Genomic DNA, 72,089 nt, shown 5'->3' with positions numbered 1-72,089 from the left:
CACTCAGCTCCAAGGAACCCGAGAAAATATAAGGGCTTAATGTACAAATGTTTTTAGACGGAACAGAAAACTCTCTGGGGGCTGCAGGGGCACCGAGACTAGATGCTCTGAGCTCTTAAAAGCTTCTCTTCTCTCAGTTGACTTCTACTGTTTCTCTGTCATTGGGTTCCTCAGCTTACTCCAAACTGTCTTTCACAATCTTATCCTGCCTGTGGTCCTCCTGGCTATTAAAGATTCTAAATGCGAAGCAGCTTCTACTGGCAGCTAGCACATCTTTCTATATGTTTCTCAAAGGAAATCTTAGGAGAGGCCCTCTGATGACCCAACATGCTGAAAGTGTACGATGAGCTGGGTTTGGGTCGTATGTCCATGACTGGGCAAATCAGATGTGGCCTGTGTTGGAGTTCACATGAGATTACTCATGGTGGTTTAAGGCTACTCTATGTATGGCTTCTAGGAGGAAGGAGTGAAAAGCTGGAGTCCATGCATCTGTAGACATTCATGGGCTTTGTTTCTTCCCTTTCGTTTGTAACTCAGTACAGAAGGGGGCAGGGCACGAAAGTCAACATTGTACTGACTCTCAGGTGCCCGCCTTCTTTTAGTGGATTTGAGGGTGGGTGCCTCCTCCTGGTTTATTTCTGGGGTTTCCATCTGCCTTGTTTCCATCACTTCACATTTCTCCCTCACCTGCATCTCAATGACCTGGTGTTCTTACGCAGCCAAAGTCTCTTTTTTAGTCTCTGTTGGACACTCCTCTGTTGAAAGCCTCTTCCAGCTTTGGGATGCATTCTCCATCTTTCCCTCTTTTAGTCTCATGGATTCCTTTTTTCAACCAGTCTTTGCATTTGGTATCTATTGATCTCCAAATATACTCTAGAGAATTACCTGGTTTCGCCATACTATTACATGTTGGTTGTTGCTGAGATCTGCAGCTTCTAAGTAGTCGTTTCCTGATTGGTGTTCACATTAATTTTTTCTTATAACTTCTCACCCTCCTGTCTCACTGAAGTATCAAACTCAATATTCACTGGCACAACTTCAGAGTAGTTCCCTAAAAGCTTTCTTGGCATTCTGTACCCCTCGTGTGAACAAATACACTCAATCAGTCAAAGTAATCGGCCATGCCATCCCTGGTTCTCCTCACTCCAGCCGACTGGTCATGAAGATTTTTGACTCTCTCATCCATGTAACTGTATGCATCCCTTCTTAGTCATCTTTACACAACAGAGAAATGTTTAACACACGGAGAGACACTGACAGCCTGAAAGTGTCCACTCGATTGGTTATTGTACGGTGGTTACTGTGGCCTTGGTGAGAACATGTTTTGGGGATGGTGATGGGAACACAAACTCTCACTCCCTGTATTTGATAGTGCTGCTGTCAACAGATGGATTAAGCTCACCTTTTCTCACCATTTCTCCATCCTATAGCCAAGTTGTTTTTCGGAATAAAAATGACCTTGTATAACATGGCATCCTATATAATGGAAATTAAAGGAGACTCACACAAAAGTTAAAATTCTGAAAGGCTGAATCCTGATTTAAAAATTTCTTAAACTATTTATCACTACCTAAAATGATGAAATCCAGCTCACAGTATTCAATATTGCTCATAACCCAGTCTTCATCATCTAAAAATGTTACTACACATCTTTTCCAGTTCTCAGACCCAGTCATATTGCAGCTCTGAGAGGCTCTTCTAAGCTAATCTGGACCAAGACTCCCTGCTTTGTATGTGCTTTTTTTTTCTATGCTTTTCCTCATTTGCTTAGAAAATATCTTCTTATCTTCCTACTCATCTCAAGAAGCCCAGGCCAGCTTCTCCTAGATCACAGCCCCTTAAGCTGATGTTTCCTCTGTCCTATACCACCTTCACCCTTCTATCTGGCATTAACCCTTTTGTTGGCAACAGATGCACCCATATTACATTTCAAGTTCCTTCCAGACCAAGGGTGTCTTTTGACTGTCTTTTCAGCCCTGTGGCTCTTTCTTGTACAGAACCAGAATTTGTTCTGCAGCTTGTGTTTGGAGACCCTGACCTGGGATTAATGGATGCTTTGTTGAATGAATTCCTCTTCTGGTTTCCAAAGCATTTTGAAACTATTTATGCTGTGTGGGTGGATCTTTTCACAAGGCCAAGTGGGGTACATTGGAGAGGGGCCAAGGGTCTCCCCAGGACTGCTGTCAGTGGTGACATAACACAGCCCTTCATTTCATCACCACGATGGAGCTATCTCTTTGTTTTTTGAGATGTCCGGTATATTTATGTCCTCCTTGATTTTAATTTATCTGAGGTCTAAATCTCCCAAGCCATAGCAACCCAGCAGCCACCAAACAAGACCATCAAAAAGCGGAATTGGTCACCTATCTCCACATTCCCTCCCCAATGTAGAATGTTGTTTACCTGCTTGAGTTGAAAAGGCCTAATAACACTGAAATCTAACACTGAGTGTTGGTGGTAATCTATTAAGTTTTTCTTGGGACTAATTAGTTTGTTATAGCATCTTACTTAGACAATGATGGAGGTATCTCTCTAATAAAGATGTGAGAACAGGAGGAGAATCCAGGAGCAGTGGAGATATGAAAAGAGTAGGTGTCCTTAGGAATTTGGAGCCAAGGGGTTTGCTGATATTTTGGGGTAGCAGAAAGGGGAGGTGGGGAGCTGAGAGAAGACAGAGTATGTTTAGTGATTCATTCAACACTTTTATTAATTTTACTATGAGCCAGGCACCCAGGATTATTAAAGAAATAATAAGGTGATGATTATGCATTGCGGGAACTCATTATCTTGTGGGAAAATTGGATACGGAAAGTCACAAAGCAATATTTTAAGTACAATGGTAGAGGTTAAATATAATATGCCCCTGGAGCACTGAGGAGAAATGGCTCTGACTGGGAGGGAAGTCTGCAGAAGCAGCCGAGCTGCAGGGAGAAGGCAACACTTACCTGTGTCTGTAAATGTACTCCGTACTCCAGTTGGAGAGCGGAAGAAAAACCTTTCGGGGGAGGATATCAATGGGATTTGCTTAACCAACATTCATAGGGTGCCTGTTGTTCAAGGGGTACTTCTAGTTGTGCAGCGTGCATAGGAGGCCAGATAGGCAGAGGCCACACACAAGGCACTTACGTTCTCGTCAGAGAAAGGGAAGAGTCAAGACTGGCTCCAAAAGTTTCAAATTAAGTGAGTGGCTCTGAATTGAGAAATGAAAGGGGCTGGTCTGGTTAAAACCAGTAGGGGGTTAGTTTGGGAAATATTTCATCTTGTCTCTTAGGTACCTGAGCAGTCATGTTAAAAATGTGACTTTTGGCTGCATGGATTGAGATCCTGGCTGAATATGTACTATTGAAAACCACCACCACTGTACGCATGACATTTGAAGTCAGGATACTAGGAGAGTGGCATGGATCTCTGGCTGGTTAGCATAAGAAAAGGCACATGAGTAGACAGCAGGACAGGTTGTAGAAGTTTTCATTTGGGATGTCAGAGAAAAGAAATAAATGAGTACAGTCAGAAATGAAAGAAAGAAAGGAAGACGATATGGTACCCTGAAAGCCAAGAATATAAAAAGTTTTACCAAGAATATTCACTTATATCTACAGATAAGACAGACAAAGAAGAAAGTGAAAGACAAGTTCTATTTCATGTAACAATGGGGTCATCAGCAGACTGGTGGAGAGAGCCATTTCAGGGCAGCTATAAGGACAACTGCGTTGGAGTGTGCTTCAGAAAACAATGGTAGGGTTTGAGGATACAATCAGTTGATACAGTGTTTACCTCGTATGCCCAAAGTCTTGGGTTAATCTGCTGCATTACATAAAATAAGTGTGGTGGCACACACCTGGAATCCTAGCAGTTAGGAGGTACGCAGGAGGATCCGAAGGCCAAGGTCTTTCCTGGATATATAATGAATATGAGGCTAGACTGGGTCACTTGAGACCTTGTGCAAGAAGAGAGAAAGAGGGGAGGAGGAGAGGAGAAGAAAGGGAGAGGGGGAAAGGGAGAAAGAGAGAGAGAGACAGAGAGAGAGAGAGAGAGAGAGAGAGAGAGAGAGAGAGAGAGAGAGAACAAGAGAGAGCAAGCACAGGTGATTAGTATCGGTGGCTGTCAGGAAGACTTCAAACACACAACAAGCTACTTACTTGGCCCCTCCATCTCCCAGCATGGCTGTAACAAATACAGCAGATGACATGAATCAACAAGGATGCAGAGACACTGGACTCCTTAGCTTCGTTGGTGGGGATGTAAAAGAGGTCAGCAACTTATACACAGATTCTTAAGTTGTTACCTAGAGATCAGTGTGTTGCTTAATCCTCTTGTACTCTCTAGTAATTAACACAGACCACAGACCACAGCTGGACAATGTTCAGAGAATGAGAGACCTTGGAAGCACTCAGTCTCAGTGGGGTCTCTGCCACACCCCTCCCCTCAAGACCCAGGGATCTATGTGGAAGAGGAGGCAGAAAGACTGTAAGGGCCAGAAGTGAGGGATGACCCAGGAAAACAGTATCAGACATCTATGAACTCACGGAGACTGTGATACCACACACAAGATTTGCAGGTGTTCAAAGCAGACAAAATCCCAACACACAGAAGGGGAAGCAAACACAAAGTTCCACTTCTCATCAAGAAGTTCCTTGCAGTTGTCACCTGCTCGGAAATGGAATATCAGTTTTCTCCAATGACACGAGTCTGGGTGTATCAACCACATCCCAAGGCAGGCCCCATGCTCAGGAGTAGTTGGCCAACTCAAAACAGACTCCGTTGTTAAGTGAGAGTTCCCACCTGACAAAATAATTCATCTTTCTGGGCACATTCGAAAGAAATAAAAGCAAAACATCCACATAGAAACTTGTACAGGAATGTTCACAACAGGATTGCTAATAGGCAAAGCTGGAAGCAGCCTAAATGCCCTTCAACTGTAGAACAGCTAAATGAAATACAGTGTCTTTTTACTGTAAAACATGCACTCAGGAAAACAAAGCAACCATTCTTGCTATAGCTTGCCTATGCTTTCCAATTATATGTGGAGTGGAAGGAAAGGATCATGACAGGCCACATGCTATGTGATTCCATTTATATAAAAAGCTGAGGACTTCTTGAATTTTGCATACAAATGGATGGAAATAGAAAACACTATCCTGAGTGAGGTAAGCCAGACCCAAAAAGAGGAACATGGGATGTACTCATTCATATTTGGTTTCTAGCCATAAATAAAGGACATTGAGCTTATAATTCATGTTCCTAGAAAAGCTAAATAAGAAGGTGAACCCAAAGACAAACACATAGGCATCCTCCTGAATATTAACCTTCATCAGGCGATGAAAGGAGACAGAGACAGAGACCCACATTGGAGCACCAGACAGAAATCTCAAGGTCCAAATCAGGAGCAGAAAGAGAGAGAGCACGAGCAAGGAACTCAGGATCGCAAGGGGTGCACCCACACACTGAGACAATGGGGATGTTCTACTGGGAACTCACCAAGGCCAGCTGGCCTGGGTCTGAAAAAGCCTGGGATAAAACCGGACTCGCTGAACATAGCAGACAATGAGGACTACTGAGAACTCAAGAACAATGGCGGTGGGTTTTTGATCCTACTGCACGTACTGGCTTTGTGGGAGCCTAGGCAGTTTGGATGCTCACCTTACGAGACCTGGATAGAGGTGGGCGGTCCTTGGACTTCCCACAGGTCAGGGAACCCTGATTGCTCCTCGAGCAGATGAGGGAGGGGGACTTGATCGGGGGAGGGGGAGGGAAATGGGAGGCGGTGGCGGGGAGGAGGCGGAAATCCTTAATAAATAAATAAAGTTAAAAAACAAAAAGAAAAGCTGAGGACAGACAGCTCTACAGTGATGACAAGTAGGCCTAGGGGAGAGAGGTGTAGGGGAGTAGAAAATTACTGCTCACCTGTAGGTGTAGTAGAAGTGTTCTGAGCATTTATGTTCATGTTGTACAATTCTATGAATACTAAGCCTTGAGGTATAAATTTTGTCAGGTGGATCCTTTCCCTTCTGTGCTGGGTCACAGGGGAACGAGGCCACACCCACGAGTAAGTGAACTCGGGATCAGAACTCAGGTCTTCGTGCTTGCGCAGCATCCTCTTTTACCCACTGAGCATCTGCCCTCCCCCAGTCTGTCAGAAATCTGACTTAGGTGGAGATTAGTGTACAGGAATTTCTTGGGAAATATTCTCAGGAGGAACATTGGAAAGAGGAGATAAAGGGGACCTTGATAGGTGGTGTGGCGGTAGTGGAGGCCTCAGGGATTCTGGAAGGTCGCTATGGAGTCGGGATGCACCCGCCCACCCCAGCTCACTGAGGCAAAGACTCTGCATACAGGATTCTTCTGTGACAGAAACAGCCATTCTTCTGTTCAGCCAGGGTCCTGCTGGGTCAGAGGCGCTCCTCAAGAGAGGCGCCATGGTGAGAGAACAGCAATCGGCAATCCTAGAGGGTGCAGAAACCAAGGGTTCCAGCCTCAAGGAAGAGCTGGACCTGGCTGCCTTTGTTTCTTTTCCTGTCACTGTGGTAAAATGCTCAGACAGGACCAACATCAGGGAGAGCAGGTCGATTTTGCTCTCACGGTCCAAAGGCACAGTTCATCCTAACGGGGAAGTGAAAGTGGCGGGAATTTGAAGCAGCTTGTTCCTCTGTGAGAGTCTAATGCTCTTAGCCACTGAGTCAACCCTCTAGCCCATGCACACTCACTTGTACACACACATACACATGCACACACACAACGCACACATATTCATATGCAAACATGCACACCTTTCAAACACATAAAATATTAAAAAAGCAAAAGGATGCTTTCTCCAGGATTCTCATTACTTCTTTAAATTTGTATGAAGTTGGTGAATCTACATCTGTAACTGGCCTAGAGGCTTCCGGCAGGGCTCAGAGCCCCAGATCTACTCACCACCTTGTATTCTTCTCTCCAAGTCTTGGTGGCTTCCCTGGTGCTAGGACCCAGGTTTTCATTCATCTGTCTTAAAACGTGTGGGCCCTGGGACTCAAGGCCACCATGCCATCCTTATGTTCCGATTCCTTCCTTTATTTGATTGCTTGTAATTAGGGAAGTGTCAGTGATAGGTCACTTAATGGTCAGACACAGTCTTCTCTTTCTCCTCTTGGAAGCTGACTTCCCTCGTCCTCAGGACCCTGAGAACACTCTCCTATCATCTTAATAACTTCTTTTCTTGACTAGTGGTATTTTGGGAAAAGAGCCCAGTGACCAGGTAGCAGCCATAGGCTAAACCAGTGATTCTCAACTTGTGGGTCTCTCCCTCTTTGGAGTTGCCTATCAGACATTTAAATTATGGTTCATAACAGTAGCAAAATTACAGTTATAAAGTAGCAATAAAATAATTTTATGGCTGGGGGTCACCACAGCATGAGGAACTGTACCAAAGGGTTGCAGTGTTAGGAAGCTCGGGAAGCACTGACCTAAACTTTAGTTTACTAAAGCTAGGTGGGTCCTGGTGCACTCTATTTTGAGACCAATTGAGTGTAAGCATGTGGGGGCAGTTTTAGGGGTAAGATGCACAAACTCTCAGATGCATCCCTGCGTGCACAGATAAAAGGACCACACGGTTCCCAGACCTCTGTGCCTCACCTACTCGGGCATCGCAGCATAAAACTGCGCTGTATTCTGGAGCACAGCACCCCACGTTTCAAAGGAGCCTCTCCAAACTGGCGCCGCTGCTGTGCTTCTGAAACTCCATTCCACAGCTCAGTTGACTCCCAGTGTGCTCGCCACCAGCTCACCCGGGCAGGCGATGAGGCCTGGTGGAGATAGCGAAAACATGCGATGTCCTGGGGGATGAAAGCATTCTCTTTCGTCTAGATAACATTATCAAACACAGGGACAGTCTGGTGCCAAATCTGTACTTGTGCACTTTGGTTCATCTCCATGTGGGTAGAAACTGCTTCTGGTCCTACTTTCCCACAGGGATAGAAAAGGACACGTTTTCCAGATCGCCGGCTATCTTCATACCGCCTGTTTAAGGCTGTGTACCTAGGAAAGATGCTAAATCCAGCAAAGACTTTGCAGCTGAGATTGACTAAATCCTCCATACGTCACCGTCATCCATCATAGTCCGTCTGGCTTTTGTAGCAGCCAGAAGGGTGAATTCAATGAGATACGACAGAGTCTGTCACCCCTGCATTCCTTTGGTCTTCAGAGTGAGAAATCTCTGCTGTTCCCCCAGGGATAAAGTGTTGTTTTGATTGACTATCTTGGCCAGAAGATATGATTAAAAGAATTCTTCTAGATCCCTCTCTAGATTGCTCTAATTTCACAGCCCCAAGAACCAATGTGTGGCTCTTGATACCTCCCAAGGACAATCTGTTCCCACCATATACATGGGCATAGGCAAGGTCAGTGGCTATGTTAGTAGGCAAATGTCATTTGGACCTGGAACAAGGTTTCGTGTATTACCTGGTCCTTAAATCCCTTCTCATCCATGAACAATAGAGCCCCTAAAATATCAGTTTTGGTGTACCTAGTAGTCCTTCACATGCTATGCCTAATGATTTTATTTTTTTGTTTTTCCTTTTCTGGAAAAATTGGATCTATTATTTTCATAAATATTTACTCCAGTCCACAAATTGTTCATTTGGGAGCATGTCCTATCCTTTACTCTGGATCATTCCAGAGACAAGTCGACTGATTTTGACCTTCTGCTGGGGTTGCAGCCTTCTGACTTCTGATTCTCAATTCTTTTCAGTCAATGTGCCAAGCTGCTTCTTTGCTGGGTGCCCATCATCTTTTCTCTAAGATTGATAAAAACTATGTGCTTTACACCATTCCCATAATGCCTGTGGGTCATGCAGGAGGCACATGACAATTTCTTGCAAAGCCCAGGCTTTCTGAGTTGTTTAAAAAATTATATGAAGCTCCCTGCCCAGAACAAGGGCTATCCCTGCAGGCCCAGAGGGTCCAAGAGAAACTGGGAATTCTAGCTATTCAAGTGCATCAGCTCAGATGTTCCCCATGCCACATCTCAGAGTTTCATTCTTTTCCACGTAGGGGCATGACCTCAGCATAGATAACCCGAAAGTCTCCGTGTTCCACAGTTCTCCTGCTTCTCTAGTTCAAAATTGGCTTATGGTTCTGCTTTCAGATCCTTCAGCAGCAAGAGAAGCACTCCCTTCCAAAGCAGCTAGAGTCCTACCAGTTTTTATATTTGGCCTTTAATTGGCGATGAATATCCTATCGCCTTTTATTTTCATCCCTCAATGCACTGGCAGTCCCCAGCAGTCTCATATCCAGGATCACAGCCATATACTTCCTGCATGATTCACCACCGTTTGACATGATAGTGATTTTATATCAAGACAGCGTGGATGCCTGGAGCTTCCCATAGCCACTCATCACTGCTGAAGAAATCCCGATACACCTCTTGTTTTGGGGTGATCAGTCCCTAAAGTTTTTGTTGGAGCTTGTTTTTCCAAGGGTGAGAAGCACTAACTGTTTGGGGTAAAATTCCCCGCAAACGGACTCTGGTAGAGAAAAACATGTAGGGAATTTTAGGAGGAAGGACTTTGGGAGGAACGCTTGAAAAGAAGTAGAGAGGAAGACTGGCAAAGCCATGGCGGAGTTAGGAAGCGGCTGTAACACAACTGGCAGAGACCTACAGAAGGGCCTCAGGGGAAGGCAAGGGGCGTGGCTTTCGTGAATCCCGCCGTGTGTAGTCATTGGACGCGGAAGTGGAATGTCTCCAGGGATCCTTGGCAAGGTGGCTCCTGGTGACTGAGGAGAGAGGAGGCAGGAGGAGGAAGTGGGGGAGAAGGGTGACTGTGAAACAGGTCTGAGCTGGTACAGTGGATCCCTTTGATGACGCCATGATGGCGTTAGTCCTGAAGGAGCCTCTAGAGTACAGTTCAATAGTCACTGTACCTGGCGAGTGCCTGCAGTGAGAGGCGCAGAGGAGCTGCGCATAAATCCCTATGGTTTCCATGCTCTTAAGTTGTATGGGGGTAAATGGGATGAAGTTGGGGTGAAGGTAAGAAAAAACAGTTAATGCAGAGAACTTATCAGTCCGATGGGTTTGAAGGTTAGCCGGAATGCGAGCCTGAGTGGGCAGAAAGCATAGCACGCTCCACAGAGTCATGAGTGGGATGTTTGAGACTACGGGTGGTGTAAGTACCCAGGCTTACTCTTCAGCAGATAGGATTTTCTTTCCCTAGATTTCCCAGTTTCTGCTCAAGCACCATCATGCTCACTTGGATTCTGCTCATTTGCATATCCAGTTAGCTTGTCATTCCGCCTCAACAATGCCTCAGGCTGGCTTCTTCCCATCCCTGCCACACCATGTCAGGATCAGGCCCCTCACTGTGTCCCCATCCCTGCCTCACTCCCCATCACAGCTACTACAAGAGCTTTGTTCTCTTACTGCTCACAACCGACATAGTCCACGAATTACTACACAGTGGTCCTCCCTTAACTGAACTTTGATTTCAGAAACTGGGGGCTGAAAATATTGAATGAAAGTCCATATATGAGTAATTTACAGACTTTTAGTTGCATGCTACATTGTAAGTAGTGTCTTGAAACTGCATTCGATCCCAGTATGTTCTGCCTGGAACGGGAATCTTCCTGTTTCAGCTTCCCCATTTTGTAGGCATGACCTTATTGGTAGTTACTCAACAGCCACCTACGTTACCAATCTCTTGATGTTAGTGTTCAAATAATCTTTATTTTGTTTGACATCACCCCTCCCCTTTTAGACTAAGGATTAAGCATCGGGCATATGTATACTAGGCCTCTACTTTACCGATGGACTATATTCCCAGACCTCTTTTATTTTATTTTATTTATTTATTTATTTTGTTTTTCGAGACAGGGTTTCTCTGTGGCTTTGGAGCCTGTCCTGGAACTAGCTCTGTAGACCAGGCTGGTCTCGAACTCACAGAGATCCGCCTACCTCTGCCTCCCGAGTGCTGGGATTAAAGGCGTGCGCCACCATCACCCGGCTCCTCTTTTATTTTAGATTTTGAAATTTTAGAACAGAGTATCACTAAACTGCACAGGCTTGGAGTTGTTCCAGAATTCACAATTCTCTTGCTTCAGCTTCTGCGTAGCTGGGATTAAAGGCCTGTGCCACTGTACACGTCTTAGCCATTATTCTGATCATGGTCGCTGTTAACAACTGCTTTATTAGAAGTTACTGTCAACTCTTACTGCACTTACTATGCAAATGCTTCTTCATGAGAGAGGTGCGTAACGGAGGGGGTGATAGCTGTATGGTTTGGTGCTGCCTGTGATTTCTGGAGTGCTTGAGATATGTCCTCCGCAGATAAGGGGAGCCACTGGGCTTGACTGCCGATTGGATCTTGGCGAAGGACAGCTCCAGATGCATTGATTCTTTACAAAAGCCAAACACGACACCCCCACTATTTGCCATTTCAAATACAGAGGCTTCCTCTCATTCTCCAGGGCTTAGCCCAGCCATGCTGCATACTTTCCTCCTGACTTATTTCCCAACACACCTCTGCTGGTTGGCTGGAAGAAGCATGGCCACCCTCACTCAGGACTCTCTGTTGCTGTAACCTAGATCCAGAGGTCAGCATTATGGTTGCCAAAGGAGGAAATGGGACACACACGGACATCGTCGACTGAAGGTCCCATCCTGTGCTGAGGGGCCTCTCTGACCTTTAGGACATCTTGCTATGGGGATGGTTCAGCTTTTCCAAACTCCATGTCTCCTGGGCTGTATCTAACAGCCGAGAACTCCATTTGCTCTCCTCATAGTACACCTAAACACCCCATAGCAGGGGGCTCAGCTTTATTCTTCTCTCAGTCAAGGCATGAAAGCAAACAAAACAAGCCCCATGCCTGCACACTCCAAAACACTTGGAATTGCAGGAAGGGGAGCATGTGCGAGCAACTGAATTTGTTCAATAGCAGGCAAGGAGATGTTGGTGTAACAACAGCCTTGAACGACAGAACATTCCAGAAGCACAGTGTGACTGTGTCAGGTGCTCCAGGCAGTTGGAGAGACACCTTTCCTTAAATCATGGATCAATGCTGGCCAGGCAGGTTTTTGTTTATTTATTTATTAAAGATTTCTGTCTCCTCCCCGCCACCGCCTCCCATTTCCCTCCCCCTCCCCCAATCAAGTCCACCTCTCTCATCAGCCCTAAGAGCAATCAGGGTTCCCTGCCCTGTGGGAAGTCCAAGGACCACCCACCTCCATCCAGGTCTAGTAAGGTGAGCATCCAAACAGGCAGGTTTTTGTATCAGAGGCCAGGGAGTGCAGTGTTTCTTTGTAAGCTTAGTTTCTTTTGCCTTTTGAACTCTGACATCATTGCTTTTCAAATAAAAATGTGTGTGTGTGTGTGTGTGTGTGTGTGTGTGTGTGTATTTGTAGGTAAGTAAGCACTTTAATTTAAAGGAGTAGTTAATAATATTTAACTTTGTCATTTGGCACTTAGAAATGGAGATCTGAAAATACCAGATAGCTAACTAAATACATTGCAACATTATTTTTTAAAATAGAAAATGTCCTTGCATTTTATGGTGTATGTGGTGTCTGGTGCTGCCCTTCTTACTTCTCTTCCCTTCCTCCTTTTCCCCCCTCCCCCCAGACTGTCAGAAAAATAGCCCATTCTTAAATTTTTAGAATTTTACTCTTAGTGGAAAGGAAAGCACTGCGCAGAAAACAACAGCAGTAGCAGCAACAACGAAAACCCCTGCCAGGTAGTGTTCACTGAATGTCCACGGAGCCCATGTGTTGATGCATTAGGCTAAAATGGATTTGGAGCCTGTTTTTAGATTATACACCGGTATCTAGCATTTTACCGAGAGAGAGAGATGGTGGGTAAACTATCAAAAATGATAGGGCTTTTAGTTTATTTTAGCCAGAAGTTAAAAATAATCACAATGAATTCTGAGTCACAAGGAAACCTTCCTTCTGACCTGCCTTCCAAAGCTGGCTGGAGAAAGGCCTTTATGCTGGCGTTTGGGATAGCATTTTCTTTAGTGAAAACGCCCGTCTGTTTTTCTTCTCTCTGGGGTAGCTGGCATTTCGGACAGGCAGGCACAAAGCCGGGAATGTAATCAAGGGCAGGGAAAACTCACCCTGTGTTCTGTTTGTCAGGCTGACCCGTAGGTCATAAGCTGAAAGTTTATGGATCGGGGAGGCCTTGTCTCTGCGGAAGCCTGTTTTCTGGGCTTTAGGACGCTAAATTCCTGACTTCTGAAAGAGGGGTGGGTGTGGACTTCCAGGGCTAGCCAGTGGGAAGGAAGTAATATTCATTAAGAGTGTCTCATGCAAGCTGCGCAGGCAAGCATGCTCAGTGTAAATTCTCCCAGAGTCTGCGAGCTATGTTTAAACCAGGTCCAGCAAAGCTGCCTTTACTTCTTTTCATTACCAGGAAGAACGCTCCATTACACCGTGCTTGCCTGGCTTCTCTCTCTCTCTCTCTCTCTCTCTCTCTCTCTCTCCTTCCTTCCTTCCTTCCTTCCTTCCTTCCTTCCTTCCTTTCTTTCTTTCTTTCTTTCTTTCTTTCTTTCTTTCTTTCTTCTCTCTTCCTCCTCCTCCTTCTTATCTCTCTCTCTCTCTTAGAAGATCAAAAATATTGTTTTTCTGATCAGTTCAGTAATACAATGCCTTCTGATGTCCACACCAGCATCTCAGTGGAGAAGAAGAGGGTTCGCTACCTGGGAACAGAAGACTTCTTAGGTCAGTAGAAGCTAAACAAGTCCTTCCAAGGCATCTGGAGTTAGGAGTCGCCTTGATGGTTCAGGGACCTGACAGCAATTTAATTCTCTTCAACTGGTGGGTGTTCATGCACCAATATTTTTTTCACACACAAACTATGGTGTTCTTATGGTAAAGAGATTTTCCAAACACAGGAAAAAAAATGTCTTTGGATTAATTTGCATTTGAAAGAATCTCTTTTTGTGCAGTTTTTTTCATTCTTTTTCTTTCTTCTCAACTGCAAATTACATGTTTTCCAAACAAATACTGTGGTGAGCTGATGTAGCCATAATAGCCAAATGTGGATGTGGTCTGCATGGCGTTAATTCTCGGTGTGGGTGGGTTTGCTAAAGTGACTGCTTGTGTGCTGCCAAAGATGAAAAGGAGTTTAGTTTATTTTTGTCATGGTTTCTGGAACTTTTGGTAGGTTTTGAGACTGCATCGTGAGCCCTTCAGAGCAGACAGAGAGAAAGAGAAAGAGAGAGAGAACACTTCATATTTAATGTGCGATCTTTTTATTTTTTTCAAAATATTCAACTACACTTCTAAAAAAGTACTGTAGCTTTTTGGGAATCTGTGGAGGGGTGAAGTGTAGTTTTGGAGGGAAATAGCATGTAGAAGGCAGAGACAAGTTTTTAATGGATAATCTCACTAAAGATCCTTCTGGTGACTAGAAGCAAGACAAGAAAAAAAATGTTATATGCTGTGCAGTCACTGATTTACTGAGGTTTATAACTTAAAATTTTTCTTTTTGGAGAAAGTGGGTCCAACTTTAAAGCATTGTTTTTGTAACATCAGGTGACGATGACGTCACACTCACTATAATAAGCAGGTGTACAAAGACAGTCCCTTTAAAAAACTCAGAGGGCGGGGCTCAGGAAACTACTACAAGGCCTTCCAGGGGAACCGCATCCTGGTCTGTTTGCTTCATGCATGAATCTTAAGAGCAAAGGGGATTTGTTTGCTTTTTTAAAATGAAGGGCCAGGCGAGGATTATTGATCTGCAGCGCATCACAGACTATCGGCATGCAGATCAGAGCTGCCGGTTGTTCAGGGCACTGAGATGAAGTCCACTGTTTCACAGGATCAAACTCAGTAGTGCTAACTCCTCATCCCCACACCCCAGAAGGACTGAGTCAGGTGTCAAATGCTGAAAAAGAATACTAGGCCTATGAGCTGACCTTACTCTCTTAACTTAGATCCATGGGCTCTCAAGGGACAGCGGACACAGTGAGCAAGGAAGCAAAGGGCCTCCTGGGAGATCAGGAAAGAGAGGCCATACCTGCCCTGGCTTGGTCTAGAGAGGACCAGATCATCCGAGAGCATGTGTCTGAATCCATTTCTGCTCGCAGGTCTTGGGTTTTGTCCTGGGGCTGTTTGCTGTGCCTGCCTTTCAAGGCTCTTCTTAGTGTGTGGATGAGCTTTCTTTGAGACAGACCGGTCTCTAGGTCTCTAAGGAGGCTGCTAAGGCTATTCAGGTTCCTTTGTTTTATCATGTTCCTCCAACATGCAATGGTTTAATTGAAGGCAAAGATCTTTGCAGGGGTGAGAAAACACGGGTTTCCCCTGAAAGTGAGTGTGAGTGTGTGTGCATGTGTGTGTTCATGTGCATGAATGTGCATACATGTATGAGTGTGTCCATGTGTGTGCTTGTATGTGAAGGAGTGAATATGTACATGTGTGAAAAGGTATATGTGAGTGTGTACCCCTGCAGCCTGGATTCCAAGCCTGCTGCTTCTTGCAAAGCTTGATTTGGGGTCAGGGAATCTTTCTTGCCATACTGACGGATATTCTGGAACTTTCTTCTGACTCTTTTCCCATCACTTCAGCCACTCCCTTCATCTCACTCCCCTTTTCATAAACGATGATTTGGAGACTAGCATCTAGAGTCTTGGAGGTACAGAGGTACCGAAGGCTGTGCAATGGGGCAGAGAATGAGAAGGGACCCCTGGTGTTCCGATCTGGGTAACATTTCGATTGTGACAAGAGTAAATGGGGGAGAGAAATATGGGTTTGACATTACGTTTTGAAAACTGTCTATCATTGTCTTCCTTGTTTCCCTTGTTCCCAACATCCTGAATGCTCCTGCATCCAAGGCACATTTCCACCCCCTGAACTAGTGGGAAGGCAGGTGTGACATCTTCTACAGAAAATAGGGAGTTTGCACCAAACAGTGTCTAAGTTTAGATCCTTCATGTCCAAGTCTCACAGGCTTGGCAGTAGCACAATTCTTGTGTGTTTCTGCACTTGGACTCAGTTTCCCCATTTCCTATAACACTTTCTCAGACTGGATCCCCTGCTGTCTCACTGTCTTACCCCTGAGAAGTACCTCGGGGCTTTACAAGTAAACTCTCATCTCTCTTTCTCCCCTTTCTTCAGCATCATCCAGTGAGATAGACAGGTACCCAGTAATGGGCTGAGAAAATAAAAACTTGAAACCAAACCAGGTCGGGATAGCGTTGATATCTGACAAAGGATGCAAGACTGAATGACTTTGGGCCTCAGGAAGGAGAGAGACTGCATGGAAACCCAGGTTGCAGGCCATGGAGAAGTTCTGTGTCCCCAAGTGTCAGTCACACAGAGCTGGGGGCTTTAGAGCATTGTCAGTTCCTTTGCAAAGGAGAAAACCAAGGCTAAAGAAACAATTTACACTTCATTCATGATTCTACTAGGAGGTTGGGGAGCTGGATTTGAATTCTCTCTGTTCTATCCCAAAACATGTGCTGCGTGGTGTTCTGACGCAGATCTTGGTCATTGCTCAGCTTCTTGGCATCTGTCTGTCCTCAGATGGAAATAAAGAAGTGGCTGTGATGGATGTATGACTTGGAAGAACTCCCAAACTCTTGAGTGACTTGTGTTCTTACTTTTGGCTGTGTTAAAGTAACTACCAGTTATTCCTATTGTCCACTCTAATAGGCTCAGAGTCCCAACCTTGATCCCACCTAGAGTCCTACCTTGGGGTAGCTGCACTGAGTCACTACCAGTGGAAAATTGATTGACAGTACAAACTATGCTAAATGATAAAATGGGCTGGTTAGAGCAAGCCTCAGCCCTTGCTGGATCCAGGGAAAGGATCTGGGCAGATGTGTCTGAAATAAGCAGTACTGGTGATTGACATCTGGTCATCTTGGCTAAGCTTCAGATGCTACTGAGAAAGCTTCTTGGATGTGAAGGGAAGGATGGATGGTGTTGTTGGTTGTTTTTACTATTTACTCTTGCTATTGGGGAGCCTGCCACACAGCTCTAAAATAAACCACAGGGAGACTTATTCTTTCTTATGTATGCCTGACCTTAGTTTGATTGATTTCTAGCCAGTTTTTCTTAATTTAATTTAAATTATCCTATATGCTTCATGCCTCTGGGCTTTTATCTTTATCCTATATAGCTTTCTTTACTTCTTACTCCATGGCTTGCTGTGTAGCTGGATGGATGTCCCCTGATGTCGTCTCTCCTTCCTTTGCTCCAAGATCTCCTCTTCCCAGATTTTGCCTCTTATTTATTCTCTCTACCTGCCAGCCCTGTCTATCCTTTCTCCTGCCTTGCTATTGGCTGGTCATCTCTTTAGTAGATGTTTTAGACAGGCAAAGTAACACAGCTTCATAGAGTTAAACAAATGCAACATAAAACACTTATTCATATCATTAAACATATGTTCCACAGCATAAACAAATGTAACACATCTTAAATTAATATTTTCCAACAGACTGGTACACACTTACGACAGGTTCGTAGATCCGATGAGGGCTGAAACCAGAAGCAGCAGGGTCAAGACTGTGTTTCTCCTGGGCACCCTGGCCAATACTGACTGGGCTCTTGAGGTCAATGACTGACACACCTGCACTCCAAAGTTCCTGGGCTGTAGCAAGCATGGTATTACAATAGAAAGATCCCCTTAGAGAGAGGTCAAGGGCCCACTTCAAAGCAAACCAGTTATTCCCGATGGAGTATTTTCTGACCTGAGAACAGTAAGGATGCCTGATGCCAGGAAAAAGCCATTCTTCTGGGATCATGCACCTTCCAGTGGAGCCAATAGAGCACAGACGTGCTTAGAGGAGCTGTATGAATGGAAATGAGTCGGGCCTGAAAAGACTTCCCTGACCATGGCTGGAGATGAAAGTTCCAGATGTCTACTGGACATCTTCCAATTCATAGCCTCTTTACCCTTTAACTCAGAGTTCCCTTTCAGAGGTTTTCCACAGCCTTTCTACACATGTCTGTGCAGAAAAGGAGGGCCAGTGAGGGGGGTGGGCAGGAAGGATGGAGTCGGGGTGACTTTCAAAGCTTTACTGAGACTTTTAAAAGTTAGACGGTCCGTGGGAAGTTTGCTGCCCAGTTTTATGTCCACTTGACACAGCTATAGTCTTCTGATTGGAGTGAGCCTTAGTTGAGAAAATGCCCCCATTAGAGTTGTAGGCAGGAAGCCTGTAGAACATTTTAGTTAGTGATTGATGGGGGAGGGTCCAGCCCATTGTGGGTGGGGCCACCCTTTGACTGGTGGTCCTGGGGTCCTATATGAAAGCAAGCAATGTGGAGCAAGCCAATAAGCAGCACTCCTTCATGGCCTCTGCATCAACCTCTTACTCCATGTTCCTGTCCTGCTTGAGTTCCTGCCCTGACTGTTGCTGATGATGAACTGTGATATAGAAGGAGAAGTAAGCCAGGGGCCGGTGTCACAGGCCTTTAATCACAGAACTCTAGAGGCAGAGGCGGGTGGATCTTTAAGAGTTCAAGGCCAGCCTGGTCTGCAGCAGAGTGAGTTCCAGGATAGCCAAGGATACACGAGAAACCCTATTTCAGGAAAAAAAAATATATATATATAAGTAAAATAAACCCTTTCCTCCCCAACTTGCTTTTGGTCATGTGTTTCATTACAGTATACTAGTAGGCTTAACTAAGACAGGGGAGGGTCCCTGTCCTAAGAGAAGTGTGTGTTTGGCTGTGAAGCTTGCGGAAGGACAGAGGGTAGCTGACCTGGCTTAAGGTACACTGACTTTTAAACTGTGTGTGTGTCCACACACGTGTTCATGTACACTTGGAAGATAGAGGTTGATACTGGGACCTTCTTCAATCAGTCACCATCTTAGTTTTGGAGGCAGCACCTTCCCTGAACTTGGAGCTCATCAAATGGCTGGACTGGCTGGCCAGTGGGTCCCTGGCATCTTCCTGTCTCTACCCCTACCCTCCAGTGTTGGGATTACAGACAAGCAGCATTGTTAGAATTGCACAAAAGTAGAAGCAACTCAAGTATTCATCAAAGAACGAATGAATCGATGCTATCAAACATTACCCAGTCTTAAAAATGAAGGAAATCATGACATACACTACACCATGGATCAACACTGAGGCTATGGAAAGTAATGTAACCACTCATAAAAGGATGAATGCTCTGAATTCCACTCATATGAGGTATGGAGAGCAAGCAGATTCACAGGGAAGTAAAACGATGGTGCCAAGGCCAAGGGTATTTGGGAGGTAGGATTGATAGGACAGGTAGAGGTTTGGCTTGGGAATACAAGTGCATGCTGGGAGAGGATGGTGGTGAACACAGATGGCAACCTGACAATATAGTAGGCATGCTATTTTCTTTCTTTTCTTGTTGTTTTGTTTTGTTCTGCTTTCTGAGTCAAGATTTCTCTGTGTAGCCCTGGCTGTACTGAAACTTACTCTGTAGACCAGGCTGGTCTGGTACTCAGAGATTTGCCCACCTCTGCCTCCTGAATGCTAGGATTGAAGGTGTGCACCACCATTGCTTGGCATGCATAGGATGTTCTCAATGCCTCTAACAGTGTACTTAAAGATTAATCAGGTAAATTTCTATGGTGTGTATCATTAATCACAATGAAAAACCTTAAAAATTAGATTATAAAATATGATTATATCAGAGAAAAAAAGACTGTGAATTTGAGAGGGAAAAGGTGGAGGGGACCTAGGCAGGTTTGGAGAGAAGAAAAAGAAATGATGAAATTTTAATTTAAAGTCTTTTAATAAAAAAGATTACTGCCCAGCATGGTGGCACACAACTTGAATCCCAGCACCCAGGAGACCAAGGCAGGTGACTCTGAGGCCAGGTTAACCTATGCAGCACAAAGAGAAGACTGTATTAAATTTACAAGGGCGTTCCATTGTAAATGTGTGAGGACCATGCTCAAATGGAAGAGAATAAAATCATTCAGTGAGGCGCCAGAGAGAGAGTTCAGTAGTTAAGAGCCTTTGTTACTCTAATAGAGGACTTGGGTTCAAGTTTGAGCACCCACAACCATCTGCAGCTTCAGTTCCAGGGGCTCTCATGCTCTCTTCCGACCTCCTTAGGCACCTGACATGCAAGTGCTGTGCAGACATACATGTAAACAAAGCACATGAAGGAAATAAATTGAAAGATAAAACTCAAAAAGTAAGTTTCTTTAAAACCACCCAATGAATGCAGACTTTGAAAGTACGTGGAGCCAGGTCCTGATGCAGAGCAAAAGCGATTCCGCAATTTCCACAGGCAAGGAGCTTAGAGGTATCGTTCCATTCCAGCCTTGTGACTGCACAGTAAGCAGGACTTGAATTTGGTGGCTCTGGCAGCTGACAGGTTGAACAGTGTTGGCCACCCTGCCATGCACCTGGTTTGGAGACATGGCCTTTGGTAGTCCTGTCCGTTCTCATCAGACTCTGCCTTTGCAGCTCTGTGGTGGGAAGAGAGACAGAACTGAAGAGACACTGGGGATGATCTAATCATCTAGGGGAGGAAGGGGAGGTCCCGGGCACCCACTAAATGCTCTGTTTGTGATATCCATGCAGGTCTATCTATTTCATCTGTACAGTGACTCCAGGGAAGATTTTTTTCTTTTTTTTATTTCTTTTTTTTAAATTTATCTATTTATTAAAGATTTCTGTCTCTTCCCCACCACCGCCTCCCATTTCCCTCCTCCTCCCCCAATCAAATCCCCCTCCCTCCTCAGCCCGAAGAGCAATCAGTGTTCCCTGCCCTGTGGAAAGACCAAGGAACCCCCACCTCTATCCAGTTCTAGTAAGGTGAGCATCCAAACTGCCTAGGCTCCTACAAAGCCAGTACGTGCAGTAGGATCAGAAACCCATTGCTATTGTTCTTGAGTTCTCAGTAGTTCTCATTGTCCGCTATGTTCAGCGAGTCCAGTTTTATCCCAGGCTTTTTCAGACCCAGGCCAGCTGGCCTTGGTGAGTTCCCAATAGAACATCCCCATTGTCTCAGTGTGTGGGTGCACCCCTTGCAGTCCTGAGTTCCTTGCTCATGCTCGCTCTCCTTCTGCTCCTGATTTGGACCTTGAGATTTCTGTCCAATGTGGGTCTCTGTGTCCTTTCATCGCCTGATGAAGGTTAATATTCAGGAGGATGCCTATATGTTTTTCTTTGGGTTCTCCTTATTTAGCTTCTCTAGGATCACTAACTATAGGCTCAATGTCCTTTGTTTATGGTTAGAAACCAAATATGAGTGAGTACATCCCATGCTCCTCTTTTTGGGTCTGGCTTACCTCACTCAGGATAGTGTTTTCTATTTCCATCCATTTGCATGCAAAATTCAAGAAGCCCTTGTTTTTTACTGCTGAGTAGTACTCTAATATGTATATATTCCATACTTTCTTCATCCATTCTTCTATTGAAGGGCATCTAGGTTGTTTCCAGGTTCTGGCTATTACAAACAATGCTGCTATGAAATAGTAGAGCATATATTTTTGTTGTATGATATGGCCTCTCTTGGGTATATTCCCAAGAGTGGTATTGCTGGGTCCAGGGGTAGGTTGATCCCGAATTTCCTGAGAAACCGCCACACTGCTTTCCAAAGTGGTTGCACAAGTTTGCATTCCCACCAGCAATGGATGAGTGTACCCCTTTCTCCACAACCTCTCCAGCAAAGGCTATCCTTGGTGTTTTTTATTTTATCCATTCTGACAGGTGTAAGATGGTATCTTAAAGTTGTCTTGATTTGCATTTCCCTGATCACTAAGGAAGTTGAGCATGACCTTAAGTGTCTTCACCAACCCCGCAACTGAGAAAGGTCTGATCTCCAAAATATATAAAGATCTCAAGAAACTAGACTGTAAAAGGCTAATCAACCCAATTATAAAATGGGGCACTGAGCTGAACAGAGAATTCTCAACAGAAGAAGTTCAAATGGCCAGGGTAGATGTTTTTACATGGTCGTTTTGTTTATTTTTAGATTTTGATGTTGTTGATGATGATCACATTTGCATGCTATGTGTGTGCCATGTGTGTATGTAGCCTGTAGGTGAGATGAAAATTTGGTGGACTCAGTTGTCTTCTTCTATCATGTGGTTCCTGGGTTTTGAACTCAGGTAGTTGGACTTGGTGGCAAGCCTCAATGCCCACTGAGCCATTTTGCTGACCTGACATGGCCTTGTAATACAGGTGTCTTTTTTGATTTTTGCTTCTTGGTGGTGGGGTATAAGCCTGTGCATTTTGGTAAACCATCCTCAGTGGCTTTGGAAATTTCCCTTCTCTAAACACTCCCGTAATGCTTCCCGGCTTTCACTATTAGCAACAGCAGAGGGTGGTCTTCCGGGAACAAATCTATGCTCCCTACATTTAGCTTCTCCAGGTGGCTTCCCAGCGATTCCAGCACAGGCACTGACAATCCGAATTCTAATGTTCGTTTTTTATCCACGTTTACATGGCGTCTTGTCAGCTTCCTGGGGAACAAGGCCAGGTGTGAGGGTGGCTACCCAGAGTGCAGGTGCTGGAATGAATGGGATCTGTGCTGCCCTCCGAGGACGACATTTCCCAGGCTTCTTTGTTTGGTTTGCATCCAGCCCTGGACGTATGGTCCCCTCTGCTTCCGCAGTTGGAGAATCCCATCTTCTCTATTGATTTCCCACAGAATGGTTACTGCTCTCCAAGGTGTGACCTGAACCTTTAGCTAATTTATTTCTGTCATGGCTTCAGAACTCTGGAATGAAGTAGGGGAGTGGGGGGGGGGGGGAGGAGTGGGCCCTGGAGGGATGGGGGTGGGGACAGAGCAAGATATCCAGGTTGTGAGAAGTAAATTCAGCATTGGAGGTCCCCCTTCCCCCCTCCCAACCCCTGACAGGCAGGCCTGCAGCTCTGGAGGGCAGAGCTGCGAGCTCAGCAAGGGGACTTTGTTTGAAAATCTGCTCTGTGAGATTGAAGCCACAGCCCGGGGTTGCAGAAGGCCAGGATTAGAGCAGGGCCCCATGGGGACAGAAAAGCAGGGAAAGAATGTGTTTGAAAATAGCGTCTTGACTGTTCAGGAGCCGGTCACCCTGTCGAGCAGCATGGGGTAGGGTTTTTCTTTTTTTTTTAATGAAATGATGGAAACTTCTAGGGGCAGGGAGGTGACTAGTGAAGTCACATTCTCATCTTCGTTATGAGATTTATTTTTTCAGCCGCAGAGCGTTGGAGTGTCGGTCCGTGGAAGTGCGTTTGCCATGAGTGACAAGTGAGATATTAAATCGAGGCACACTGACACACACTTCTATGCCTAGGACCACCGTCGAGCCTTTTCATGATCTGATTTCACTAGATAATTATTGGAATGTCCGCTCCATTTTTTCCGTGATAAAGCCTTTGAAATCTGATCAGCGACAAATACGAGGGATGGTGTGGGTGGAGTGTGCTTGCATTTGCCGGCTGGGGAGATAGATCACATTTGAGTGGCATTTTAAACATTTACAAAAGTGGCATGAATTTTAACTCATTTTCTCAACAATGCTTCAAAGGAGGTGTTGTTAATTGCAATCTATAATCTCAGAAATGCTGGCTTGTTAGACAGCCTGCTGGCAGCTAAGGTCCCAGGATTAAGACATGGCAAACCGAAGGCTCAACTCTGGGGCTTTGGGCTCCAAGTGGCTGTGGCAGTTCCGGGCACCTCAGACAGAGGACATATGTTACCAGGGCCACCTGCCACTCTCCAGCAGGGAGCTGGAGAGTCAGGCATGGTTGTCCCAATTTGCCCATTCAAGTTAAAGATGCTCAAGGAGTAAATCAGAACTAAGTGGAACACGCAGGCTTCTTTCTTTCTCCCCCTACCTTGAATAATGTTTCTATTCTTTGATAATTCCATACTTTCATACAATATATTGTGATCGTATTCAAAATCCTACCCACCTCCAGATTCCCTGCCTCCCTAGCCACCCCCACTTCTGGGTGTGAGGAGTGCCCTGGAGTGTGGCTGCTGGGTCAGGTGTGACACCATTGAAGGAAGCTGACTCTCCCTTTCCCAGAAACAGTCATATGCCAATAGCATCTCACCAAGGGGTGGGACTTTGTGTCCACCTCCCCTCCTCCATGCTGGCATCTGTGTGACTTAATCCTGCATAGGCCTTGTACATGTAGTCACAGCTACTGTGAGTCCATGTTTGCCAAAGCCCCCTCATGGCCAGAAGATGCTGTTTTGTTGTGAACATGTTCCACCTCTGGCCCTCACGGTCTTTCTGCCTCCTCTTCCACCAGGGACACTGAGCCTTGGATGCAGGGGTGTGATATGGACATTCCTCATAGAGCTGAGCGCTCCTCCAGCTTGTAGTTTCTGAACATTGACTGATAGAGTCACGTGTGCTTCATCTATTCATCGGATGTGGGCATCAAGACTGGTTCCCCACCTTGGTTTTGTATGCAGTGTAATAATAAACGTGAATATACATGAATCTCTATGAACACCCAGATTTATAAGCTCACATGACTTGTGCCCAGGGTCACATTCCTGAAGCACGATGTCTCAGGAGGGTAAGACATTGCTACAGATCTTTCTCACTCTCTTTCCTACATGACTGTCTTCATCTGTACCTGGATACACATACATAATCTGTCGGCTGCCCTCAGCCCCACCCTGATAGACATATAGGTACCCTGTTAACGCCATCAAAGTCAGTATAAAATAACTCCTATATCCTCAAGCATTGTACTAATGACCATTTATTTACTCCGGGCTAAATTAACAGCAATCAACTCAGTTTATGCCTGTGACTGTGAGGTGCTTGGAAGCCTCAGCGCAAGGCCATCTTCTTGGACTGAGGGCCCTCCGTAACTGGGGTTTCGGCTCCCATCTTCCTGTACATTCTATTCTAACTGTGGGTGGCGAAGTCCACTTGGTCCTGACTGATGGCCCATCTCAGGGCTCAGCAGCTCTGGAAAGAGGCTCTGGACATGTGTCGTTCCATTTTTCGTGATATAACAAGACTGCCTCCAGGTGTCCCTGATGATTTTGTTGATTTGACATAAGCTTGAGTCATTTGGGAAGAGGAAATGTCAACTGAGAAAATTTCTCCATTAAATAATGGCATTTGTAGGCAAGTCTCGGGGACATTTATTTTATTAATAGTTAGTGAGAAAGGGCCCTGTCCGCCATGGGAAGTGCCACCACTGGGCAGATGGTCCTGGGTTGTTTAAGAAAGCAAATTGAGCAAGCCAGAAGAGTGACCCAGTAAGAAACATTTCTCCATGGCTTCAGCTTCATTTTCCGTTTCCCTGTCTTGAGTTCCTTCCCTGGTTTCCCTTCATGAGGGACTGTGACCAGGACCTAAACCAAGTAAGGCCTCCCCTGCCAAGGTGCTTTCAATCCTATTTTATCACAGCAATAGAAAGCAGGCATGCGAAAGGACACCTTCCTAAGGTTGTGTAGTGAGAAAAGAAGGAATAACTGTGTAGAGAAAGATAATTTCCCAGCATGTAGGAATAAAACAGAACTGGGCACATCCCTGGGATAAATAAAGCTATGTGAGCTGAAAAACTCTGGGCTTTGAAAGAAAATGTACTTTTGCGTTACATGTGGTTGATTCTGTTCCTACCATCTCTGAAACAATCTCAGAACTTGCTTTCAGCTCCGCATTAACCTATATGTTTTGCTGTTTTTCCTGATTGGAGCAATTTTGATTTCTCTCCTGGTCTCTCATTTGCATACTGACTTGGGATATTTGAGGGACACTTTCTAGAGGCCATGCATGTCTTGAGGTTGGCATGGTATTGTACTAAAGATTTCCAGAGCTGAGAAAATCTGAATTTGAACTCCGAGTTGGATGGGCCATAGAGTTGTGCCTGACTTGTGGTTAACATCCAAGATGTTTGCCAAACCAGATGGAGAAAGTCCACACAATTGAATAGTTTGTCTGTCTTTTGCCCCTAACAACTTCTCCCCTCCTCTCCTTGTCTTTCTTCCTCTCTCTTCTTCCTTCTTTCTTTGGGATTTTCTTAGTGTCCAACTGGACCAAAAGCAGTCTCTTGAGCTCTCCAGCACAGATGAGGCCTCAGGAGACACATTCATAGTAGGATTATATCCGGTTTACTGTGGTCTTCACTCAAAATGCCTCCAGTTTTCTGTATGTCTAAATTCTCTACTTGCAAGAGGAATAGCCAGAGGATCAGGTCTTTTCTAGAAAGGGCATGTGAAAAGAACAGCGCACACGGATATTTGCTCACGGATGAAGGCAGCGCCCTGCAAGCAAAGTCGGCATGCTGCCGTGTTGCAAGGATGGACTTACATTCCTGTCAAAATTCCCAAGAGCAAGTTCATGCAGGTATAGAAACAAAGAGAACAGCATACTGAGTTTTCACATAGCCTTCATCTAGACTTTATTATTAGTAGTCTTGTGATATATTAATTTGGTTTTTAATTGAAGCATTTTTAAGGCAAGTACCTAAAATATATTTGGACCCCTAAATATTTGATTGAAAACCTTAAAATACGTTTCCTTCTTCTACCAGTTGTTATTGCAACTACTGATGCTCTTTATCTGGTCTTTCTGATTGGCAGTCAGATTTTCCCAGTGGCTCTCAGGTAGCCTTTCTAGTTAGTGTCCTCGAATCAGGAATAAACAATCCACATAAAGCATCTGGCTATCTGGACTCTGAGGCTTCTTTCACTCTGGGTCGGCCTATGTCCTGGTGTAAGTCTGAGAATGTTTAAGTGTGTAATGGGGTCAAGATTGGAACCCTGGTGAAGCTCTGAGGAGGTCAGATGGCAGGTGGTTGCTCAGGGTGCCTAGTTTAGTACCATTGTCAACAAGGGCACGTGAGTCAGCCTTCATCAAGCCTCAGGAATGGAGAATGCCACCATCCATAGCCAGAGTACCACAAGGAGACCCAAAAGCATAAGGAATGAGGTATGGTCCCAGGACAAAGAGGCCAGGCAGTGGTGACTGTAACTCTTCATGCTAATAAAGGTGTCCAAAAGAAGTTCTGAGTATCCAGGGAAGACAGTGTGGTCATGCGCAAGAAAAAGGTGGGGCTGGAACACCTGTCTCTCTGGCCTTCGGTGTTTCTTTTGGAGTAGTTTGTAATTGCAATGAGCAAAGTGTCCTAGGCACTTCCAGGCCACGCCGGGCAGATGATCGACAGATTCAGGATGAGATATAATAATTTGAGGTTCCCTGGACTAGTTTGAGGAAATGAAGTCCTGACTGTAGTAGAGTCTGCAGAGTTTCTGCTGTGTGACCAGAACAAGAGACTTTGAGATTGAGTGCAGAGAGCGATGCCCTCACAGAACTGTTCAGCACGTGAGTTCACGCACGGCATTAGGGTGGAGGTGCTGAGCGTGGCCCATCAGATGAGTGGGGGTGCTGGAGCTTTTATAAACCATCAGGGAAGGTGCCTGGTAATTATAAATAGAAGATTTTAGGTTTTGTCCACAGTGTCTAACACCCTCTCCCTTAGTGACATACTATCTGGTGTTTTATTCTTTGACAAGCATAAATTGTGTTGGGTCTTCTTAAACATGCAAGCCCAGAGAGCTTTTGAGAAATGGGTAATATCTCCCAAGAAGCATAATTCTCAAGAAAGTACACACACAAAAACAAAACAAAACAAACGAACAAAAACCACTCCAGCAATTTCTCCTTAAGTCATTGACTTAGATATCTTTGTCCAGCCATTTTGGAAAGGATTCTGATGATGAGGAATTTACCAGGAGTGAAAGGAACCGCCATACTCTTCAGAACATATATGTGCTGGAGGGAGACCAGACGAGGTAGACAGTGAGCTGGCAGTGGAGACCTCTGTACTGAGGCATGGAAAGACCAGGGCTGAATTCTTCCCTCTGAATTTACTGGCTGACTTAGCTTTCTGCCTGAGGTCAGTTTTTTTTATATTTATTTATTTTGTCTGACTACCAGGATAGTAGGCTAGAAAGTAGATAGTAATACGGATGGCATTGTTGATACTGATTTGAGACACTGGAGGCTTTTGCAGAAAGGAAGGAATATACTTTTTAATCCACAAAGAAGAGGAATCCTGTCTGAATTCTATGAAAGAGTAGAGTTACAGGAGGGCGGGCCATGTGGACCAGAGATAATCTGCCAAGGTCTCTAAAATCTAGAATTATTAGTGGCCCAAGACCATTTATTTATCTTCAGAATAAAAAGTGGTGTAAACGCTAAAGAATTTTTGAAATGATATAATTTAGCCACAATCTCTATTATTAGGGTTGGAAGGATAAAACCACCTTACAGACATTTATTTAAGGTAAATTCAGTGGCAGCGTTAATGATCAGAACCTCGATTTCTTTAGAAAATGAGACGATAATAATGGAAAATTGGCTTATTGAATACACACACGAGCTTGATGGATGGGGAGCCCTTATATGGAGAGGGCAGTGAAGGTATGGTCACATGGTGTATTGATTATCCACACAAAATTATATCTCAATGCTGTTGATATACAGGTACTCGGATGCAAATATTAATCTCCTTGACCTTCATACAAAGGGGGAGGGGGAGCTAGGAGGCTTTGTCAGGAAACACAGGAAGGCTCGAGAAGTGCTATAGTCTGTAGAAGCCATATGAGAACTGAGCCAGTCATGGGGGCTCTTACCTGGAAGCCCAGTGCTCAGGAGCCTGAGGCCAGAGGATTGATGCCAGACAGGACTGCGCAGTAGACTCCAGGGCAGCCGCAACTACAGAGTGAGACCTTGTCTCAAACAAAAGATGCAAACCAGACCAATAAACAAGACCTGCATTAGGGAATGAACACGGTGTGCTCAGTTTATGACATATTACATGACAAAGCCTAGTTATTACAAGACCATCTCCCTTGCTGTGGTCAAGCCATTCCTAGATGGCCATTAGTGAGCCGGGCATGGGTGAGGATAATGATGGACGGTGAAGAGACACCAAATATATGAAGTGACGAAACCCATGGGGAAAAATTATTATATAGTCATTGCAGCAGTTGTGGATTTAATAGTAATTATGCTATCAAAATAAAAGGCCCGCTTGTCCACTTGTCAAGTTGAGTGCAGTCTGGCTTCACATCGTCACGTAACATTTCCACTTTAGTTTTGAGTATCAGCTATTGTGACTACATAACACCTTAAAATAAAACAAACAAACCATGCTGCAGCAATTCTGTATTGTGTCTGCCGAGCGCTTACCTGCTGGAGGGCTGTGTTTGTGAAGGAATAAGCACCATGAGGTAACATCAGCATTAGGCCACACAAGATAAAAACTGCCCAGTCTCCTTGGGATTTGCGACAGCTGAAGGCAGTAGTTTCAGAAAAATAGGAAGAGGAGGGATTACCCAGGTAGTTTTCAGAGTGTCTCTTTTCTGGTTACGTGGTTGTCAAGGATACAGTTAAAGCTCACCAGGGTCCCAGGCTATACACACAAGTGTTTTCCAGAGAATTGTTGCTGTGAGTGAGGAGGGGCTTTGTTTCCTGTGTCTCTAGGACTTGCTCCTTCTCATCCCAGACACACAGCACGTTGTTTCTAAGATGCTACTCTATGACACTCTCAAGTCGACAAAAAAAAAAAAAAACTGAGAGAAAGGGGCTGCTTAAAATACACTGTTTCTTTAAGGCTAGCATGTGTGTCGTTAAACTCTGAGCCCAGCAAAGTCTGCAAAGGACATGGAAAGGAAAATGTGCGAACCCGCATGGATTGACTTCTCTGAGGACCTACCTCTCATCTTTGCTGTCCAGTTTAGAAAACAAAGTTGGGAAAAGTTACATGCATTGAAGTTTGCAAGGTTTAGGCCTTGGAAGTCAGCATAGGATCAAAAATTAGCCCTGTCTTTCTCTCCCTCCTTCCCTCCCTCCCTCCTTCCCTCCTTCCCTCCTTCCCTCCCTCCTTCCCTCCCTCCCTCCCTCCCTCCCTCCCTCCCTCCCTCCCTCCCTCCCTCCCTCCCTTTCTCCTTTTTCTTCCTTCCTTTTTCCTTCCTTCCCTTCCTTCCTCCCTCCCTCTCCCCTCCCATCCCTCCCTCATTTCTTTTTTTCCTTTTGGCATGTTCTCATTCTCTTCTTCCTTAGAGCGTTCTTTCGGTTCAGTCCATCACTCGCTGAAAGGCTCCCCATTTGGGAATGAGAGTTTCCTTTTGGCATGGCTGGAAGATTTTACTGGAAATACAAGAAGCGATGACTCTGGCACTTACAATACTTTCAGAATGTTCTTGTGTATTGAGTTGTCTCTGCTGCATTACTGGAGATTCATAGCGACAGATGGGCCAGTAAGAAGGGGGCACATTCCCTACATGGGGGTTTCTTTAGAAACCTATCCTCCTTCCAGGGTGCTTGGAGTTATTCTTCGCAACTGGGCTTGAGCACATTCACCCCCAGCAGAAGTACCTCAGGCAAAAGGCTGCTTGAGGCAGCTTTTGTTGCTTTGTGCTTTACTCCAAACAAGGGACCAGCCAGGCTGTGCAGATGCAGAGAAGTCTAGAGCCCGAAGGGCAAGTCTGCTGGTGTTCATGCCACTGACCTGGTGCCAGCCCAGGAGTCTTCAGTCCATATGGGGGTGAGACACTGTTTCCGTTGATTTCCAAATTCTGATATATGTTAAGAGAGCATTTTCAGGTGTGGTGGAATAATGAAAAATTTCATTGTTCCTTACAACTATCTTTCTAAAAAAAGGAGTCTTAAAAATTAATTAATTAATTAGTGTGTATGTGTGTGTGTGCCCAAGAAGGCCAGAAGAGTGTTTCAGATCCCCCAAACACTAAGAAGTAAAAAAATGAAAGTAAACAAACAAACAAAAAAACAACCAAAAACAAAAACAAAACAAAACAAAACCAACAAACAAAAAACCCAAGTCGAACACCTGTAAGTCAGGAACCATCTGTAGGTGGGAGCTAACGGGTCAGGAAGGCACAGGGAAGACGTGGGAGCGAAGAACTGGCTCCTGCAGGCTGCATGGGTGGTGAAGAGAGGCCCTGAAAGGCGCTGATGGAAGGCTTGAACAGATGTGTCTAGAGCATTGTGGAAAGGTTGGGAGAAATAATTTTCCCTTCTTCCTTGCTTTCCTCAATCTAAGCGATGCTACAGATTCTCCCCAAATGTAATCGTACATTCCACGATAGCGTAGATTTCTATTTTGGGGTGAAAGGTGATGTGATTTAAACACGCATTTGTGGGATTAAATTCCAACCTACCTCGGTGAAAACTCAAACTGAAGTAGAATATCTTGATGTTCCAGTGCACGGCAAATCTGAGCATCCTTCTCCTTTTATTTCCCATTGCTTTCCCTGACCCATGTGTATCAGATGTACGTGTGTGAATTATTCACCCGCCTCTTTTCCAGCTGTGCTCCACGGTTTTTGACTTACACGCAGCAGTTGACAGTTTTTACTATATCTATGCATTGCCTTGAGAGAGTTTTGTGTTTTCTCAACAGAGCTTTGCCATTTGGGGGCTATGATGGTTATCATAGGGTAAAGATGAGATACCTATATGAGATTCACAGGTTGGCAGTTTGGCATGAACTGGGAGGTCATTTAGCAGATGATGCAGGAAGGTCTTTGGAGAAGGAAAGTAACTTGCTACAGAGTTGCTGACTTACCAGGGATGCCACTGGAGGAAAAGAAAGAAAGCCCAGTTCGCCCTCCTGAGTGGGTTTGGAATTCTTGCTGAAAATCACTGGGACCATTGGAGGGAAAAGAAGATTAAACATACTTGTTTCTGAATTAATAAGACTGTTGGTTGAATTTGAACTCAGACATCTATCCCAAATAGTCAGTACCATTTGTTTTCAAAGGTGCTTTGAAACTGTAGACCAAAATGATTATGAATGCAACTCTCCCCTTTTGACGCCTTCATCACCCTTCACAGGCCCTTTGTGTTTCACCATCCCCAGCATCTCCCTTGCCCCTGTCTTCTGAACCCAGCCATAAGCCTCGTTTCAATCACATCCTCTTGGCTGTGCCTTCCTCTTGAGCTCTCAGCTCATTTCCAAAGGCTGGCTTGACAATCTTATACTCCAGTTTATTGTTCTTGAACTTGGTGTTTGACCTGGGTGTCCATGATGATAGACAGTGACCCGTTCAGAAAAAAGATGAAAATGGCCCAAGGCTCAATGAGGACAGTGGGCAGGTTGAAATTGCAGGTGGGGCGGGACCTTTTCCAACAGGACTTGTCATTCCTATAACTTGTTCCAGAACCACAGTAATGCAACGTGACCACAGGTGGATCCCCATCTATGTCATGGACCAATAGCCATATTCTAACCAGACTGTTTGCTGTAGGGAGACCCTCCTCTGCCAATACCAGTGATATGTAAAAGACTTTCTTCCGGAGCCAATCTGTCTCACATTCATAATACTTTATGTTAGAAGTCTCAACTATTCAATATCCCCCAGCTATTGTCCATAGATTCTGCTATCCACACATGTGATCTATGGTTTTGCCTTTCTCAGAAGATACATGGGTCTCTTTCTATGACTTGGCTTTTCCATTGTCACTGCCTTTGTTCTTCCTCTTTAGATTGATCACCAGACTTAATTGTCTCTTTGTTTCTAGAGATTTCTTCCACTTCACTGCTCATTAGGGCCATACTTCATTACATTTCTTTTGGTAAATACAAAAATATGTCAAAATTGTTCCTTAATAAAGCAAGTATAGTTAGTCTTTAGTGGTAAGCGTGTGTGTGTGTATTTCGATACAACTTCAGAATGTGCTTTAGCTTCTGTGATCCTAATTCATGGGGAACATGCAGAAGAGATTCATTTTGGGGTGGTACATGGAACTTTAAGAGTAAGTTGAGCTGAATTCCAGATTTGGCTTGCTTGTGTCCACTGTTATTTGACAGGGGACAAGCACTGCTTCTAACAACTGAGGACCATGGACTTGAAACATCTGAGCACCGACTTCCTCTACAGTTTCTCACTGTGTGAGGCAAATCCTTAATTCAGGGTAACTTCTATGTGGGAATTTCTATTTGATTAGTTTATCACCTGCAGTGGTTTTGGAGTGCCCAAAGGTAGTTAATTTCAAAGGAATTTTGCTACATAGCTCATGGGGAAAGGAAGCTGTACTCCTGAGAGGAAACACATCATAACTGTTATTGTAGACATCCTCCCATTCATGTATTGCCCACATGAGTTCCTGAGAAAATACTCTGCTTTTAGCATTTGACTGGCATGGACTACATTTTGTTTAAGATAGTTTATTTTCTGACATAAGCCAATTAATTGTCATATTTTATCTTCATGGGAATATCCAAATCCAAGGTTGGCTGACATCCAGCTGGCTGAGTCCTGGAAGATAATAACTATTGTTTCTAAACAACCTTGTTTTAAAGACTCTCTATTCAATGGTGCCACCACTTGTGATGCAAAAGCTTTTTCTAAGGCTTGGGAGAAAGGTCTTTGTTATGTGTTAGCTGAACTTGGCTGACTGAGCCTTTTTACTTTTCCAGTCTTCTGGAGATGACTAAAACATCTATTTCCATTTCACTATTTGATGGCAAATGTCTGGAGGTTTTAATATCTCACTTGCTGAGTGACTTTGCGTGGCTCACTGCAATCTTATGTGCACTCAGAAAACACAGATACATTGTAGGAAACTGTATTTAATCAGAGACTTCAAACAGGACAGACTAGAAGGCAACACTATCTTTCTTAGTGTGCTTTGGCTTCTCTTCTGTGCAAGATGGCCTCCATGTTTCAGGGGAAATGTGCTTTTAACAACTTCAGTGAAGGAATTTTTTTTTTCATCTTAAGAGGCTCCTTTTAACCAATGTATTAATGATTTATGAACAAATGAAGGAGTAATAGAAGGATTTAATTTCTTTTGAACTGTGCAAAGTTGTAAAAAGCTTAGCGAGAAGGACTTAGTTCAAGATAAACGTTTGTTGAACTGATTTATTGAACCCTCATCCATGTTCTTCGATGAAAAAAAAATCAGATACAAACATATTTTTTAAAAGCTTCTTAGACTGTGTCTTTGAACTGTGAAATCGCCTAGCTTGGAGGACCGTTTCTAGCACATATTAACTTCAGTCAAGGGTGTGGGTGCCACACGCTGGGTTCAAGAAAGAGTGGCAGTCAGATCAGTACCAGGACACCCTCAGAGAAAAGAGACCCATGCCAGTGATCTTTTACATCTCGAATCCGCTCTTATTCTTTTGTGGTCCATTGAACAGTCACTGAGTTCCTTATGCATCCTGGTAGTAGCTGCATGTGACAGCTGAGTCCTCCCTTCTGAGGAGCTTACGAGCAAGTAACGTGATCTACAGGAAAACTGAAATCTTAACTGACAGCATCGTTATTATTTCGGAAAACCAATGCTTCTCCACTTACAATAGAGTTACAGCCTGGCCAGCCTGCTGTAGGCTGAAAATATACAGTTGAAAAATGTATTGTGTATATGTAGCTTACAGAACACAGTAGAAGTTAACAGCACAATACGGTGGAGAATTAGCTCGGGGTTGCTGTTTGTTTTCTTTGCCTAAGATCAGGAGAGGATATCATACTTCTAGTTCCTACCTGGATAAAGATCAAAGTTCAAAGCTCTAAATATGGTTGCTTATGAGTGTGTTGATACTTGTGCAGCATCATGAAGTTAAAAAACAATTTGCAAGGCAAACAATGGTTAGTAGGGGGCCATCTGTAGATAGAGCCTGGTGGGCCAGGGAGGGAAGGAGAAAGGTGTAAAGAGAAGGACTATGTCCTGGAGGATGGATGGGTAGGTGCCCTTGGGTGAAGAGCAGGAAGAATTGACCAAGAACATAGCACAAATGGTTCTAGAGCACGGGGGAAGATCAGGAATAGTTGGCTCAGCTGCACTCAACCAGATAATCCCCCATGAGACATGGGACAGCCTTGTACTTGGTCTTGGATGCACTCCAAGGGCTCCTTGTTTACAACATGCTTTCTCTCTCTCCTCTTGTCACAACTGGTCTTTCCCTTAAGCCCATGAGTAGTATTTTCTCAATTTTAGAGACAAGGCTAAGAGACAGAATGACTTCCCGTGATGATGTCATGAGTGGTTGCTTGAGTTGTCTTGGAGAAGTCTTCTTCCTTTCCGCTTCCTCCCCAGACTTTCCCCTCTTTGCCCCCGCCATCCTCTCTGTCTCCCTCTTCACAACACTAGACACCATTTCTCTAATTGTTGATGTGGGTCAGCTTCCTCCATGGACTGTTCGGTCATGGTGTCATTAGTCCTTCCCTCAGCCAGAGTAGAGACTGGCCTGTGTTCTGCTCACGACATCTTGTCTCTTGCTGAATGGAGCTCAACCCTCTTTGCTTTCCATCACAGCTGGACAAGATCAACATTGATTAGAGTAGTTTTTAAATGAAGGCAACGGACACATTTAATCTTCTAGGGGCTGTGTGTAGTATCACCGGGTGAGGTGTTCAGCAAGTCTCAGGCTGCAATTGTGTGTATCTAGAGGTCCTCACAGTGTCTATTATGTATATTATGTCTGTTATCGCTCCATTCTAGTCCTTATTTTATGGTGGTTATCCAGGATTTTCTTCTTTCTCTTTTCCTTCACACATCTAGTCTGTCTTATCTTTTTTGGAATAAAGCAGGATATAAATAATTAAAGGGTAATGAAACTGCCTGGGCACAGCATGGATTTGGAAAGGTTTGTCTTGTCGCTCTCTGCGGCTAAGAGCTAAGCTGTCCTGTCAGCCCTCATGCCTGCATTGATCAGTCTTCCCTAGGACCCTGGCTCTTGTTGCTGAGTTGGCAGTCCTGGCTGTAGGATGCTCATGGGGCACAGGGCATATTTGGTTAGCAGTTCTCAAATCCTTTCCAGTAACCTTGGTCTCACCATCCTACATTTCCTTCCTGGCGAACTCAGACTTCATTCTTCTGGGTTGTCTTGCTTCCCCTTTGTGATTATAATTGCTTGTTTTAGTTCAAGCAAAGAGGCTCCAGAAAGCTCTCAAGAAAGCAATTGCCTGCTGACTGCTCGCCTCCCACCAGCATGGGCTTCACAGTGAGGTGAAGTGGAAGGGGTGAATTTAGTAGGTGCCTCCACAAGTCAAACAGCAAAAGGAACTACAAGCTTGCCTTCCTTTCTTCCATTTCCCTTCTTTCCTCCCTCCCTCCTTCCCTCCCTCCCTCCCTCCCTCCCTCCCTCCCTCCCTTCCTCCCTCCCTCCCTCTCTTTGTCTGTCCCCTCCCTTTCTTTTTGAGATAAAGTCTTATGTAGCCCAGGCTGGTCTTGAGAAATTTATTTAGTTAAGTATTTCCTTGAACTCCTGCTCTTCCTGTCTCTACCCACCAAGTGCTGGGATTTCAGATCTGTACTACCAAAGCCCAACCTGGTTTTTATGATTCTGTTTTTTTTCTTCTTCAGATAAAGTCTCACGTGTCCCAACCTGGCCTTGAAGTCACTGTGAGCTGAACTACTCGTCCTCAGCTTTTGGTAGGATTACGAGCATGTGCCTTACACTTGGCTCACTCTCTCAAGGAAGACAATAAAATCTCATGGCTCTTGGAGTTTTTTAAAATTAAGTCTATCAGCTGTACCTAACTTGTAGCAGAGGGTTGTTTAGGGTCATGGGCTGGGGACTCAGGGTCCCCTAGGGCTGTCACTAACTTTGTGATTTCAGACCAGCGACTTTACTCTGCTATCTTCTTATTCTTTCTTATTGGTTCAAACCAAACATTAGCTCCTCTGGGACTTGAAAGGATTCCATGGAGAACTTGGACTTGGGGAGTAGAATGCCTGATGCTCAATATATGTTCTTTATTATCATCGGCGCTGCTTTTCTTCTTTGTATGTTAGCTTGGTTGTTATACCTCACGGAGAGATCACTAACAGAAGTAGTAATTGTTATTACACACACACCATGGGGTGGTCATATGCATGGAGGAGCTGGTGTTATGACCCCTTTTCTAATTTCTAAAAGCTCATTTCTTCCTTACATTTGTGGCCACTCGTCACTGTATCTTTTTTTAAACTTATTTCTCTCGGTTTCCATGTGCTTACCTTCCTTGCTCACTGGTCTCTCCTATAATGTGAGGTGTAAGAGGATGGGCATGTGGGTATGGAGTCTTGCCCATGCTGTACTAATCTTTGGCACCTAGAACATTGCTGGGCATGCAGCTGTCATACAAATCTATATTGAATCAATGAGCGGTCTTCAAACATCATCCAAAGTTCACTGAGATGAGCGTCAATGATACTTGAAAAAGAAAGGGTACTTGTTTGGCTGAGGGCAGAAGCTCTTCTGTGGAAGTGGGTGCTTGAAAGGCCAAGGGAAGATGTGGGTTGCATGACTCTTTAAAGCTGCTACTTGCTCAGGATTCTCTACTAAATTAGTCTAGTCTCTTTGTCACCAGCAAGTGGAGTGGCCACTGAGAGCCAGGGAAAGACCAAACACGAAACCCCTCCATGCCCTCAGAACACTGTTCCTTTTGCTGTTTAGACACGGGATGTTTGACAGAAGGAAGAGACATGAATATCTGAGCTAGAACACCCAGGTGTGAAATGTTTTCCTCATGTAGCCTCTGATCTGCTGATGTGTTTGGGTTGGGAGAACGGACCATTTTTGAGTAAACACTTTATATTCTACAATCAACCCAAGTCTTTCTAGTTGGGAAAAATGTCAGCCAAATGCAGCTTAACACACTTTGACATCAGACATAATAAATACAGTTCTATAAGGCATGGAAGGTGACACCAGGACAAAGCCCTATGCCTACCATTTAGGGCACATCAAGCAGGCAGAGGGAACCAACACCAGGAAGGAACAATAAAGAAAAAAATTTTATATCAGGTGTGGTGGTGCACACCTTTAATCCCAATTCTCTAGAGGCAAGGGCAAGTAGATCTCTGTGAGTTCAAGGTCACCTGGTCTATAGAGCAAGTTCCAAGATAACCAGAGGTATATAGTAAGTAAGACATTGTTTCAAAACTAACTAAATAAATGAAAATAAGGAAAGAAAGAAAAGAAAAGACAAACTGGTTTTCTTAATGCCTTTCTGATGGAACATTATGTTTATATATGTGTTTGTGTGTGCACACATGTGGACTGGCTTGTGTATGCCATGTCATACATGTGGAGGTCAGACCACAGTGTCTGAGAACTGGTTCTCTCCTCTCTACACGTGGGTCCTGAGGGATCAGAGTCATGTCACCAAACTTGGCCACAAGCACTTTCACCAGCTGAGGTGTCTCTCTGGCTCCTGGATATATTTATATAAATGGAACCTTTCAGAAAATGTCATTTTCTTTAAAACAAAAATACTAACTGAGGCTCTTTCTCTCTATCCATAGCTAAAGATGAGCATTTTCGTCTTTGTACATTTCAGTTTCTGCATTAAGTTAGACATTATTTGTGAAGGGTTTCTCCATGCAAGGCACTACTCGCCTGCTCTTTCGCTCAGGTTCTGACGTTTCCATTTTGCATCAGACATAGTATTATAATTTCATAGATAGAGAAAATGAAGCGTGTTTAGACATCAAGCCTTGGCTGAAACTCTTCATTTAACAAGAAAGCAACTGAAAGGAAATAATAAGTAGGTTCCCAGAAGGATTTCTGTGACTTAAACTTCACATTTTCTTCTTCACCTCTCTCCTTCATTACACCCAGAGGCTTGCCTCTCTGAAAGACAGGACCAGTAAGACAACAGCCTTGTGAATGAGAAGCTTAGCAGAAACTCATATACACACAGGAAATGTGCCGGCTAATTCAGCATCCACTTGACTGGATTTCGAGTCACTGTGGAAACATCTCTGTGTCTGAGTGCATCTTTTCAGAAAGAGTACTCACGATGGAAGATCAACCCTGATTGTGTATTGTGTTATCTCTCAGGCTAGATCTCAGACCAAGAGAGAGAAACAAAATTAATCTCTCTATTTCCTGACCAGAGACAAGGTGGGACCAGCTGCCTCATGCTCCTCCATACCTTCCTCCTAGGACAGACTTCCCCTCGGACTAGAAGCCACAATAAACCCTTCCCTCTTTAAGTCACTTCTTGTCAGATATTTTGGTCCCAACAACATAAAAGTAACTAACAGAAAACTTAAGCAAATATTATGTATGATTATAAGAGATTTTTCACTTGAATGATTCAGAGGGAAGCTTAACCACTAACAAGCTTCTTTACTACAAACTTCAGAGTAGAGAAAGACAAATAGAAACCAGACAAGTTGGGACCTGCTATGTCTGCCAAGATTGACAGAGGGGAACAGGAAGAAAGCTCCTCACTGTCCGCAAATCTCTCCTGGCTTGCTAGCCTGCTTATGTTCAGACCAGCCTTGGAATTCAACATTCCTTGGCCAATATGTTTCATGTTATAGCCTGGAAGAGATGTGTGTAGTATAGAAAAGTCCTTTTTGTTTTCTTTTTGATTTACTTGGTGTGTGTGTGACATCAAGTATCTTCTCAATTATTCTCCACTGTATCTTTTGAGAGAGGGTCTCTCATTGAGCCTAGAGCTCATCATTTTGGCTAGGCCGATTGACCAGTGAGCTCCAAGGACCAATCTGACTCTAACTCAAGAGCATTTGAATTATAGAAGCATATCTTCATGCCTAGCTTTTTCATGGATTCCAGGGATCTGAACTCGGGTCCTTATGCTTACATGGTAAACATTTTACCAACGGAGCTGCCTCCTTAGCATTCCCTTTGGTTATTTATGCAAAACTTTCAAGAGACTCCCAAGGAAGAAAGTCTCCAAAGGGCACTCACGCTTTGATAGTGCCCTTTTGATAGAGAAACATGATGTCTCAGGAGGAGAAGTAGCTTTCCTGAGCCCTTGAGGCTGATGAATGGTCCAAGCAACTCCAGAGCTCACTCCGGTCAGTCCTCTGCTCTTCTCGGTGCTGTACGCCAAATCAGTAAGTAACATGCCATTTAGACATTTTACATAATCTCTCTGTGAATGTTCAAAAATTATAACGTGACGTTTATCTGTATGGAAGCCACTGCTCCTAAAGTGCCCCCTTCTTCCCCCTTTCCTGGCAGGACAAGAGTAAGTTATACCATCTGGTTTGGATTATCTTAGATTCTGAATTAGTGTGACTCAAATGAATGAGATTTCACTCAGAAGAACCTAATATCGCCCTGAATGTAACATGAAGGCTGGCTTGTTGGGGTTTATGTCCTGCCCAGTTCCCACAGCCAACAAGCCCCAAAGAAAATCACACAGATCTCCATAAGTTATAAAACTGATTGGCCCATTAGCTCAGGCTACTTATTAGCTCTTGTAGCTTATATTAACCCATTATTCTTATATATGTTAGCCACATGGCTTGGTACCTTTCTCAGCCAGGTAGGTTACATCTTGCTTCTTGGTGGTCTGGGCAGGAATGGGCTTCCTCCTTCCTAGAATTCTCCTGTTCTCATTGCCCCACCTCTACTTCCTGTCTGATTGACCCGCCTATACTTCCAATTCTCCCGCACCACCTGAAGATGTGCTGTTTTATATTATCTTAATTTCAGGAGATCGTTCCCATCATGCTTTGGCAGTCAGTTTTCTACATCCCTTATGTAATTATCCTGAGCCCCCGTATTACTGGCCTAATGTGGTGATTTAAGCTTGGGATCACAGCACAGGGATGTGAAGGCAGGAGGATCCTGAGTTTTAGTCCGGCTTGGGCTACACAAAGACCCTTTTTCAAAAACCAACTCTTGCCCCCCCCCAAAAAAAACATCTCCTCAATGTTTTTCTAGAGAATTTATGGCTGAGCTAAAGCAAACATCCTTTTTGTCTCAAAGGTCCTCTGTTTGGTAATTATTTTCTCTGTTCTGAATTGAGATCAAGAAAAGAGAATTAATCACCATAGGCCTAAATTTGGGATAAAGGCCATTAAGTAGAGTTGAGTAACCTTTGTGAGCTGTTGGAAGCTATGCTTATCTAGAGAAAGACACACATGTAGCCCAAGCTCAGAGCAAAGGAAGAGGTCCTTCCCGTGGTCTCCTGGGAGATTTCCCCGTTCCAGGCTTCTGCCTGATCCTGACTGCCCAGGCTGTCCCCCTCAGCACTCAGCCTCTCTGTGTCTCCCACAACCTGGTGGCTCATGTTCCCATCCCTATCTACCCCCTCCATTCACAAAATCTCTTCTCTTTCCCCTTCCCCAAAAGATCTGGGTGTTACCCCATGAAATCTTCTTGTTACCTAGTCCCTCTGGGTCTGTGGATTGTAGCATAGTTATCCTTTATTTTACAACTAATGTCCACTTATGAGTGAGCACATACCATGTTTGTCTTTCTCAGTCTGGATTACCTCATTCAGGATGATTTTTTCTAGTTCCATCTGTTTGCCTTCAAATTTCATGGTGTCATTGACTTTAAGAGCTGAATAATACTCTTTTGTGTAAATGTAGCACATTTTCTTTACCTATTCCTTGGTAGAGTGACATCTAGGTTGTTTCCAGGTTCTGGCAACTACCAATAAAGCTGCTATGAACATAGTTGAGTAAGTGACCTTGTGGTATGACTGAGCATCCTTTGAGTGTCTGTCCAAGAGTGGTATAGCTGGGTTATGTGGTACGTTGATTCCCAGTTTTCTGAGGAACTGCCACACTGACTTCCAAAGTGGCTGTACAAGCTTGAGTGTTTCTCTTGGTCTACATCCTCTCTTTTAGTTGCATCCACTTTTCCTGAAAATTTCATAATTTCTTTTCTTCTTGACAGCCAAGTAAAATTCTATTGTGTATCATGTGGGCATGCTTGTGCTTTCCATTCTTCTTTTGATGGGCAAAGACACTGGTTCTAGTCCTTTGCTCTTGTGGCGAATGCAGACATAGACATGGATGTGCAAGTGTCTGGTAGGATACGAAGTCCTTTGGGTGTATGCCTAAGAATGGTATAACCGAGCTGTATGGTAGTTGGGTTTTTAATTTTTTTCAGGAATCTCTGTGTTGATTTTTGTAGTGATCACGCTAGTTTCTGTTTTCACCAGCAGCAGCTCAGGGCTCCTCTTTCGCCTCCTCCCTGTGCTCTCTTGTCTGTGGTTGGCAAAGAGTTTCCTCATCCTGTGCATTCAGAACCTAGACTCTCATTCATCAGTCAGACCTGACATCAAATGTGGCTAAAACTTATGCTAAGTTTTCTCCTCCACATTTGCTCATATTCTTATACTTATCAAAAAATCACATAGAAAAACTCAGTCTCGCTAAACACACACATAATTTATCAGGATATTCTTGGCACCCCAAACTGCCCAAAGGGAGACTTGACACCTAATATGAAAAGGGAGAGACATATTTTAATGTGTCTACATGTTTATGTTTAGCTGCATCAGAAAACTATTCTCGATCTGTAAAAATAGAAGCAAAAATTCATATTGTGGTTTGGCAAATTGGCCTAAGCTAACACCCAACAGCTCTTAATGAATAGTAGTGACTCCAACACTTATTGGACACAGGAATAAATACTTTCTTCCTTAATAATGCATGCCATTTTGTTCATTTTGCTTTATTTGAAATGTTATTTATTTAAAGTGGAAAACCCACAAACTCAAAAAATTAATATTTTCAGCTACTAAACCATCAGTAGGTAAGAAAGTCGGGTTTCTACTCATATCTGCGTATTTCAAAAACCTTTGTTAATATTACCTTTTATTTTTTCTACTATAACCTAAACTATTATTTAAAAAATATTTCTTGAGAATTTCATACATACATGCAATGAACATATGATCATATTTAACTCCTCCAACTTTCCCTGAATCTCCCTTAACACATCATCCTCCTAACTTTTCTTCTCCTTCTCTTTCTCCTCTTCCTCACTCCTGCCTCCTCTCCCACTAAGTCAAATTGGTGCTTCTCATACATACATGGGTATAGGGGTCATTCACTGGAACACGGACAGCTGTCTATATTCACAACCACTTTCTCAAAGAAGAATTATTTTTTTCTCTCCTTCTGTAGTTACCAAATTGCTCCTCAGTTAGGGATAGGTCCCTATGAACTTTGTCCCCATGCAAGCTGGAATTTTGACTGGCTTGATCTTCTATAGACCCTGTGGTAGTAATCACAGCTGTGCAAGCTTAGGAATGCAGTGGCTGGGTCCCCAGGAAAATAAAACATAACGTGGCTGAGTAAGAGAATTCAGCACTGATGGGGGTTCTTCCCCCCAGTATCCAGCTCTACTTGACCATCAACAGAATTAGAAAACAAGAAACCTGAGGGTCACCAGAGTTCCTCCATCTAAATTGCCTTCCATCCCTAATAGTTCTCTCAAGTGTGCCTTACCGGTTTACCTTGTTTTTCCTGTGTGTGCATTGCAGTCTTCAACACACAGCCTCGATGACTCTTGTCTAGATGTGGTGACATATAAGTCCCCAACTTCAATGTTTCAATTCTTTAATATTCCAATACATTCTTCAATACTTATCTACATGAACAAAATTGTTCTCCTAAAAAAAGAGAAACATGTTACTTTTGCTATTTAAAATCATATTGATCTGTCACTTTCAAATCAAATGTCCACCTCCTTAGAAAATACACAGACCCTTTCAGTCTTCTCCTGCCTACTTCTTGAACTCAACTGCTGTCAAAATATTTGACTCTATCTAGGTTCTAACCATTAAGCGATATTTGTTTGCCCTGAAGGTATCATCTTCTCCCCCAGTTCCTTCCATTCTGGACATATGTGCTTCCATTTCCAGTGACCTTCATTCCTCTGACCTTTCTGTTGTGTTTTGTTGGTTTGTTTGGAGACAAGGTCTCACTGTGTAGCCCAGGCTGACCTTAAACTGCAGTCTACCTCTCAGTCTTTCAAGTGCGGGGATTACAGGTGTGAGCCACCAATCCTCTGGTCTTGTCTAGGTAGCAACAACTCCTCAAACGAAGTAGCCCACATGTGACTTTCCCAAACTGCCCTGGCTCTTAGGTGCTTTTCCCCCCTCTATGAACACCAAATACCCATACTTGTTTTCATTATTCAGTTGAAAAATTATCAAGTGCCTGGCACATTGCTGATTTCTCTTCTCCCTCTGTCTTACCCTTACCTAAAAGGGGCTGAGACAAACGCTGTACTTCTCTTACTACTGGTAACAGCGCATGCCTTCCTCAATGTGCAGGGCAGAATAGGTACCTACAGTAACAGTCAGAGACCATGTACTAGGCACAGACGCCCAGTTAAAGCCAGTGGCTCCCTTTTTATCCAGGAGAAACTTTCCTTTTGGTTTCTTCCACATGAAAACACATGATGCAGTAGTATGAGTACCTTTCTTCAAGACAGAACTTTCTAGATCAGGACTCTGTGGTAATTGGAGCAAGATACCCCAACATTCAGCATCAGTTCAGCTTTATAATGTGGCAGACACCCCCTTATACATGCTATGCACATAGTCTACTAACGTGCATTTAGACAAGGAACTAAACTCAGACACAGGTGAGATTCTGCCTTCTTTTCTGTGGTTATAGAGAGATAAAATACGGTTTGCAACAAACCTTTGAAAACAACGAGATCTATACCTTAATCCCCACTATTATAAAAAGAATGAAAATTACCAGAGTTTCACTGATGCTCTGTGATTGAGTGAAAACTGAAAAATACAAATTTTGTTAAATGAAGGTCTATCTCACACACCTGAATTGAGACTCAACTGACCTATAATTAGAGGCCTAGAAACTCAGAGTCCTTAGCCCCCTTTCGTCTTGCAGTGAGGAGAAAGCAATGTCTAGAATGCTGCATAAATAACAGAACACACAAGTCTCTCAAGTCAATAGCATGCTAGCAGTTGCTACATCTTGCAGAAAAAAGAGTATGTAAATGTAATCCAAGACTGCTTTTTCATTTCCTGGCCACCCCGACCCAAATAATCACACAAAACTTTATTAATTGGGGCTGGAAAGGTGGCTCAGTGGTTAAGAGTACTGGCTGCCCTTCCAGAGGTCCTGAGTTCAATACCCAGCACCCACATAGTGACTGCAACCATTTATAATAGGATCTGATGCCTTCTCTTGCATGCAGAACTCACATACATAAAAAACATAAATAAATTAAAAAACTTTATTAATTACAACACTGTTTGGCGAATAGCTCGGGCACATTCTTAGCTAGCTCCTATATCTTAAATTAACCCATTTCTATTAATCTGTGTATTGCCATAAGACTGAAGCTTCCTAGTAAGGTTCTGGCATCTTTCTTCTTCGGTAGGTACATGGCATTTGCCTGACTCTGTCTTTTTTCTCTCTGCATTCAGTTTAGTTTTCCCACCTACCTATATTCTGCCATAGGCTAAAGCAGCTTCTTTATTAACCAATAATAATAAAACATATTCATAGCACACAGAGGGGAATCCTTTACCATGGAATTCAGAGTCTGTGGGTCTGATAACTCTGAGCATTCAATTCAAAAAAACAGTTGACCATTAGAGTCTTTGGTAATGCAGACTGATAGGATGTATGGGAGGGGTAGTGGCAAGAGAGTCACAAGTTCAAATTTGACTTAATACTCAAAACATGCTACTGATGGTCTGGGGATATAGTGAAGTGGCAGAACACTTGTCTAACATACTCAAAGTCTAGAGTTCAGTTCCCAACACCGCCAAAGTGGGTGGGGGAAGTTTCTGGTATCTCTCCCCCCAGAAGTTTTCAATCATTACATCTGTTTTTATTAAGTTAAGCAAAAAGAAATTTATTCAGGAAATTGAGCTTCATAAGAATCGAGAGGAAGTAGAAGGTGTGTAAGAGCCAAAGGGCAGAAAGGATTGCTAGGAGAAGTCCAGGAAGTCTTTAGAAGTATTTGTTTGTAGTTTCAGAGACAGATATAAGATGACAAAGATGAGCATGAAAGAGAAATATCAGCAGAGTGGACAGGAAGTGAAGCTTCAGCTATAGAAACAGTGGCAGTGGATCAGGAAAATGGGTGCACGGAACCATTTGGTTTTTACTGTGTCTGAAGAATCTTCTGGATAGCAACTGATAAAAGAAACATTGAGGTCCATCATTCTAGGCACCTCCCTGAGCAGCACGATTCTCTTAGTGGCAACTCTGAGGTAATTGGAGAGAGATTTGGTAGTCACTGGGATCTGGGCTCCTCCTTCCTCCATTCCTCCCTTCATACCACTACTCACCTGTGGTTGTGTAGATGGAGGCTGCTTGTTCGTTCCTAGCCATCAGACCTGAAATGACCACATAGAAACTATATTAATTGCAATACTGTTTGGCCAATAGCTTAAGAATAATTCTAGCTTAAGAGTATTTCTTGCTAGCTCTTATATTAACCCATTTCTATTATTTTGCATATTGCCACATTGTTATGGCCTACCAGTAATGTTCTGTCCAGAGTCCAGTGTCTGTCTCCTGTGGTGGCTACATGGCTTCTCTCTGACTCCACATACCCTCTCCTCCTTTATCTGCTTGGCATTCCTGCCTTGCCCTATTCTGTGCTGCAATAGGCCCAAAGCAGCTTCTTTATTAACCAATAGTATTTATAGCATACAGAGGGGACTCCCACATCATGGCTGAATCAAAGAAAGTCAGAGGAGGGCAAGAGGATCCACTGGGCTATACATTGAAAGACCTCTAGTTTGTTAATTCAGAGATCTCTTATTTTGGATTTGTGTTAACATTCCCAGAAGCAGATATGATGGAAATGAATTAGTGATCTTAATTACAGTCAGTATACTACTTTGTGTAAAATATATTTTATTTTACTTTATTTTATTAGAAGCCCCCTCCCCAGATTTTTTTCTTCACAAAGGCTCTCCAGAGTAAAGTAGTCTGTTTCTCAGAAGAACTTTTCTTTCTTTCTTTTTTTTTGTTTTTTTTTTTTTTTGAGACAGGGTTTCTCTGTGGTTTTGGAACCTGTCCTGGGACTAGCTCTTGTAGACCAGGCTGGTCTCAAACTCACAGAGATCCGCCTGCCTCTGCCTCCCAAGTGCTGGGATTAAAGGCGTGCGCCACCACCTCTCGGCAGAACTTTTCTTTTGGTTCAGGGTTTGAGCTTCAATTTTTATGCTAAGAGAGGTCAGGAGGTAGGACATTTCTCACATAACCCTTGAGCTACTCATGAGTAATGGCCTATATCACATCTATTATCTGTCCCTGAAACATGAAACATAAACTACCTGTCATAATAGAAGCAGGGAAATTTAAGGTCATTCACAAGGTACAGAGAAAGGTAAAGCAAGTTGGTGTGAAGAAGTAGAAGACTGGAGGTAGACCAGACAGATGACTCTGCGTAGAGAAAAGCTTGATGCTGCTAATGCATCAAAATATAGAGAACAAGATAGCTCCTCTGGCTTAAAAAACAAAACCGAAAAACAGCAAAAAATATTCTGAAATCTTCCTCGTGAATCTGAAACTACCTCTACCAATGAGAAACTAAGCTAAAACTAAACAGGGGTCATTATTGCTAGATGGATGCAAAGCCCACTGCTATGTTTACTGCAACTTCCCCTGCCCCTTCCCATGGCTTCCTGTGATTTACACTGCCAGTTGCTGCTGTCTGGGGGAAAGCTGTGTCTCTAGATACTTTCCCCCTTCAGTTGTGAATTGATTTCCCCAAGCTCCAACTGGGGCTATAGATTTGAGGGGGCTGGGCAGACTGGGAAAAGTGCTAAGATGACCCAAGTCCAAAAAAGAAAAACAACAACAACAAACAAAAAACCAAGGAAACCAAACTGCTTTCCTAGTACAATCTATTTTTGGAAATGTCGTTGTTGTTATTTTTTAATTTCTTCCTACAGGTTGACGATTTGCATCAAACAACGCTTTCTTATAACCTTACAGCCTGGCACCTGCCTGCTAAAAGCTCAGTGGAGACTTTCAAGGGAGGGGCTGCTTTGAAAATGGAAATGCGGCTGGGCTTCCGTGCGTGCACTGCCAGCTGAGTCATTTTTGAAATGAGCAAAGGAAACAAAGGCTACACCAACTGAGGAGGTCACTGAGTGTGACAGGGGTCTGTAGAAGGGCATGCCGTGCTGCCTAACTAGAGAAATCCAAGCCTTTTGTGTCGGGATGAAGCCAGGGAATGATGGATGCTCTCTGTGCAGAGCCTTAGACCTTCCTGTCCATTGGCCTGGCTACTGCTGGGCCGGGTAAGAGGATGGGCTTGGGGACGGCTGGCTTTTTGTTTCAGTGCCTTCTGAGGCAATGACATCAGACTTAATGGACTAATGGTGCCTTCAGAGAGTCACATTCCATGTTTCTGCATTTTATTTTATTTTGTTAAAACTTGTTAGAAGTAAAAAGCAAGGTACTCTTTAATTCTAGCTAGGAATCAAGACACTGGAACAATAAGACTACCTAAATCTGCTTCATGCCTTGAAGACATTCTGAAAAGATTACCTCATTCTGTCTTCCATTAAGATAGAAGAAAGTAATCTATCACTGAATGCTAGATGCTCTCTCTCTCTCTCTCTCTCTCTCTCTCTCTCTCTCTCTTTGAAAGCACCAATCCTTTCTCCTCCCTACTCTTGCATGGCACCCCAGCATCTGTGACCAAACCAATGGCTGTACTTTGCTGCAACCCAAGAATACAAACTGATCTGATTGGGGAGTAAGGTCCCACAAGAGTTGAGGGGTCTGTTGTGTGGGGAGCCTAATTCTTTCGAGGAGATGGTTTGGGGAGGTTCCTGAGGCCTAGCTGAGGTCTCTGCCATGAGTTCTCTGGGTTGAGATGGTGACAAGACAGTGTCTAGAAAGGCAGGATTAGAAACAGCAAGGGCTTTGAAAAGTACCTCTCTACCACTCACTGCAGGTGCCCTTCAACTACCCTATATAGATGACAAACTTCCAATGTAGGACCCCCAAGCCCTCTGTTTAAATAAGACCTAATTTATAGGATTAAAAACTGCCCCAAGAATGTCTTAGCCCAGGGATGGTTCAATTTTGTGATATACAGAGGAAACTTCCTTTCTTTTTCATCTTTTTTGGACCTACTGAAATCCTACCAATATACAGATTAATTAAACCCTTCATTTATCCCATAGGCATTGATATGTTAAGTGCTTCGAGTGAGCACAATGTAAGCTGAGCACTGGGGAATACAAAGGAAGTAAAGGAACATACTTAGTCTTTGAGAAGTCTATCATCTTATTGAATGAGCAAGAAAATAATTCCCTAGTGACTCGAGAACAATGCATCTTAGTACAGTGATGCTGAGGGGAGGTGATGTGCTCTGGGATGCAGGGATGTGGAACCTGGCCAGTCTTGAGCTGGCTCTTGAGGAATGTGCTGGATTTAGATTGCTAGAAAGAAGAGAGAGAGAGAGAGAGAGAGAGAGAGAGAGAGAGAGAGAGAGAGAGAGAGAGAGAGAGAGGAATATCTTCACTGTGTGTAGACAGTGTATAAATTTGAGGTCTCACGTGTTCCCTTTCCCAGAGGTTACTCTTTTTCAAATACTAGGAACCCCATCTCCCTCCTTTCTTACCCGTAAGCTCCATCCTTTCCCACCCTCTCCCAACCACCACTGCTTCTGATAGCCACATTAGTTGGGCTTTATTCTGTCATCCTCCAGACAGCATCCTTTCTAAGACATGCAAAGTGGGTGCTGTGGGAGGAAATTAACCCATGAAAAGGCTATCAACTTTTCATTTTGCCTTCCTTCATTGTGGTAGGCAGGTTGAGACTCACCCTTGCTCTGTCCTTTGCCTCCATAGTGAAGAGCTGGTGAGCTTTGGTATCCACGGCCCTCATGTTGACCCTTGTGCTGCTCACAGAGAGCATCTTCTGGTAGGACATCTCAATAGTTTCTAAGAATGTTCATGAAGAGTTTATAGGTGCTTCTCCTTGAATATTGTCTGCATATCTCTTTAAACTCCCCTCCTCAAGGTTGTCTTCCCTTGTAGGCACACACAGACTGTCATGTTATTTTTTAAAAAAATAATTTATTTTTAAGTTCATTTCATATGCATTGATATGAGCATGTCAGATCCCCTGGAGCTGGAGTTACAGATAGCTGTGAGCTGCCATGTGGGTAATGACAATTGAACCCAGGTCCTCTGGAAGAGCAGCCATTGCTCTTAATCACTGAGTCATTGCTCCAGCCTCCAGCCCCCCTTTTTTAGTTGTAATATTTACATCCCAACTTTGAGAATTTATTTATCAATGTGGTTGTTTGACTTTCCCTCTTGAATGTGAGCTGTGTGAATCAAGGACCTAATTGGTTGGGCTCAAGCAACCAACCTAGACAGAGAGAGAGAGAGAGAGAGAGAGAGAGAGAGAGAGAGAGAGAGAGAGAATGAGAATGAGGGGGGGAATGCACAGATGAAAGAATTTCAAAATAAATACAGGAGTGGGTAGAGATAATGGTCCTGGGAATCAGGATATTTTGTGGTTTTCCTTTCAGATTGAATTTCTAAAATAACCCACCCAATTCCTGAGAAAAACCAACCATCCAATTCGAGAGAGAGAGAGAGAGAGAGAGAGAGAGAGAGAGAGAGAGAGAGAGAGAGAGAATATATGCCCATAGTCACCATCTTGAGGAAAGGCATCTGTGCCCTTTGAGTGAACTGAGGCCACCTTGGAACTGTCATGCTAGTTGTGTGGGAGGCACTGCGTATGTATGACCCCACGGGGAATGCCTCTGGCATTGCCACAGGAGCCTGAGCTCTTGTAGTGTGAGTTTCCATTAGGAGAGAAGATCAGCTTAGAAAGTCAACTTCAGTTATAGTACATATCCAAGGAAAAGAAATTCTTCCTTGTCTCATGTTTTCGGTTTCTGACTGATTGTGTGTGTGTGTGTGTGTGTGCATATGTATGCATGTGTGTGTGTGTGTGTGTGTGTGTGTGTGCTTGTGCGTGAGTGTGTGTGCGCTTGTGCATATGTGTGTGCATGTATGAATGTGGGTGTGTGTGCATACGTGTACCCATGTATGTGGAGGCTGGCGGTTAGTATCAGACTCCCTCTTCAATAATTTTCCACTTTCTTCTTTTTGAGAAAGGGTCTCTCACTGTACTGAGGCTCATCAATCCGGACAGCTTGGCTGTCCAGCCAGTGCTCCAGGGATCTGTCAGTATCCACCTTTCCAGCGCTGGGATGGAAGGCATGCCTTTCTGTGCTTAAAAAAAAATGCTTGATGTCGATGCTAGAGATCAGAACTCCGGTCCTTGTGCTTGGGCAGTAGCATTTTACCAACTGAGTCATCTCCCCAGTCCCTTTTAGTGACTTTTGACCTAAGGATTTTAGTTTCATAATCTGGGCACTAGAATGAGAGCAATCACACAACCAGGCGCTAGGAAGATGGCCTCTGCTCCCAGTGCCCGTGTTATTTCCTCTGCTGTTCACAGTCGCTTTGTGTAGTGGGTGCCACTGTAGCAGCATTTATTAGAGAACAAAGTGACAGGACCAAGAGTGGAAGACCTGGGGTCTGAGCTTGAGTTTAGGCTCTCTGTTCTGCCACCGGGCCTGATTTGATACCGTTTGAGCTGTTTTACTGCCTCAGGATCCCTATGTAGTCCTTAAACATCCAAGTGACCGTGAGGTGACCGCAATGCCTATGCCCACAGTATAGGAGATGACATTGAGGCTCAGAGGGGTGAGGAAATGGGAGAGCACAGAGCCATTGCGCAACTTAAGCGTCCACCAGCTTGCTCCAATTGCTGTTGCTAGCCACTCTCCAACATCCCCTTATGTGCTCCCATTGAGCCCGTGGGACAGAGTGGTGCAGCGGCTTTGCTCCACCCTACTTCCCCTGCTTGTGCCCTGGTAGTGGGTAGATGGTTTCTGTTCTCAGTCTTTGTTCGAACCAGTTCCTGCCACTGCAGTGAAGGAAGAGGAGGAGAGAAACAGGAATGCCCACTGCAGCCTGAATTCTACTTTCGTGCCAGGGAAAAACGAGGGACTCTCCAACTGCCCAAGGAGACTGTCTCTGTGACCAGAGTACCATGTGTGAGGGGAATAGATACCGAAGCTGCTTTCAGAAATGAGGGGCCACGTGCATTCGTCTTCCCTTATCTTCACCAGGTCTGTTGGCACGTACTGTCCACGTGCCGGCCATCAGGAAGATGGGCCCTGAGCTCCGCTCTTCCCTCTCCGTACTTGTGACCTTCCTCCTTGTCGGTGTGCTTCGGCTTCTGGTTTCACCTATTTCTGTAGAGATTGGCTCAAGCAAGGGCCTGATCTCTCCAAAGTCCAATTCGTAAGTGCTCTTGTTAAGCGTTTGGGCCCTGACTATTCCTACAAGGTCTTATTTGATAAGCCCCCATGACTCCTGCCTTTTCTGATGTCCTTGAAGAGGGTTGTTTCGTCTCCATCAATTCTAGTCCCTTTGTCAGCCTGGCCAATCCTGTACAGACCCAGCAAGTTTCTTCCTCAGTCTGATCACATCTGAAATCCTCAAACCCACTCTACCAACCTTTAATCCTCAAACCTGGTCTACCAACCTTCAAAACAGGAAATGCTGGCCTCTAACTCTGATCAAGGGATCATTCACTCCACGTGACAAAGAGAAGCAGAAAATGTTTTCAAGGTTTTTCTTTTTTTTTTCCTACAGAAAAGTTAAACACAGAATTTGACTGGAATGTGTAGGACTCATATTGGTTTGGAGAAATATCCATCACTGCTGTATTTACAATAATTATTGGGGGTGGGGAAGTGGTGGGGCTGGGTGGGGAGATGGCAGTTGGCAAGGTGCCTGTGGCACTAGAGGACCTGAGCTAGCATCCCCAGCACCCACGTAGAAAAGCTGGGTGTCCTGGTGCATGTCTGTAACACTAGAATGGGAATGGATTCAAACAGTTCTTGGAGCTCACTGTCCAGCTAGTCTGTATGAGTTCATGAGGTCTGGATGTACTGACTCACTCTGAAGAATTGAGGTGGTGAGCAATCAAGAAAGACACCTAATACTAACCCCTGGCCTCTACACACATACTCATGAACCTAAACATACAGATTCCTATGTTTACATGTGTCTACACCCCCACATTCTCTAAAAAGAAATGTCTATATGGTGACTGACTGACTATAGAAAAAAGTATACATAAACACACATGAGGGTATCTTATAAATCAATAAGAAAGACAATACTAATGTAGCATAGATGATAAAAAGAGGATATGGATAAGGTGTAAACTCGGAAGAAGTGCTCAATGGATTCTCAAAATACCAATCAATCCACTGTCCTCACTCACCATTGCCGTTAATAAGTAGCAGAAGTGGAAACACTGCAGAGACATGGAGTCCCTATCTGATAACTACATAAAATGACCAAACTTCCTAGTTAGTAGACACACACATACACTGCAAATATTTTGATTTAATAAACCCACTTTTGATCTCTACTAAAGAAAACTGTCATGAGCTTAAGTTAAAAGAATGACTTTAATAATCGTACTTGTAACCTAAGATTTGGAAGCAGTCCAATATTGGTGGAATGACTAAGAAAGTTATATTGACTATGTAGAATAGTCTGTAGTTGTTAGCATGTGTTTGAACTTAACTATCAGGAAGAGAAACTAGCTGTTGTGATCCATTTATTGTAACAATGTTTATAGGTATGCAGATAAATATTTGTACATGCAAAGGAAGAGGAGGGAGTCATCAAATCCGAAGTGGCTACCTGTAGCTATTATTATGGATGATTTAATTGTCCTCTATTTGGCTTGTTTGGCTTTCATATCTGTCCCCCTAATTTTTTGGTAACAGATCTGTGTTATTATACTCAGAAAAGTAATTAGCATCTCTAAAGTGTGTGCACCTGCATTATTTGAATTATGACTGAATGTTCTGTTTTAGTTTCCCTTAAACATCTGGGGCAGAGAGAAGGGCAGTGGCTTCTTTCCTCACGTGGTGCCTGGGCTGGTGCACATGGCTTCTCTTGAAAAGCACACTGCATGTGTTCCTAGGGGTCTGGACGGTGAATCCCAGAGGCAACACATTCTACAGGCCCTGCAAAACTTCCCCAGGTGCTTCATTCTTTCGTTAATGAGACAAGTCTTATATGGTATAGACTATTCTGGAGCTCGCTATGTAGGTTCAGGCTGGTCTTGGTCACATAGTGATTCTCCCACCTGCCATGGGATGCTAGAATTATCAGCGTGAGCCACTCTTCCTGGCTACCCAGGTAGTGTCCATAGACAAGAATTTGAGGAATAGTTATCATGAAGGCAGAAACTAATCCTACTGAGACGTGTTCTTCTGGGGATCTGGATCCAGCTATTTCTTGCCTCATCATCCTACTGTCTTAAAGGATATTTTTCATGGAAAAAGGGACTTTCTGTTTTCAACTCCTGTTTTGCCATCAGAATGCCTGCCTCCTGGGCTGAGATCAGATTTTTAAGCCTTCCTTGAATAGGCTCACTCTGTTGCAGAGCTGTTCTCCCTCCACAAATGAATGAGGTCTCTCTGTTCCCTTTTGTTTCTGGGTGTGACTTTACTCAGCTCTGCAGATTGGTCATCTTTTTCTCCCACAATTTTCTTGTTAGGCATTTTGGTCCTATTTTGCTCTGAAGTTCAGACTGATGAAGATCTATAGAGAAAAAGAGCATGGACTTTGGTATCAATTTATCTGGGTATGACTTTGGCTCTGTTATGCACCTGCTTTGTGTCCTAGAGAAAGTCACTTGACCTCTCTGTGCTTCACTTTTGTATCTGCCAAATACTGGTGATAACACCATCATTTACGTCTTGAGGATATTGTGAGGATGAAATAGTTGTTGAAGTGAAACCCTTCACACTCTCTAGATCGTCTGACACAGAGTGAATGTTCTTGTTCTTGCAACTATTATAATTTTCTTCTAAAGGGAGAAGATGGCGCTCTTATTTGTCACACCTACGGAAGCAGGCTGTTAGTTTGTTTGTGATTTCTACAAGTCTCCAAATATTGTGTTAACCACGCATAGTTCATTAACATGAAGGTGCTTTTAAAGATTTATTTTAAATTATGTGTATGTATGTGGGTATGTGCATGTGAGTGCAGGTGTCTGCAGGGAAGAGTCTTCTGATCGGGTTGGAACAGGTGTTCTAAGCAGTCATGAGCTGCCTCATGTGGGCACTGGGAATTGAACCGGGGTCCTCTCGAAGAGCAACACACTCTTAACTGCTGAACCATCTCTCCAGCCTCTAAGCCTGATGTCTTAATAAAGCTTGACACTCTGTAGCAATTCTCTTAAGCTCTCTTATCCATTGTCTCATTTCATTAGTTAAGGATTATCATGACTAAGTAACAAAAAGAATGTTTTTAAAAACTGCTTCTGGGCTTGCCGAGATGGCCCAGTGGGTAAAGTGCCTGCCATGTAAATGAGAGGACTGGCGATGATGCCCAGCACCCATGTGGAAGCTGAGTGGACTTTGGAGCTCTGCTTGTAATCCCAGGATGCAAGAGGTAGAGACAAATCTTTCCTGGGGCAGAACTGCTGAACAGTTTATAGAATTTTCTATGCATATTATCTCATTTAATCATTACGGTAAGACTATATTTTTAAGGTGTCTCATTTTTTAAAATTAAATACAACTGCATCATTTCCTTTTCTCTCCTCACTTCAACCCCTGCTGTATTGCTCCCAGTTCCTCTCAACTGCAGTCTCCTTTTCTTTAGTTATTATTGCATATGCATGTGTGTGCACAAATATGTAAGCACGAGCAACCGGCTCAGTCCATTTGGTGTTGCCTGTGTTTGTTTTTAGGGATGACCGCTTGGTATCTGATTGTCACTCAGGGTTCGCAAGACTAATTAGCAGAAGGATAGTGCTTTTCATGCATCTTAATATTTTGGACATTTCTGAAGCCCTAGTGACACTAAATGTCTAAAAACCAGGATTACAGGGACACCCTAGACCAGTCCTTTGCTGCCCTGCCATGGAGAATGTGCTCTTTCTCTTGGTCTGTCTCTGGTGATAAATATGGAGCAGGCAGAGACACAGCGCTGCCCGGGGACATCCCTCACTGTTTGTGGTCATCCGGACCGTGCAGAGCTTCGTGAGTACGCTCATTCGTCTGTCCTTTCTCCAGCCTTTGCTCTCTGCAGATTGCCACTAAAAAACAAGATCAGGGATCTGGTGGCACAGGGTTGCCTTCCTAGGCAGAGAACAATGAGCACCCCTCCCATTCACACATGCTGTGACTAGTACATCGGGGTATCTGCACCAAAATCCTGAGCAAAGGCCCATTTGACCATACCACCCTGTTAGTGTATTGCAGGGTCTTTTGATGAAAGGGTAGACTCAGTCTTGATAGGACAAGCCCCTCACTCAATCCCAACAACACTGGTTGGAAGGGAGAAGCTGCAGCGCTCATTCTTGGACTGGGGGGAGACATTGCCTGGTGTGCTAAGAGCATCCATCTCCCGAAGTGTTTTTCCTTTCCAGTCACGTTTTACTGCTGGAGTTACTCAGCGAATTAATAGCTACAGAAATGCAAAGCTCTTTTCTTATTACATTCTATCGATCTAGTTGCCCTGTCGTTAATTGAAAGCCCCGCAAAGTGTGATGGAGAGTTGGACTCCGGATTCTCCATGCATTTGGGCCCAGATCTGTCTGAAAGGAGCCCTTTGGTCGGACGTGAATTATTCTTTCTTTGTCAGTCCTTGTGAGAGCTTTATTCAGGCCTTGTGAGATTTACAATGCGAAATTGTACACTGCCTCTGCTCTTAAAGGAAAATCAAAACTCGGAGTGCTTCTCTGTGGCAATGGAAGTAACCCATTCCGCACCCCTCTCTCTGCTGATTACCTACATACGACAGTGAAGAAGAAAAAAATAAACCAATCCCAAATCCAACTCCCAAATGCGGAAGGCAGACATTTTGTTCACGTCGTAAGCAATTTTAGCTGTGGCAGCGCCTACCCCAAGCTTGTCCTCACCCATCTCCATCCTCTCCATACTCCTTCTACACATGAACGAGAACACATGAGACACGATAGAGACCGGCATGTAGTTAGAGATCTTGTTTACGGTTGGCTCGCTATTTTCATTGCTTAACCGACTCTTCCATAAATTTCTTCCATAAAATCCACTAGAGAATTTTATATGTGTCGGGGATGTCCACATACATATTTCATAAAAGGGAGTCTTCTAAAATATCTCAGTGGGGGAGGAATCTCCAGGTCAGCTAAGAGCACGCCCGACCTTGTTGCTTTAGTTCACAATGCAATGCCCAGGTGTTGGTGTTTACTACATTTTAATGAGATGTGACTTTATTTTTTAGTTATTTCAGCTTAGATAACCAGATCTCAACAGCACATTTGAATCTGCCACAAAGCCTCATTCGCCTCTTACTCTTCTGGAATAATACAGTTCTATAGTCTGGATGAATTTACAAACTTAGTACATGTTATAAGCAACACAGGTCCTGCCTAATGTTTTCACTCTTATGGCGCGTGTATTCCTGAATTTTCTTTCTCAAGGTGTGTCTGAATCCTGCTACTGCTTTTAGCCCGCAAAGACAGGAAGTGCACACACGGCCACAGAGCACGACCTCCTTCTAGAACACATCTTGAAAATGTTTTGAATGCTTTCTGAGCACAGGGACAATGGCTTACTGACTTCCCTTTTTTTTTCTTTCTGGGGGGTGGTGGTGTTCCCCTGTCTGACCTTCGGCTTGCCGAGAGATGTGCATCGCTACCCTGGACTCCCTCAGCTGCTTTCAGGCTGCAGAGAAGGCGGCACCCACGTTGGGAAGCAAAAGCTGTCGCAGGCTGCCTTGCCCACGACAGCGTGTCTAAAAATACATCCACCGAGACGCAGGCATATGCTCACGCCTCGGTGTGAAGGAGCTCTCGCCTGTGTTTCTCGCTATCCCCATCTAAATGCTGAAGCGAGGAGTTAAATTATTCCAGAAGGCCCGCCAGGGTCTGATTTGCCACTGTCTGCTTCCTCGTTGCCTTTGAATGGGACCCTTGATCCAAGGCTTTCAGAGACCAGCCGGTGCTGATGGGGGCCTGTGTCTTGGCGGTGGCGCCAGCTTGCTCCTTCTCTGTCTCGGGCATGGTTTTCTGTCCTGCTGGGGAGGGCGAGAGCGCTGGGCAGAGGTGGCACCTGACCCGCTAGAACTCCGATGTCACTGCTGTGGCTGTTACTCCCCTCGGTAAGAGTCAAGGCGCACGCAGGACGGTGGGTCACCTCGCTGGCTATTTTGCACATTTCCTTTCTCCTCCTCAACCTTGTTAGTTTTTTTTTCTCTAAGTGCCCAGGGTTCGAGGTGGTTCCTTAGCCCTTCTCTACCCTTGATCTATTCTAATCTGAGTCTCTCTCTAAGGTTTGTAGCACTTCCTCTCTTTAGGAAAGCTTGCTAGCCTCTCATTCCCTGTCTCGTAAACAGGTTTTTTTTTTTTTTATGATCTGTTGTTTTGGGGTCTCTCTTTGAATGTCAGCTCCAAATTTCTTAGTTTCTGTGGCTACCTCACGTGTTAAAAGGGGAGACATTATTGTTGAGCTGTTGTGCTCAGGGAGGGAGAATACAGAAATGGCTCTTTAGAGTGATAATCCCAAGAAAAGAGATCAGAGGAGACGGACCACAGAGAATGCTGTGCGGCTGCCTGCACTCCTGTTCCAGCTCAGCTACAGGGGAAAAAAAAGTCTCCAGTTGAGACTACTGTCTCCTTTGCAGAGTCAGAGAACATCACGATATCTTGTGTCTAGTTGGAAATGATTTTAATTCTAACAAGAAGCTCTAATGAAAGAAATCCCAGTTCCCACGTATGGGAAAGGAGGGGCACAAAGCACACATACAAACTCCGCTCCAGACCCCACCATTCCTCTGGAAATTTGAAAGTGCGGGAGAGCGATTGTTAAGTCTCTCCTGTTTTCAGGTTAGCAATATTTCTGTGTCCTTGGCCACTGAAGGCAGCCCATTGTTTTCCCGTAGATTGTGTGAAGGTTTCTGTAAAATGAGATATTTTATTTCAGAAGGCGAGTGAGCTCAGAAACCAGCCAGCGCAAGCGAGCACAGGCATGTCCAACACAAGCTGTTACTCTCCAAAAGCAACTAAACACCCCAACATGCACACCCCTCCCCAAAACAAACACTCCCGTTAGCCAAAAATCTAGGCTGCCTGTAAATCTTGAAGTGCTTTTTCTCTGAGGAGAAGAATGAACCTCCAAGGATGCTTTTCTGCAGCTGAACGTTTTCTTTTGCTTTTCTTCTCTGCTAAATTTCCTTAGTTTCTTTCACAAAAATCACAGAGACAGACAAAGAACGTTAGCCACACAGTTACTTTTAGCTCCTGGTGACAGCTGGGTAAAAGGAAGTAAGGATCAAATATGCTGTAAGCTCGTATTTGTCTTAAGGCATTTGCTTAACACGTCTTGTTTCCAATGATGCCCAAGAAACACACGTGTTTGTGGATGCGCCACAGCTAATTACTGGGCTGGGTTTGTTAATAACCAGAGTAGGACATAGAGTTAGGCGTAAGTAGGAGGAAAAAACAGAGAAAGGCATTGCTTTGTACAGTCTGAGATGCATGATCCAGCTGCTGGGATAGAAGTGAGTTTTTCCACCTTTGTTCCGTCACAGGCGTTGAGAGCCTCAGCTATTGCTGACTAATTGATATCTCTAGTCCCCGTGATAGGCTCCTTCGGCCAGAAATGCATGCAGGTGTGTGTCCCGATGCAAATACTGAGGAACACGCAGGCTCCCTTACACAGGCAGAAGGTTGGTCTTCATACTAACAGAGAGGTGGGATGGAGATTTGTAGGGCATAAGACGAGAGAGAGAGAGAGAGAGAGAGAGAGAGAGAGAGAGAGAGAGAGAGAGAGAGAGAGAGAGAGCGCATAACCCTGCAAACAGTTCTAAATGCATTTGCAAATGCAGAAAGCTTCAGAACCTCTCAACAATTCAAGACACCCTTTTCTCCTCTTCTCTGCGGGACGCCTCCATCCAGCCTCTTTGCAAAAATGATAATAATAATAATAATAACCTGGACAAGGTGAGAGCCCTGCATCTTAGCTCAGAATTCATCCGGTTTCCTTCCCCCTTCTGCCTTGTATTTCTCAGTTCATTGTCCATGCATCAGATGGCAGCCACCCTTGCTCTTGAATGCCAGTGTCACAGCAGGCATAGAAAGGGGACTGAGGGACGGCATTGTCAAAGCCAGGCTTGTCTATTGTTTTCTTTGCTTTCACTGCTCTGCTTTTGAATTTTTTTTTCCTGAAGCTTTCCTGTCCTAGTGGCCTCTGTCCAGGAGGAGGGAGAAAATTACAGGGGTTCATAGAATAGAGGAATGGAATGTTTTCATTGTACACCGTTTTAATAAACAACTCAGCAGTGCAGCCCCCAGAATTAGGAAATGGAGTAAGACGGAGGAGTCTGGTGGGAGGTGGAGGGGGAGGCTGGGGAGGCTGTGGAGATCCGCCTCAGCCTCTTTGCCCAGGGCAGTTTCTTCTGTCACGATCCCTGTTGAGTGCTGTGTCTTTTTCGTCTTTAAAATTGTGGGAAAGGGCTTACTCATCTGTCAAGCTTCCCGTTCACTTATTAATTGATTCTGTGCAAACCTACATGGAAATTTTCGGGAGGGCCAGAACTGCTGTGTGTTCTGCTCTGAATTCAGTTCAGTCTGACTCTGTGGTTGTGTTTTTGGGCCATCTAAGTTTGCATGTGAAATCTGTGTGGTCACTTTATGAACCATCTCTCACACACACAAACACACACGATTGTTTGTGTAGGCGTCTATCTCGGTTTTCTATTGTCTTATAGCTTCAGCTTGGCTGCTGTTTTGGATGACGCTCATAAATGAATGATTATCTTCTGTGAGTGGGCTAACTCTGGATAACCTCTGAAGCTTCCAGAGTCACAGCCCAAGTGAGAGCCCTAGGAAGTTGCTTCCAATGTGGCATCTGACAGAGCAGGAGAGCGCTGGGTTTTACAACCTGCCACTTTGACTTTCTACCATGTTTATCTCTTCAAATAATTGAAATCAACTCACAATGTTTCCATATACATTGACTTGCAGGGTGGAATAATTTAGCTACCAGCCACTTTCATGCATTTTGCAAACTTAAGTTTTAACTTAGAAAAAAATCACTTGGCTCCAAGTAGACAATTTTCATTGCCCTCCAAGAGTTCATCTCAGGGAAAAAAAAAAGATTCTAAGTTCTCTCCCTTTCTTGCGTTTCATGCTATTTTTTTCCCCACTCTGGTTGGACTCTAAGGTTCTTTACTATTTTCAGAATTTGCTAACTATTCAGTATTTTAGTTCTAAGTGTACTTTCAGTCAATGATGGCTATACCTCCATGCAGAGACCACACTTTATTCCCAGAAGCCTTTCAATTAATACCACATGCTGTGAGTGGGTGCTTGGTGGTTAATACAAACTCATGATTTCTTTCTTTTCCAAGAAATGATAACAGGCTGTTTGTTAATGTGAGTCTGGAAAAATCTTTTGGGTTCCCTAGGAAAACATGTAAATCCCAAGTATGAAACCTTGCATATGTGAGCATCTAACGACCCACACGTCCTTTCTCCTTCCCTTTCCAGTGCTGGTCTCAATCCTAGACTGAGCCACCTTGTCCCTCTTTTGTGAAGAGACAGTTTGAAATGTCTGGGAAAAAACAAACTTCTTGAAGAATGCAAGGCAGGCTACAGTGTGAATTCAGTTGTGGCCACCGTGATAGGCCGCTGTTTACTTCCAGTGTGTCTACTGCCTTGTGATCCTCCCAGTGCTCCAGACCAGACATTGGGAGCAAGGGAATTTATCTGTGATATCGTAGTTATAGACATTAAAAAAAAACTTTATTAATATTGCTAGAGATAAAACCCAAGGCCTTCTCTATGCCTTGAGCTATGCCTTGAAAAACCATTGAGCTATGTCTTTGGTACCCTATAGTTTCTGAGTTCTTGACTAGTCATTTGGGGTTGATTCAGAAGTCAAAATTTTAAAAAATGAGTTTGGGGAATGGGGAGGTCAGAAGTTGGTTTCCCGGGTTCTTCGGAGCACTTTGGCCAGAGAGAAATGGAGCAAGAGTCCCACTTTTCTGATCAGCTCTCCTTTGATAAAGTCTGAGATGGACGAAATGGGAGGCTAAGCTGTCTTTCCACTTAGAAAATACCAGAAAAGTCACAGAGGTGGGTTCAAGACCCTGTATCTGTAGGACTGAATCATGGGAAGTTCTGCTTGCCTTTTGTCAAGTAGTTGGGTTTCCCTTGGAGCTGGAAGGTGTTCTCATGCCTGGGGTGGGGAACAAATCTAAAAGAAACCAATCTTAGCCTGGACCATCTAGAGATGTTCAACTTCTGGAACAACTAGAAAAGAATAACTGAGTTTGGGTCCAAGACTGATCCCAAGATGTGCTAAAGGCACAGTTTCAAGTTTGTGTGTTGACCAACGTATGCCGCATGATCTCTGTAGTAGTTCCAATAGACATAAAGCTTCTGGTTTTGTTTTTATTTATTGAGATAGGATTTCACACTGTAGCCCAAGCTGCGCTTTTACTCATGACAATTCTCCTGCCTCAGTCTCTCGAATGCTGGGATTATAAGATCATGCTGCCACATCAGGCTGACATAAACTTAAAACATGCAGACCTCTCACCTGAACATTGTTTTTCCATTTCTCTCTGTGTGTTTCCTGCACATGTGTATTCAAATGTGTGTAGGAGTAGGTAACAGTTGTGAGTGTATATGCATGCAGACACGTGCATGTTGTGACTAGATGCTGCCATCAGAATTCATCTTCCATCGGTTCCTCACCTCATTCATTGCAGCAAGTCTCTCAATGAAACCTAGAGTGGACATAGACGAAGTGTCATTAGCTAGCTATCTTGGGAGAATTCCCCAGTCTCTGCCACTTCCACCTGGACATGGTGAAGTGAGTCCTGGGGACCAAACTCTGGTCCACACACTTTCTCAGCCACCACTTCAACCACTGACCCTTCTCCCCAACCCAGGGGCATTTCTTAAAGGTGGGTTTGTTCTAGTTCCTGTACTTTGATGTATTGAAACACCATTTCGTCAAAATATTACTTGTGCTTCTTTGTCTCTTGGAACCTAAGGCTATAAGCAGCTTTATGTATTGTTATTTTAAATCATGTGTATGTGTTTGCATATGAGTGCATGTGCCCACAGAGGCCAGAGTCAGAGCCACCGGGTGTAGATGCTGGGAACCAAACTCAGGCCTTCTGCAAGAGCAGCCAGTACTTTTAATCACTGGTCCACAACTCTGTAGACCACAAACATCTTTTTAAAAGAAATGAAACAGTACATTTTTTGGAAACAGTACGTTTTGACATTGTAGGACAATGTCTTACCCAGGATCAAACAATAGATCACATGTGTATATGACCACTGAAGATAGAAAGTGACTCCTCATTGCTCTTTACCAATAAAGTCCTCGTACTAATGTAAAGAACTGGCTAAAAGGGCAGAACACAGCCATGACTAATAAACTAATTTCCAGTCCCATGATTAATTGAAAATACTTTCTTTTTTAAAAAAACTATGTGTTTGTCACTGAGATTTCACAATTCTGAAGCAGAAATACCTTTTGGATTTATCTCCTATTAATACTGGTAAGATTGCTTTTTTTCTTCCTCCAGCAGGGCAGACACAGGTGGCCTCTCCTTTGAATGGACAGCAAGCCCTCCATTGTCAAAGGATCTGAAGGCTGTGCAGATCAAAGTTCACATAACTTCATTTGTGATGTAGAGACCTTAGTTGTTATAGACGTACAAGACCTTGCTATCAGTGCTAACCAACCACTGTAGCACCCTGTCCTTGTGACTTGTGGGGAGATACATAGAAAACCCCCAGGGATTTGTCAGCCCAGCAAAGGGATGGCACTTGGAGGTGGCGTTTTATGTTTAAGGAGCTGAGTTTAAAGATAAGCAGATGTGAGAAATGAGGATGCTCTCTAGAGATGGTGCTTTGAGAAAGGTTTGCCATTGTACTCTTAACTGTTTTCAGGTGGAGTCCAGTGATACACACAGATCCTTGTGTACAGGCTGCCTATGGACATGTAGAGCTCTGAGACTTCTTTGAAAATAATTGTGCTATCCTGACAATTGGTTTGTTAAGTCGAGTATATAGTTCTCTAGTATATGATAAGAGACAAAATACAATAATATATACATATTATATGTAATGTGTATGCATTCACTTAGTATGAAATATTTACAGTAAATAGTTTGTGAATTTTTTGGGGGCAGAGAGTGTGCATGCTACAGCACATGTGTGGGGGTTAGAGTACACCTCACAGGAGCTGGTCTCCTTCCACCTTGTGGATTCCTGGAATCAAACTTGGGTGGTCAGGCTTGGTGGCAGGCGCTCCTACTCTATCTTAACAGCTATTTTAATGGCTTTGATATGAGTTTGTATATAAAAGAAACAATGAGGATTTGGGGGAAATCCTTCCCGTAGTTATTTCTCTGGGCACAGATTTAGAAATGAGATGTCATGGAGATTAGCTGCTTCAGAACTGTTGAAAATGAAATTTGTTGTGGCATATAAAAGTGTTGGAGGAGGGGCTGCTTGTTGGTTCCCAGTCTCTTAGCCCTGAAAAAACCACACAGAAACCTTATTCATTAAATCACTGCCTGGCCCATTAGTTCTAGCTTCTTATTGGCTAACTCTTATATATTAATTTAACCCATTTCCATTAATCTGTGTATTGCCACGAGGCTGTGGCTTACGGGGTAAAGTTCCCAGAGTCTGTCTCTGGCAGAGGCGCTGTGGCTTCTTTCTTCCAGCATTCAGCTTAGTTTTCCTGCCTATCTCTGTTCCCCTATAGCTCTGCTATAAGCCCAAAGCAGTCCCTTAATTTATCAATGGTAATCACAGCATACAGAGGGAAATCCCACATCATAAAAGGCATTCTTAAGTGAGTAATCTTTCACGCTGTTAGCACCATTGCTTCATCTCTTCTCCCTTCGGTTTGTTTTACCAGCCTCTGTCTCTTGGGAGCATTTTTTTTCCCACCCTCATTTCAGCCTCTGAGAAGAAAGAACTGTACCAGCTTGCACTCCCACCAGCAATGCAAAAGTGTTCCCTTTACCCCATAACCTCTCCAGCATAAATTGTCATCAGTGATTTTGATCTTGGCCATTCTTACAGGTGTAAGATGGAATCTCAGAGTTGTTTTGATTTGCATTTCTCTGATGGCTAAGGATATTGAGCATTTCCTCAAGTGTCTTTCAGCCATTTTAGATTTCTCTGTTGAGAATTCTCTGTTTAGGTCTCTACCCAATTTTTAAAATTGGGTTATTCTTTTGATGACCAGTTTCTTGTGTTCTCTATATATTTTGGAGATCAGCCCTCTCTCCGATGTGGGGTTGGTGAAGATCTTTTCCCATTCTGTAGGCTACCACTTTGTCTTGTTGAACATGGTCCTTTGCTTTACAGAAGCTTCTCAGTTTCAGGAGGTCCCATTTATTAATTGTTTCTCTCAGTGTCGTCTGTCCAATTATGCATAGATATAAGGTGAAGAATGGGCAATTCTTTCTGAATAAAATTTGCCTAATTAGACATCTACTCCAAACTAGTTCAAACCAGATTGGCCTATTGCTCCTAGTCTGAGATATAACTGGGAATGTTTGAATAGAAACTACCATACCTTACGGTTGGTAAGGGGAGTAGAAAACTTATTACATTGTTTTGGGAGAGTTTCTGTGCATGTCAATGCAGTGGGTATTCTAGGCAGTGAAGGAAATTGTTAGGGGAGGGGTGTGTGTTCATAGTACATATAAGGGAGGTTGTAGATTGTGAAACACATCAGCAAGAGAAGGATGTGTTGTTGTTAGAAGGATGTGTTGTGTATCTCAAACCAAGTAGAGTTCCATGTTGCTAAGCTGTTCTGTATTCTTGCTGCCTCAGAGTGCATGAGGGAGAGACTCAGTGCCATCCTGATGCCTCCACACACAGAGAGCTGTGTGCACACGCACTTCCACAACATCTTTATGCAGGAACATGTGAACACTCACACTAATGAAATGTATTGTCTCAAATCATGAATTGAGACTAAGTGCATGCTTGCCAGGAGCTTCTTGACCCAGTGTGTACTAATTTCCAGTCCCATTGCTGCTGTGGGCTGGTTAGTGTGCTTAAAGACCCAAACTGCTCTTAAGAAACACACCCTCAACTGAGGTTCAGTTACAAAGGAGAAATAGGTTCCAGTATTGTACTGCATAGCAGTAGACAGCAGAATATGCTCAAGTTCCCCAAACAACTTGAAAATTTAAGACTTTTCAAAAAAAATTGAAAAGATAAATATTGAGGGAAATATTATACCCTGACTCATACATTAATATTAACATATCACATGAGGCCCTATGAAAAGACACATTTTGTGCACCAATTCACTAAAGTATCATAAATTAAAATTTGAAAAAATTTTGATACTCGTTGTTAATTTCCTGGCACAGAATCAGCCTTTGTGCACTTCATACTCGTTAATTTTGTAAATTATTTTCTCATACAATATGTCCTGACTGCAATATCTCTTCCCTCCTCTCCTCCCAGTCCCCACACCCCACTGCAGCACCTCCCCTCCCCCAGAGCCACTCCTTGTCTGTTTCCATTCAGAAAAGAGCAGACCTCCCAGGGCTATCAATGAGCAAGGCTTACATAACAAGTCACAAGAAGATGAGGCACAAACCTTCATATCAAGCCTGGGAAAGGAACCTGTAGGTGGAAAGGGGTCCTAAGAGGTAGCAAAAAGAATCGGATACACCTCCACCCCCACTCTTAGGAGTCCCACTAGAACACTCACAATAGTAGCAAGCTTTTCTCTACCTACTGCCAGCTTTCATAAGACTAATACAAACCAGACACGATACCTTGCCCTTGTAATGTTAGTACTTGGGAGAATGAGGCAGGAGGATTTTTGTGAGTGATTTCAATGTCAGACATGGCTGAGAATGGTGCCTTGTCTCAATAAAAACAAACAAATGACCCCTTGCAACAACAACAGCAACAACAAGGCCAATATGGACTATTGCCTTAAGTTTTTAAATTTTCATTTCATTCTTTCAAGAGTTGGTAAGGTTTCCAGGGGAGGTAGCATTGGAGCTAAGCACTGAAAGTTAAGCAGACTTTCCCTAGGCAAAGAGAGAAGGTGAGGAAAATTGGAGGGAATTCTGAGAAGACCGGCTGACAAGATCCCAAGCACGGGCTTGTGAAAGCATGCAGAGTGTTTAGGGGAAGATCTCTCTTGATTGAGCTGAAGTAGGTGTTAAATGGAAGGAAATGGAGACTTTGAAAAGTGGCCTGGGCAAGAGAGAAGGGAAAGGACTAGAGAAGAGAAAGATTAAGAAGAGGTTTTCACTAAGAGTGGGCAATGTATCAGAACAGTAGAACTGTGTGAAAAATATCCAAACCTGTTTTTGTCTTCTGTCTTCTCCAACCAAGTTTCAGATGTGAGAGGAGGTGATGAGGGGGTAAGCAGGTATATTTTGGAAAAACTCACTAAGGGATCTTTCCAAGTCTGATTTTATAATAATACCATCAAAGTCATATGATGATTGAGGTAAGAAAAGATGGATCTGAGAGATGGGCAAGAATCAAAAAAATCAGGATAGGTTGGAAGATGCTGTGGTGAAGAGAAAGCATTATAAATACTTAAGCATTCTGTTGAAATGATCAAGATGAACCCAAGAGAAGAATCAGGGTATCTGCATGAAATTCTGGGCTCTATTTTGATACATGTAGAAGTTGTGGTCTTGAAAGGAAGACTGTAGTACAAAAAGCTGGAGTTTTGAAGTGATTAAAAGCATACAAGTTGTGAAGCAGTAGAAGCAGCTAATAGGTGTTCAGCAACAGTAAGAGAAAACCAGAAATAGTGGAGAGCTGTGTTGATGGGAGCAGAGAAGTGTTTGGGGGTGCGGGGGGGGGGCTCGATTAGTATTTCACAACACCAGCAGCATGCTCTGCTGAGAAGATGAAGAGAGTTATGATGGGGATCAACAGCAAAAACGCGGGAACACTTGAGGCAGGATAATGATGCTAGTGACTGAATAATAAAGCTAATTTGTACTCTGCTGTTTATCCTTCACTTACAGCCAGAGTCGTCATCATCCCCAAAATGGGCTCTGATAGGTTAAATGAAAGCTCAAGTGGTTCTAGTTAGTATACTAGAATTTAACTCAAATCCTTTATCCAGAGTCATATTCTGATTGGATGTGTTATGTGTTCTTAAAGACAGGGTCCTCTTACTCTTTTTAAATTTGATCTTAAAATCGTCACTGTGCTTACTCATTGGACATGGCAGTGTTACACATGGATATTTTCAGCATATTGTGTATTGAAGATACAACCCATCCCACTTGCCACGATCCTCTCTTTTCTCATCCCTAAGTTGGTCCCCTTAAGTTGACTTCTTTCATTTAACTTATACATACTTGCTTTTATGTGACTGTATGAAATGTAGGAACCACAAGCGAGAGAAAACACATTATTAGTCCTTCGGGGACTGCTTACTTCAGCCAATGTGATCTTCCTAATTGCCTCCGTTTCTCCTTCATGTGACTTTCTTTTCTCCATAGCCAAAAGCAATTTTGTTGTGTATCTATAGCCCATCTTCTCTATGCATTCCTCTGTTGTTGGATACCCATGCTTCACCATAATTTATATGTTGGGAGTAGTATAACAACTAGCATTGATATACAAATATTTCTGCTATATAATGACTAGGGAAGGTTTTTTTGGGGGGGGGGGTGAGGTAAGCACCCAGGAGTGGTATAGCTGGGTCAAATAGTAGATTTATTTCTATTTATTTTTTTATAAACTTTCATACTAATTTCCATAACGGCTGGACTAGTCTATGATCCTCCAACAGTGTGTAGTTTCCTGTTGTCTATTCTAACCAGCAGCGTTTGCTGTTAATTGCTTGACTATTGTGCTCACTGGGTTAAGACAGAATCTCAGTGTAGTTTTATTTGCATTTCTTTGGCGATACCTAACAGTGAGATTGAACAGCTAGTCATATGATTTGTGGCCATTTTTATTTCATTTTTTGAGAACTGTCTGTTCATTTTATTAGTCCGTTTACTGGCCATGGTGATTTCCTACTATTTACTTTTCTGAGTTCTTTGTATATATTGTATATTAATCTTCTGTCAGATGTATAGCTGGCAAAGATCTTCTCCCATTTTATATTGTGTCTCTTCATTCATTTAACTGTTTACTTTGCAGTACGGAGCCTGTGGCTTTGTGAGGTCTCATCTGTCAATTGTTGGCATTGTTATCTGAGCAACTAGAGTCTCATTCGGAAAGTCTCTGCCTAGGTCTAGATCTGGAATGTTTTCCTTGTAGTTTCAGCTCTTACATTAAGATCCATTTGGAGTTTTGTACACTATGAAATAGAGGAATATAATTTAATTCTTCTGTATGTGGATGTCTAGTTTTCCAAGCACCATTTGTTGAAGAGGTTGTCTGTTCTCCAGTGTGTAGTCTTGGCATTTTGTCAAAAATCAGATGACTTCAGCTGCTTGGGTTTATATTTGGGTTCTCCATTCTGTTCTCTCTCTCTCTCTCTCTCTCTCTCTCTCTCTCTCTCTCTCTCTCTCTCTCTCTCTGTGTGTGTGTGTGTGTGTGTTGATTTTGTTACTGCAGCTCTATAGAATAGTTTGAAACCAAGTATGATGATACCACCAGCAATATCCTTTTTGTTCAGAACAATGCATTGCTTTGGTTATCTGGGGCCCTTTGTGCTACTGTATGAATTTCAAGGTTGTTCTTTTTTTTTCTGGTTATTTTAGTGTTTTAGTTCCTAACTGGCTTTTGAGTATTCTAAGAAGAGTAGACTCTCAGAACTCTTGAATTAAACTGAAATTATCAATTCTTTTGCATATCAACTTAATGATTTCCCACTTACACTTAGGATTAAATACAGAGGTGTAAAAATGTCAGATTTGATAGTCTGACCTAACCAGCTCCCTTTGTAGAAGAAATGAAGAGAAAAACAAAGAGACAGACACAGTTTCATATAGAATTAAAAGCAAAACTGAACCTATACCCAGATTTCAGCTTTTCTAATAAGACTATTCTCACATATTGTGAGAGATGAGAAATCCACATACATTAGTTGTAAGTCAGCTCTCTCTCCTCTGAGCTCCCCAGAGTTAGATAGAAATAAACACCATAGATAGGCATTGGAGGACATTTGGTAGGTAAAATACTCTGGCCTACTTTTTTTTTTTCAGTGAATCTTCTCACCATTGACTAAGGAGGAAGACAACACAGATATTGATAAGCAATTCATCTAAGACCAATCCCAACAAGGACTAAAAGGTTGAATGACACAGGGAATTTAATGTGGATGCCACTGGGGTGCAGGGGGATCACCTGTTCCACTCTCTATACACGTGAAATAGAGTCTCATCTTCCTTCTTATGACAGAAAAGAAAAAGAAACATTATCCCAAACTAGATAACAGATTAGCTGTAAGACCTAACAACAGTCTGGGGATGAGATGTCTCACAAGCTCTATACAGGTCGGCTGCCCCAGGCTCCTTGTTCTGGCAGTGAGAGGATTATTCCAAATTTTCTGGCTACTTGCTCTGTCACCTGAGTTCCTGCCCAAAGCTAATGAGCCATTCTTACCAGTGAGTCACGGAGAGAAATCCCTGAAGGCTGTTTTACGCTCTCATGGATGTTGGTTCTAAGGTTGAGCAGACACTGGCATTGCACCAATAGTGACTGTTGGCCACAGTGGCGTCCTTGCTCTGTCTCCACCATATGGGACCGGATGGCTCATCTGGACCCTTCAGCCCAAGTTGTTAGAGTCAGTGTGACCCTACTATGCATATCTACCAGTCGGCCACGGGAAGTCTCATCTTATCTGGTTCTTACCAACCTGTTCTGTTTCGGTTCAGTTCCACTCTGGCCTTCCATGTTTTACCTGTCTGCATACTCTTGGAGATGGTCACAAACACACCTTACACACACCGTCATCTTTCCACGTTCAGTGCTGGGGATGCAAAACAGGTTCTTGCATCTACCAGATAAGCATTCAACACTGAGTTAACAGCTCCCTTCTCTCAATCCCCGGACTTCACTAAGTATCTGCTTATCTAATCCTGTCCTCGGGTTATATCTCTTTGTTCTTGTAGCAGTCATTTTAAACACACATTATTTTTTTTTCTTTAAAAATACTGATTCTAAAATTAGCATAAAATGAAACTTACACTCCCTCGTCTATGGTTTGATGGCTTTAACTCATGTTTAGATTTGTCACCCAGAGCAGGGTCAGATAACACTTGTCATTCCATAATGTTTTCCCACATCATTGCTTTGTAGTCATATACCTCTGTCGTGTCCTGTCCCCATAGCCTCAGATTTGCAAGCATGGTCTACTAATGGACTCCTGAGAATATAACATTTTGGAGAGGTAGGGAATGGCTTCTTCCTCTCAATACAATGTCTTTTAGACTCATCCATGTTGCCATATGTGTCAATAACTTATTTCATTATTGTTTGGACAGATCCTTACTACTCACCCACATTGACCTTGAACTCACATTGATCCCCTGCCTCAGCATCTTGAGTGTGGGGATTACAGGCTTGAAACACAACATCCAGCTAGAATTTATTTGTTTTTATAGCTCAACGATATTCCATTGTATAACAATATTGCACTTGGTCTTCCATTCATGAATTACAGGACATTTTGATTGCTTCCAGCTCGGAGTGACTGTAAATAAGATTCCAATAAATATCCATGAGCTGATATTTGTGTGGTTGTAAGTTTCCTTTTCTCTACGGTAAATGCCTAGAGGCTTTTAAGTTCACCCCTTAATTTGGATCACTTCCCACTTTTGAACCTGGGCTTGTTCCACCCCTTGGCCTCTTGCTAAGACCTGCGCCTTTCCTCTCATTTGAGCAGGCTTTGTGGATCAATTTCATTTTCCTCTCTTCCATCCCACAGCCTTCCCTTTGCAAATGAGGAATTCCCAGAACACAAACCAAGCGGAGCCCATTTGAATTAATCTAAATCTCAGCCCAGCATTTGTTGTGGCTTGGGTTATTGCACCAGTAACGTAGTACCCTCTGCTGGCTGGTTCACAAAGCTGGCTCCGTGCCTGCGATAAAAGAAAAATGATAGGTGGCGTGGAGACAAGGGGAAGGAATGGGGTGGGGGAGGAGGAGGGAGAAGGAGGAGTTGTGAGAATGCCCGTAGAAATGACAGCCTGACAGGGACACTTCATGTATTTGATGCTACACATATAGATAAATGCTGTAATATTTTTGTGGAACCTTACAATATTGTCTTCTCAATTGTAGGCAAAGATGGGCTGTCTGGAAAGCTGGACCCAGCCTGGAGCCTGCCACCCAGATTGCTAGTTTGTGAAGCCTTCTGCATACAAATGACTCAGATCCAAACATTCAAAAATGATCTTGGAGGGCCATCTGGTTCTCACTGGTTCTAAAAGCTTCATTCAGCCCGGCTGTGGATCCAGTTCAAAAGATAG

The sequence above is a fragment of the Microtus pennsylvanicus genome, chromosome 3, assembly GCF_037038515.1.
Source record: "Microtus pennsylvanicus isolate mMicPen1 chromosome 3, mMicPen1.hap1, whole genome shotgun sequence".
Classification (NCBI taxonomy): domain Eukaryota; kingdom Metazoa; phylum Chordata; class Mammalia; order Rodentia; family Cricetidae; genus Microtus; species Microtus pennsylvanicus.
Note: the sequence above shows the minus strand (reverse complement) of the source record.